Raw genomic sequence first — 72,089 nt, forward strand, 5'->3', positions numbered from 1 at the left:
CCAAAAATGGGTCGAGAAGGGAACTCTTGGGATCATGCACCCTTCATACACCCTACCAAACACACCAGGCATGTGTTTGGTTCATTGCTACACTTGTGGCTTGCCACACTTTTCTAGCTACATGGTCCACATGTCATAGACTCAACTTCTTGCCAAATCTTGCCACACTTGTGGTGGCCATTTTGTTAGCCACATTTTTTGTTTCAGACACACTTTGCCTAAGCTTAGTTGTGGCAAAGTTAGTCATGAATGAAGTTCAACCATGGAGTCTTCTAGATTCTACATGTGGCAGAATCTGGTGGAATGTAGATGATATCCAACGGCCAGTAGTGCTCGGATTTGCCATCTTTGTACCGTCGGATTGGCTTCATCCAACGACCAACTTTCAAAGTTATTCACACACTATATAGGGGGTATAGATATAGATGTGCCGGCCCGTTGCAATGGATCCAAAGTATATCTGTTTAGTGGAGTGCACTCTAAACACATTATCTATTTATTTTTCTCTAACCTTTCGTAGCCATGCAACCAAGCCACATAAGCTTCATGGGTGCCCCCCACATCATATTATTCATACTACGTTGACAGAAAAAAAGATAAATCACCCAAAACAAGATCTTCCCATTTTTTGTTCCTACGATGCTGTGCGTGCACGTACCTACTAGTTGTATAGTGGTAGTACTAGTTGTATAATACAAACTTGGTTCTAGTAGGAGCAGAGTAGTACGGAATGCTCCTACTCTATCAACGAGCCCCATCTGACACCAAATTTCTTGGCTTCCGTGCTACAGCTAGATCTTCCCCTCGTTTCTGTTTTCCAACCCGGCGGCGGGCGGGGTGCAGTTTGCCAATAGTCGGTTTGCTCAATGGCGGTCCCACATGAAAGTGAAAATGCTAGGCAACACGCCTTCCCTAAGCTATGTGTCGTGCCGGATGGGCCGTGGAGTACTCCCAATTCCCGGGCGTGTGTGGGGGGAGTGCGACGCGAACGCGGCAGGCCTTTTCCTTTTACTAGCAATGTGCCCGTGCGTTGCTTTCAAGTTAATAAGGGGTTTTCTGCAAATTGGAGCGGAGAAGTGGGCTATTATTGCAAAAATGCCACAACTTACCTCACAGCCGTTAGATGTTGATCTAATGGCCAGAAACGATGGATGGCAGACACACCACCATCACCAACTGAGTCTTTTATAGGAGTATATATTTCTCAGGCTGTTTTGATGAGGTGAGGGAGGGATGTGGTTGCTTTCAAGATCATAAGGGGTTTTCTGCAAATTGGAGCAGAGAAGTGGGCTATTGTTGCAAAAATGCCACAACTTACCTCACAGCCGTTAGATGCAGATCTAATGGTATGAAACGACAGATGGCAGACACACCACCATCACCAACAGAGTCTTTTATAGGAGTAGGAGTAGAGAAACATGTATAAATTGTAACATTTTGGTTCTGCTCCTTGGCACGATCGATAGATAGAAATAACGATTGGAAACGCTAGGGCGGGGCTATTTCCGCCAGATAAGCAGGGTACGTAGTAGCTAGGTTGGCGCATCGTCGGTTTGGTCACACGCGGTCCGACATGTTCTAGTGTTTCTAGCAAGATGCCCGCGCGTTGCACGAAGTTGATGGAAAAGGTAAGCACAACTTATAAATTGACGGATGGAGTACTAGTTACAGTGATGCATATAATTAAGCAAAGGGATCGCACATGTCGGTATTGACTGGAACGAGAATGCAACACCACAATAAGAATTAAGGCCACGATGATGATGCGATCGCAGTGGTGGTTACAGAAGGCAAGAAGAAAGATGCATCCATCAACGTACGACCTCCTCCTCCTCAACTTAGTGCGCCGGGCCACCGACCGGCGGCTAAGGAGCGGCGGCTTTTGTGGCGAGGTCGAGGTGCTTCTCAGCAAAGGCATCCAAGGCTTCCAGCCGGTTGAGGAAGGCCAACGTCGTAGCGTCCTCACTGGCCTTGTAGATACCTATGTACATGATTTGCTCGTACACGTGGATGTGTAGGTCGACGAATTCTTGCAGGGCGAGGTGCCTCGCGGCGAGCGCGACCTCCAGGTGGACATTCTTCGTGGCGTCGGCGGGCAGTCGCAGGGCCACCAGTGCTTGAAAGAGGTTCCGGCCATGGAGGCCGATTAGGGTGGCAGGCAATGAGGAGCCCGGGCGCGCGGGCTGGAGGAGTACGGCGATGTCGTCCACGAGCTTCTTGAGGACGGTGAACATGTTGGTGGTGGCAACGATCATCTGGTCCAACTGAGAGTCGTAGTTGGCGTCGACGGCGGCCATCCACCAGCCGGTCTCCAACACCGTCTGGAGACGATCCTCGGCGCCATGCCGCAGGCCAACGTCGTGGACCATCTGGCACAGCCATTGGCCGCTCACGCGCATCGCCGCCATGGGTCTGGAGTGAGCTCTTTTGTGCTTAGTGTAGGTGCTTAGGCAAATGCTTAGGTGTGTACGATGTGGAGATGCATTGGAATGGAGGGGCGCCTTTATATGAGGGCAAACAACGTTGCATTCACATCGTGCAGCCTCTTTTCCCGGTCCTCCTCCCATTACTTCCCTCATGCATTAATTGAAGGAGGATGCATTGGTCGTTCGACATTTCGGGAACCGCTACTCCCTCGCTCGTCTGCATTAAAGCCGTATCAGGAACTGCGCCGCCCGCTGTCAAATCAAATAGTACTGCGCCGCCCGCTGAACACGCCTCCTCGCCTCCATCAAACCCCTCCGTTAAACCCGCATGCAAACTGAGAAACCTACTCCGGCCACACATCCGTTCATGAGCGGGCTGGAATTAAACGCAACACAGGCCGAGCTCCTACCGTCTGCCCTTAGTTTAAATGAGGCCAGACGCCGGCCAAGCTCCTACCGCCCGCCCTCTATTTACACGAGGCCAGACAGACAGCGGGCAAGAATCGCACCCCTCCGCCGCTCCCCCATCTCCGCCTTCACCATTTTCTCCACTATTCCGATGGCTTCTGAGGAGCCATTCTCCAGCATATCACCCGGCTGGGTGGCCCGCCGAGCCCTCCGGATACGGGCGAGGCCGCTCGGTGCTTCACCAACCTCGCTTGGCCCGACGGAGCCAGTTGCCGCCCCAAGAAGGCGCGTGGTTCAGCAACTCGCCGCTCCAGTTCAGCTCGATGAGGAGTGGCGAGTTGCTCCACGCCGGCACGACGGCGAGCACACCGGTACGGGCGTCGTCGCTGCCGCGTCGTACTGCGCCTCCCGTGTCTGTGGGCGCGCCTCTCGTGCCTGCAGCAGCACCATGCAGGCAGAGACAGAAGCCGGGTGCATGGACAGCAACGAGTCGGTGGCCAGCTTCTCCGTGTCTGCCGCCATCATCGAGGAGAAGTAGAACACGAGAGGCTGCCGCCACTTGGGTCCCATGAAGGCCACCGCTGAGGCGACGACTACGCATTCTGGTGGTTTCTTTGCTTCTTCGTCTCTTCCGAGGACCTTCGTCGACCCCGCAAAGTGTCTGCCGGACATGAGGAAGACAAAGGGATCCACGGGCGGCCATTTAGATTATGTACTCCCTCTCCAGCTGGCGGGAAATTTTTGTTCTAAGAATGGATAAATTGTATGTATCTATAACTAAAGTAAGTCTAGATACATCCATTTCTAGGACAAGTATTTCCGGACGGAGGGAGTATTTGCTATACCAAGATAGCCGGATTGGCACCGCTTAGTTCATGTAAATGTAATGAAATCCATCATGTTTATATGAAGATCCGGCTTTTTATATGAAATCCTTCATGCTTATATGAAATCGGCCCGTGTTTGCACGAATTTCATCTGGTTGGTTAGAGTTGTGAAAATGTATGCCGCTGGCATTTGATGTCGTCCTCCGCGGAAGGAAATGGGAGGAAATTTGCCGGCTGCCGTTGGAGATGCTCTTATGCTGGAAATAATAGAGTGACATCCAATCCATTTGAGTTAATTGCGTGTATGATTGTCCCTCTATAAAAAGTTAATTGCATGTACAGTGTACACGTGACTTGCAGGGTGGCTACAGCTTCGTACAGAAAGTTAAAAAGAAACAAGTCCATCCTTAATCTTGTATTCTAAGTACTCTGTGGGTTCCACTGTCAGTACAGTAGCGAAAGAAGTATATATTAAATAAGTAATATATAATATAAAAATCTAAAGTTAAAGACAGAATTCGAACTCATGTCATCGCGTTGCGAGCATCCGGCGCTAACCAGTCCAGCACATTTTTGTTGTAGACCATGCTGCTGATATATCTCCATGTCTACTCTTATACTCCATCCGTTCCTAAATATTTGTCTTTTTCAGATTTCAAATGGACTACCACATACGGATGTGTATGTAGACATATTTTAGAGTGTAGATTCACTCATTTTGCTCCATATGTAGTCACTTGTTGAAATCTCTAAAAAGACAAATATTTAGGAACGGAGGGAGTAGAAAACAGAGTTGGTGATGATGGTGTGCGTGCCATCCTGCAATATAGGCCGTCGGATTTATATCTAACGGATAGGAAGAAAACTATGGCAATTTTGCAAAAATATACCCACGCCCCTCTCCATGTTCGCAAATACGGCTTTCCCTCGTTCATCCTTTTCTCTCACAAGATAAACTACTCATACAAATGCTTCTTGATGTTCTGTGCAACGCACGGGCATCTAGCTAGTTTCTTTTAAAATAGTTACTGCGATAATTGGGTTGAAGTGATATATTTTATGTCTGCCCCGAATGATTTCGGATTCACTAGTAGTAACAAAGAAAAGGTTGCCTTGTTCATTAACAGAAAACAGGGTGAAAACTATCACATGAGGACGGTAAAAACGAGGCACACTGGGTTCAGCGTCATCGTCACCACAGTTGTGCACGCGCGAGAAGTCTACATATCAAGGGGGCTACAGAGCGAGGCACAGAGACACAATGTTCGAGAGAGAAACCAATTGACAGATTACGATCAGATTGAGTTGTCACCCTTCTGCTGTCATTGTTGGGGTGGGGGAGGGGGAGGGAGAGAAAGACGTATCGAGAGTGTGCGCGGTAGGCACAGAGGCACAACTAGCGAGTGTGTGTGTGTGTATGGGTGTGTGTGTGTTTGAAAGAGGAGTAGATAGATTACTATCAAGATCGAGGTGTCGGGTAGTCTGTGTGCGTATGTGTGTGAGAGAGAAGCCAGTCGATAGATTAGTATCAAGATCGAGGTGTCACCCTACTCCTTCGGTGTTGGGAAGTGTGTGTGTGTGGTTGTGTGGGTGTGGGTGTGTGTGTCGGGGGGCGGGGGGGGGGCAGTGACACTTACATATCCCTACTCTTATAAAAAACAGAGTTGGTGATAATGGTGTTCTTGCCATCCTGCAATATAGGCCATCCGATTTATACCCGACGGATAGGAAGGAAACTGTGGCAATTTTGCAAAAAGATACCCACACCCCTCTCCGCATTTGCAAATAAGCCATTCCCTCGTTCATCCTTTTCTCCCACAAGATAAACTACTCATACAAATCCATCTTGATGTTCGGTGCAACGCATGGGCATCTTGCTAGTAGGGAGAAGGAGTTTGTGTGACACATATCTAGCTATACTAAGGGATAGGTAGATAGCATTTGTGCGAGGCATACTTAAAGCATCACGAAGATAAACAAAATTGTGTGCATGCAAGTGCCAGAAAAAATGAAGCGAGAAACAATGTGTGGGAGAGAGAGAGAGAGAGCGAAATCTCAAAACAAAAGGTGCTCTGTTGGAATCCCATTGTATGTATTCATATGGTTCCGGAACTCGAGTTAACCTTAGGCATATGTGTGAGAGACATTATTATACTTTGAGACATTAGTGGCTGTGGGTGGGCGGAATTAAAGGGGTGGGCGTGTTCGACAGAGAGAGCGTGTGTGTTTCTGTGTGAGAGACTTGTAGGACGGGGTAGAAAGACGAATTCTAACCTTGACGGAGGGAGAGAAATACACGAAGTGCGCGTGTGTGATTCCGATGACCACAGGGAAATGAGATATGTATGCGTGTGAGAGAGATTGCACAATTCATTCACGTATCACTATCTAGCGATCGTGGACGTGCATCGCTTGAACATAAATCAATATCTACTTCGTATCGTGGCCAAAGGTACAATATCGATTCAACGCTATAAAGATTGGACACTCACATATCACATTTTTTCTATTTAAATAAACCTTTTCAGTTGTGCATGCCAAAGTTACAGTGATGTTTCTTCAAACAACCAATGTAGCTATCATGTACATGCACCATTGTTACTCTTGCATTCAAAATCATTAGTCTTGGATGATTTAAGGTTCTATTATGAAGTAATATATGTAATATTCATATATGAATTCAACGGGTACGCAATTTATGAAATGGAGGCTATGTAATCATATGAGGTAACACTTTTAAGTAGCGGACTACAATATCCATTTCTTTTTGTGCGCCTCTACACTAACACGTCAATGCATTATGTTTAAAGTAAATAACCAATTGCACTAAATTATCTATTTACACGAGAAATACATAGGCTGAGCGTTTGATCCCTTTTTTGTGAACGCGCCACTACACCCGTACGATTGGCCGCGCCCGTGTCAACGTCCAAGTTATCGGCGCATCATCCCGAGTTATTGTCTTTTTTTCTGGGGTGGACACACCAGTTATTAACTGCTGACGCGTGCCCCGTGTACACAGTCTCGCATGACCTTCCCGCTAGCACGGTCCAAAATTAGTTGAAACTGGATACGAACGATCCCGCGGGCGGCAAAATCTCCCGCCTCCTTCTAAAATTTCCGCCACCTTAGTCTTTAGCATGCGAAATTCCCCTTTTGTCCTTGGTGCACGGAGACCAACAGTTACAATACCGCCCTCATCTACATAATAGGTCGGGGCTGCTTTGGTAACTTCCGGTTCCCCCCACTACACGGCACCCCCATTTCCTCTCCCCCTCCCGCAAAAACGACTAACTCCACAGCACCACAGCATCTCACATCACGCCGTCCGTACTTCATCGGCCTTTCTCCCCTCCCCTCTCGAAACCCTAGACTGCTCATCCACTGGCGTACCAGAGCCCATTCACTGCCAGCGGCGTCCACCTCGCCGGATCTGCTTCTGCGGCCGCATCTACCCCTCCCACCTCCCCTAGAAACAAGTAGACTGCTCATCCACCACTGTACCACAGCCCATTCAGTGTCGGCCTTGTCCACGGCGCCGGATCTGCTTCGCCGGTACTCTCGTCAACCGCAGCGCATCTGCAGCGGCTCATTCGTATTCCCCACCGGAGACGCTTCGTCCACACCCCCCCCGGAGCCGCCCCACCGACGCCCCCGTCGACGGCCTCTGATCCTCTTCGCCGACACCTTCCTCAACCCTACCGGAGCTGCTTCGCCGACAACATCGTCAACCCCACCGGAGTAGCTTCGCCTATACCATTTTCAACCCTACCGGGGCCGCTTTGCCAACTCACAAGTCCACGGCCTCAGATCCGCTTCCTCGCACCCTCATCCAACCTACCGGAGCAGCTTCTGACGCCCCGTCCACGGCCGCAGATCCGCATCGTCGACACCATCCTTAACCCAACCACCGGAGCAGCTTCACCTACGCCCTCGTCCACGGCCACAGATCCGCTTCGCCCACACCGTAGTCCACCCTACCGGAGCCGCTCCACAAACACCCTACTCGACGGTTCTAGATCTCCTTACCGGACCCCGACAGCCAGCACAGCGTCATCACCCTTGACGTTTCTAACCTGATTCCCACCGTCTGGCAAGATGCCAAGCACCCGCCACGGCCTAGGTACTTGTCACCTTTAAACCCGTCCAGCATCACCTGCCCGATGTACTTCAAATATACTAACAGGTCGTTGTTACCTGTTATGCAGCTGGCAAAAACTACAAGGACGATGTTTCTTCTGGATCTAACAGCTTGGCCAACCAAGATCCTGGACCGAGGCATTGCTATGATCTTGTAAGCGTGTCTCTCTCTCTTGTATTGTTCTGTGCCTGCCAGCGTGCTTTGCTAGGATTTTCGACCAGTAATCCCTTTGTGCAGACAATGATTTCTACTACTGGCTGCTAAATTAGATATGTAGATGTCATACATGATACTACCTCGTACCTCCGTTCCTAAATATAAGTCTTTCTAGAGATTCCACTATAGGCTACATACGGAGCAAAATGAGTGAATCTACACTCGAAAATGCATCTATATACATCTGTATGTGGTCCATACTGGAATCTCTACATAGACATATATTTAGGAACAGAGGCAGTACATTACACAAAATCATAGGTGGCATGTAGGAATTCCAGTATACTACATTAGGCTCCCTTAGAGTGCCTGCTAGTCCAGCACACAGAGTCATGGCTAGTTTATGCTACGCACAGAATCATTAATTGGTGGTTTAAATATGCGCAAGGGATATGCAATGTATTATCATGTAGAGATGTCTGAAAGTAGACGTGCCAACTTGCAGATTGGGTTACACAATGAAAAGGTACAAGATGTATGTGGCAATTTCATGGAACATCGCAAAAAAGGAGAGCCAGCGGTGAGCCTATACAGTGTGCTATGGTACGTCACTCCTCCATTGCAATCATCGTGACATGTTATTTGTATGTCAGTTCTATTGGCCAAGTTTCTTAGGGACAGTTATTACGAGTTATCCTAAGAAAATAAGCACCTATGAATATAAGCTCCATGTAATAAGCCAACCAGTTCTTTTCATTGCATTTTCAGCTTATCTTTGGTATGATAAGTGAAAAGTCTAGATTGCATTATATTTTTTCATTTTGCTGCCCATATGAAAATTAATTTGAGTTGCAAACATCACAAATTGAACCCAGTGCAGTAATTAATATGATAGGAAAATAGACCATCACTATTTGCTCAAAATGCAAATACAAAGATACCATCTGCTTGGCACAATCTACTTTGGTCAATGTTTTCCATAGAGATCCCATTGCCTAATTTAAACGAAAAACGCATGACCCACATTTAAATGAAGAACAATTATTTATTGAAATTCGATGGTCCAAGTGGCTGGTTATTATCATATAGCAGCACCACCTGAAAGCATCATATAGCAGCAGCAGCTCATAGCAACTCATCATACAGCAGCAGCAGCAGCAGTGTGCAATTCATCATATACCAGCAGCAGCTCATAGCAATCCATCATATAGCAGGAGCAGGAGCAGCTCATAGCAATTCATCATATTGCAGCAGCAGGAGCAGCTCATAGCAATTCATCATATAGCAGCAGCAGGAGCAGCTCATAGAAATTCATCATACAGCAGCAGCAGGAGCAGCTTATAGCAACTCATCATATAGCAGCAGCAGCAGCAGCTCATAGCAATTCATCATATAGCAGCAGCAGCTCATAGCAATTCATCATATAGCAGCAGCAGCAGCTCATAGAAATTTATCATATAGCAGCAGCAGCTCATAGCAATTCATCATATAGCAGCAGGAGGAGCAGCTCATAGCAATGCATCATATAGCAGCAGCAGAAGCAGCTCATAGCAATTCATTGTATAGTGGATGAGAATGAAAATTTGGCAAAAAAATCACAGGAGATCCTCACCTTGTTGGATGAGCCCATCCTTCAACAGCACCTTAAGGCCACGGCCTGGGAGGTGGGGAGGGGAAATAAGGTGCCTTCTGCCGCAGTGTGGTATCAGTCGTAGTTGTGCAGCGCCTGCTGGAGTAGTGTGTTGGACGAACCACAGTGGAGCAGCTGCTGGAGACCATGAGAATGAGGGGCGGCACCAGAGGGAGGAGCAGGCAAGGAGATTTTCCCCTACCCGCCGGCCATGTAGCCTAGCTGGACAGAGCATCGTCGAGGACTAGTCCAGATGGGACCAGTGGCGACGGCTTGCTGGAGGAACCCTAGTGCTGCAGGCAGGGGATCGAGGTAGAGGGAAAGGGGAGAGGAGATGCAAGCGGGCAGGGCAATGGACGCTTGTGTGTTTGTTTTTACTTGAGGGTGAGGTGTGACGCGGGCGTCACCAATTGCATTTTGAGTGTAATATAGGCAGACAACAGAGTCATTTCACTATTCCCCTTCTCTTCAATTTTTAGTGAGGTTCTACCCGAAACACCCCCCTCCAAAGCGAAATTAGTTAAGCCCAAGCCCATAACTCAAAAATGACTTCTTTACATCTTTTATGGCTTATTTTGACAATAAGCCCTGAAAAGGCGGAATAGAACTGGCCCTTAACCTACAATTCAATTGTGCATGCAATAATGAATCACTCCTGCCTGCTATAGTGTACATTTAGGCATCATAATACATGGCATAACCTAATACATGTGCATTCCATTGTAGAATCTGGAATATGCAATGTTTATGTTAGTTTATACGTTGCACATGATCTTTAAATGCCCCTTAAATCTGGTCAGTCAAGTGATGGTCTTTAAGCCTACTTCTTTGCTTCTTTTCTTGATATGTAAGATTTGCTCACACACTTGTTCAATTGCTTGTTTGCATCAGCCAGCCATACTAGGTCTGTTTGCTTTGATTACTTGTTGTTCTTGACCTAACACTCTAACAGAGCTTGTCAACGATTTAAACACTAAGGGCTGCTGTAGTGGGGCCTTTTCTAACTCATCGGTGACATAAAGGTTTGGCTGTACACTAAAGTAGGCTCTCCAAGAGTACCTGGAGATCCAGTTCGAAGGTATGCCTAGTTTTTACATAGTGCAGACATAGTAAATGCTCATTTCATTGTGTGCAAGTGCAAGAGATGCAGCGTTTCATTATGTGGTGTTGTTTTGTTATAATCTATTAACCAACTATTATTGAATGAGGCTCACAATCTAGTTTATACTAGGCTAATGATTGCATAGTTTTGCTTGCTGTAGTATGTTTGTATGAAATCCTCTGCTGTTCATTATGCTCCAAAAGACATTAATTGAGCTACAGAATGGCCAACTGCTTGCTTACTTCTACGCAACGTGTTGTCTAAATTTGTAACTTGTCTGTGTTTTGGATTGGGCCCCAACATCATGCTCCTCTGGTGAGCTAAGAGAGATTTCCGTATGCAGGCTGCACAGACTACCTTTTTATAATTTTTAAAATATCACCTGCTTATGCTTCATGACGTGTAACATTATTGTTAGTCCTGTTTTGCCATGTACAAAATAGTCTTTCTTGCTCGCTTCACTGTTGTAACTATATTTTTGCCCTAGTCATGTGTACTTACGGAAACATTTCAGGATGAAGTGACATCAACACAAAGATCTGCGAGCAGTGCGGCATGGCCATTACCGAATGATTATAGATTGGAATTGGAATGTGCTGATGTTCTCGAGCATCAACTAGAGGTGGCAAGACAACGTGTAGATGATTCTGAACATACCATCAACAAGCTGAGACTGGACATGCAGGTATTAGATGCAGGAGTCAAAAAAATGAAACAAGACACTGAGGTAACAACGAAGGAATTGGAGATTTTGCAGACTAAAATTTGTGCTATCTAAATCCAGCCAATCCTATTTTCTGAAGAGATTATAGTTCAAATGGTAAGTTATGTTGATGCGCGTCCATGATGTATGAGCTGTATTTGCCCAGTGTATGTAATTTGCTGTTTGTGTATGCTTTATTATCACTGGTGCCGAACCATAATGCCCAGTGGGTATAATCGGCTGTAATTTCTTTATTGTATAGTGTAGGATTATTCTATGTTTCTATGCTCTAGTCTCTTTATTGTATAGTGTATGTTTTTTAGAGGTGATAATATAGAGTAGGATAATTCTTTGAATATGCTATATCGTTCAAACGGGGGCCAACTCGCCCAAACGTTGTAGTGAGCATGGCCCTCCACAGGCCGTACGTTCCATTGGCCATCTACGGGACGGATGATCCCTGGCCTTCTGTGGTCGTCGGATTCGTGGGCCTTCTATGGGCTGTCGGATCATGGGCCTTCTATCGGCTGTCGGATCCATGGGCCTTCCATGGGCCAGCGGATCCATGGGCCTTCTATGGGCCGTCAGATCAATGGGCCTTCTGTGGGCCGTCGGGTCAATGGGCCTTCTACGGGCCGTCTCATCTATGGGCCTTGTACGGGCCGTATAAGGGGCTGTAAACGGGCTAGAGTGGAAATCGTACGTTTTATGGGCTGACCATAACGGGCCGTTAATCGGCCGTATTTGATGATGCTATGAAAATGGCCCAACAGATTAACGGGCCACAAACGGGTCGACTGTATGCACGGGCTGAATTTGGCCCACAAGCAGAAAAGGCTTGTAACGGGCCGTAAGTAAACGAATGCTGGAAATGAGCCCAAGAATAAATGGGCCCTGAGAAGGCCGAAAGATAACATGGGCTGGAAACGGCCCAACGGTATAATGGGCCGTTAATGGGTATAAAGTGATACGCTGTTCATTATGGGCCAGTTTTACCACGGGCCGTTAATGGGCCGAGGGTTACTAAGGGCCTCATATGGGCCGAAAGACGTCATGGGCCATACATGGGCCGGAAGTTAAAACGGGCTGGAATTATATTGGACGGCCTAGATGACGCTACTGGGCCTAATTCGGATAGGCCATAAACGGGCCCTGGGTTAGCGGGCTGTAAATGAGCTATATGCGAACAGGCTGTTAACAGGCTTGCCGTGGGCCGGCCCGCCACCTTTTGACCAAGTCAAACGGGCCGGCAATTTCACATGAATGGGCCTCTGTTGGGCCGTGCCATGTGTCGACGTATCATAGGCGCTTTGGGTCCAATGAGTGTTCCCTCCAGCCAATGATGATTTTACACGTGGAAAATCCCGATTGGTCGGGGCTGTTAACGGGTTATCGGATCCAAAACCGGACCCGATAGCTTAACGGCGTTCCGTTACGGTGGATGCCACGTGTCGGTCACCCTTGACGAAAGCACTTATGTGACGCGCGATTTATCGTCATGGAAGTGGACACTTCGGTGATGATAATTTTGGTAATGTCATAGAACACTTCTACGACAGCACAGGTATGACTATCTTGATTCTGTCATAAATTTGTCATGGATGTACATGCATGACAGAAAACGTGACCTACTGTGACAAACACGTATCATCACGGAAGTGTATTTTTTTGTAGTGATGCTCTAGACCATGACGCCTCACCTTCTGGAGGATGCACAGTCCCCAAAGGTAACAAGCGTCGGTTCCACACAGGAACAATCTCTTCAGTGATGCTCAATCACTTTGGGTTTGTAGGTGTTTAGGTTAGGGTTTTCCTCACTTTATGATTTTTGCCCAAAGTCTTTGGAGGATGGGATGCTCTCAATGACAAGTGCCAGTTTCTCTCGGAGCAGCCAACCAACTAGTGGTTGTAGGGGGCGGCTATTTATAGCCTAGGGAGCAGCCCGACATGATAAGACATAAATGCCCTTCAATGATATGACTGTTAGGTGGGTAGATATTTTGGGACAGCTGGTGCGTAGCACAACAACGGTCGGATATTTGAGTATCAGATTCCTTAGGGCTATCATGTTCCTCACTTGTAGGCAATCCGCACTGGCGAATTCCTAACTCCTCAGTCAGAACAAATTCCTCAGGGCTATCATGTTCCTCACTTGTAGGCAATCCGCACTGGCAAATTCCTAACTCCTCAGTCAGAACAAATTCCTCATAGACCAGAAGATCTTCGTCTCTGTAACTAAAGAAATTGACTGAACTGTATGAGATTTCCAATGGTTTCACTCGAAAGGATTGGTAGGTGTACGATTTTGAGATGAGCATCACTTGGAAACTTTTCCTTAGTTTTACCTCGACCCCCTTTAACAGTATGGTGTTTCCTATGACTCAAGAAAGAGAAAAACGAAACTACGAAAACAAAAGTCTTCACGCTTCATAATCCTCGCATGAATATCAAGTCTTCAAGGTCACACCAGTCTCTTCACTTTCAAAGTCTTCAGAAAGCCAAAGTCTTCATTTGAAGACATTCATTTTTAGGGGTCGACTTTATCTGTAAATATCAAACTCCTCATAGACATATAGACCTGTGTACACTCACAAACACATTAGTCCCTTAACCTATAAGTCTTCAATACACCAAAATCACTAAGGGGCACTAGATGCATTTACAGTCCCGTGCTCGGGTGGCGGTGTTGGCAGGGATGTAACCTACGTTGCGCAGCTCCAAGATGGTGCCCTCTGTCACAAGGGAACCACTCCAATGCCCCTTGAGGGTACCGGCCATCGCTGGCAGTGGGAGCTAGGGCGTAGGAAAGGAGGAAGGTGAGATTGGATTTGAGTGATAGGGCTCAAGAAGCTGCTGACGGGGGGAATGGGAGCATGGTTCTTTCTGTTGCAATCATTTTGCTTTTATAGCCGGTTAAAGGCCAAAAGTCCCCCTGCCGCGCCGGTGAAATCGCCACCACTCGTAAAAAATGCCATTATACGTACGGGGAGAAACAAAACTTTTCGTGGAACTGTACTGTCAGTTCATGAGCTACTATCTGGTTGACGTTATCTATCCTCCATGGGCGACCTTCATGATCAAGACCATCTCTAAGTCAGTTGGTCAGAAAATAGTTCACTTTGTCAAAAGACGAGGAGCTAGAAAGGATGTGCAGAGGGCATTTCGAGTGCTTCAAGCCCTTTTGCTTTGTTGGAGAACCTGCAAAAACATGGGATTCGGAGACATGTTGTGTGATCATGCTCGACATGATCGTGGAGGATGGGGGTGAAGATGTTTCCGGAGGTCTAGAATTTGAGAACATGGGTGATCCTATTCAACTTCCACATCAGAATCCGGCCACGTTTTATGAGTTTGTCCAAATGCATCGATAAATTCGACACCGAGTAACTCATGAACAGCTTAAGGACGATCTCACTGGACATCAATGGGCGCCTAAAAGGGACAACTAGAACATAGGCGCAAGTTGAGTTTGAATTGTTTTATTTCAAAATTTAGTTGGATTGTAATATATTCTTTTTGCAGGGGTAAAAGAGTTTTATTCCATAGATGTAGAGTTACAGTCAGCTGGCAAAAGCTCAGCGATATAAGGTGTGCAATTCTATAGCCAGCAAGCTGTGCTACACTCTACTCTCCCATGGTTCGCCAGGCGATCCACTACTCTGTTTTGATCTCTAGAAACTATCATAGGAAAAAACTCTCTACCAGGTAAGAGGTGCTTAATGTCTATGACTAAATGATCATAAGCCGATCGATCAAGAATATCCGAGGACAATGGAGAGAGTGTCGTCGAAGAGTCCGATTGGATTACCACGGGAAGGTCTGATCACTCCAAAGCTAGCGCTAAACCCTCCCTAATTGCATGTAGTTCCGCTTCCAAGGGCATCGTTGCAGAACAGAGGTGTCGATAAGCAGCAAAGATCAAGCTTCCATCCAGATTCCCGAGGACCATCCCTGAACCCGCAGTCCCGTCTGAGGAGAACGAACCGTCGACCTAAAGGGTGACCAGTCCCGTAGCAGGAGCAGGCCATGGTCTGGCCGACGCAGTTTCCTTGTTCCTGGGTTCCAACCACCCCTCTCACTCCACCATTTTACATTTGAACATCTCCTCCGTGTTGTAATATTTACATTTGAATGAGCATCACACTTGAATATTTTCCGGCATCGAAGATTTGATATGCTATTATTTTGAGTGATGCGGACCTTTAGAAAGAACAGAGCGGATGTTTGGCAGATAGGGTTGGATGATCGGCTTTCATATCCAAATTCTTGGACAAGTTCGGACCAATCAGCGGATAAATAATGTGTGTGTTTTGAAGGTTGGCGTCGAAGATTCCCTTCCAACCTATATAATGCTTGGACGCCGCATTGAGGAACCCGATCCTAGTCAGGTGACCTGGCACTCTTGGCCGACCTGGACGCCGTGTTGATGGGCAGGATGCCGCGTGGTGCGTCCAACGTGGACAGGGGAGATGGACTACTGCCACATTTTGTTGGGCTAGCAATGCTTAGAGGAAGGCACAAAGCAACGTCACGCTATAGTAGCACACGGGTCACTTGCTAGCGCTACTGAAATATCTAAGCTCGGGTGACATGTTACATCTAAGGCATATTAATTGCTTCACTTCTTGGCCATACGATACGATTTAGGAAGAAGGCAAGAGCGCGACTCCGAGATCACGGGACCACCGCACGAGCCAGCGGCTGCGCGCTGCCCCTTCGCTAGAGAAGGAGACATCTCGCATAGTAGCTAATTAACATGATGAAAACCCAACGCTCCCGTCGCTATACATAACCAGATTGATAACTCTACCGAGCTAGGCCACATCCTCCTAATGAAGTGCTGAACGCGCATGAGCTGGCGAAATTGAGCTGCCAATCGTACTCTGGTTCCGGTCATGCTCATGCATGATAAACGAGAGAATATATACAAAACACCTTTTGTTGGGGTCCTTATTTATCAACAGTGATCCATCCATGTCCTCTGGTGATGCGTCGTTTCCTTGTTCCATTTTTAGCTCCAAAAGACGCTCTTGCTCGACCGATCGATCGTGGGTGTCCTTTTCTTATTCCGTTTTGTAACCGCTTTTAATCGATCGATCGCATACAGATTTTGTTGCCATAAGATCTGATGCTTTCAAGCGATGCACGGTTTCCTCTCATAATAATACAATTGACCTTCTTTGATCTTCCGAAGATTATCTAATCACAGTTCACAGGGATTAGATGGATGAAACAGAAGCTTATCCATCATGGAACGTTCACCTCTTTGATGAGCCTAAGATTCACTGGATATTATCCTTGAATCGGGTATTCTCCCTGAAATCTATGTACTTAGGCTCTGTTTGGTTCGGCTGTGGATTTCGAAAAGCAGATGTGAAAAATCTGCTGTGGAAAAATAGCTGTGAAAAATCTAATGTGAAAAAGATGTAGGTCATTTGGCAAACCAGCTGATACAGCTATTTTTTATTTTGGCCCGCAGCGGAATCAGATTTTGGAAAGCACGTCCTGGGCTGCTTCCACTTTTGGTTCAGATTTTGGCAGCGGATTTCTGGAATCGGATTCTGCTGTGTTCGCCCTTTAGTTCAGATTCTGCTGCGCGGCAGCGGAATCCGTTGATAAAAACTAAACCAAACAGGGCCTTAGACTTAATATACTCTGATCCAATTCCGAAATCAATCCATACTTGAAAGATTAAAGTATGTTTAAGAATCAAATTGTCATGTAGTTTATACACTTGTGGCCGTATGCATCGATCTGATGCAGAGGCCGGGGAGTCCCCCATTTTCCAAAAAAAAATGTAGTTTATACACAAGGAAATGATTCTGACCAAGGTTAACTTGGCAAAGCGAAGATAGGAGGGTAGTGAACGATGTTGCTTTTGTAATCAAGATGAAACTATATAATACCAGATATTCAATTCGGTGCCCGAGCTCATCTCCACCCGGTGAACAATAAAATCAAAAGAAATACTAAAAAAATTAAAACTTAAAAAATTTAGGTGGAAGATGTTCCAATACGTGATGTTCGTGCCAAATTTTAGCCTGTTCCGACATCTGAGGAGCTCGTGGCAAAAAGGAAAAAAATGGTCAAAACAGAAAACTTTCTTAGAGCCCCAAACTTTGTCTTTTTTACTCAAAGCTACTGAAATGTCCAAACTTCATGAAATTTGGTACGAACTTCATGCACATGAACATCTAGCATCAGAAAAAAAAACATTTTTAATAATTTTCTTCACTATTTTAAACGAATTTACTGTTTATCCGCGGGTGCAGATGCACCCAAGAGCCAAAACACCGTGTCCGGACGCAGGCGTCCTATAAAACCTCTTACTGCAAGTTACTTTGTGCTATATGAAATTACAAGAATGACATGATCTTTAACACACAAACTCGTATACATTTTGTGCTATATATAGGCTAGGTGTTTAGTCATTTTGACATGTTTTCCCGAGCTGTGGCAATTTTTATCTTCAATTTACTTTAGCTCTTTTGTGAGCTTGTACTGAATCACATAATTTTTGAACAATTTGCTTAATAATATGGCTGTATGCATCATTCTGATGCAGAGGCTGGATTGACCCATTTTTTTTAGAAAAATCCATCATGCGACTAGCACCGTCCATTTTCTTAACATGTTATTAGGACAGTGGTGCTCACCATCACGGTCGGGGAGATTTCAGTCTCACGGATAAAGAACACGGAATAGAGTTTTTTTTAGGGCATGTGAAAAAGAAATTTCTTTTAGACAAATGCAGAAAAGAAACGAAAAAACGCCTGTTCGGGGCTACATGAGATTTTTTTTGTAGAGCCCGACTAGAAAGCTACTATTAGTAACATGGGGATTATGTTTCCCGCGCAGGTCGTGGAATAGGGAAACAAAAGCATAGCCCTGCCCGTTAGTCTTGTTCTACCTTTTTTTTTCTGATCATTTCCTTTTTCCTTTTCTAATCGGTCAATTCATGCACTTTTTTGAAATCGTGAATGATTTTCAAATTCGTAAAGTTCTTAAAATTGAGAGTAACATTGAAATTCATGAATTTACTAAATATGCAAGCATTTTTATAATTGGTGGACAACTTTCACACAGCTGTTCATTTTTTGGAATTTGTGAAAAAATTAGAAATTCGTGAAAATTTTCAAACTCACAATTGTTTTTGAAAAAGGATTTTTTTTTCAAACTCATGAACATTTTTTGAAATTATGAACATTATTGAATTTATGGAACATTTTAAATTCGTGATTTTTTGAATCTTTGTAGAATTTTTTGACTCGCTTAACATGTTGAAATCGGTGAACATTTTTTGAATTGATGAACAGTTTTTGCAAATTGGGAACAATATTTTTATTCATGAACATGTTTTGAATCGGAGAATGTTTTCTGAAATTCAGAAAAAAAATATTAAATTCATCAACAACTTTTAGAGCTCATGAACATTTTTCAAAATTTGGCACATTTGTTTTCAAAATTCGTGAATATTTCGAAAATTCACTTTTTTTACTGTCAAGACATTTGTTGAAATGCGGGACCATTCATGATTTTGTTTTGAAATATTATCAAATAAAATAGAATCATGAACTTTTTTAATGTTCAAATTTTTTTTGAAAACCCGAACAGTTTTTAAAGAAGCAAAAAAAGAAAAAAGAGAGAGAAAAATAGGGGTGCGCCCGCGCCTCACATGGCCTGGCAGAAGCGCACGCAGAGGTTCCTTTGCAATGCAGCAAGGGAAAGAAACTAGGGAGTAAATACAAAGGGGTACCCGACATTTGATTTTTGGGAAACTTACGTCCGGTTTTTATGTGTTTCTTGATCAATTTTACCGGTATGTTTATAGAAGTATTTTTGTTATTTTTCATTTTTTAGTATTTTCTTAGTTTAGTTTTTATTTTTTCACGTTTTCCCTTCCCTTTTCCTTTTTAAAAATGATGAATGTTTTTAACTTCCATGGAAACTTTTAAAGGCCGAAGCTACGCGTCAATGAATTATCCTAGGTAGAGTTTAGTCATCGCTAGCCGTTGAATCTGTCGCGTACATGTCGGATCAACGCATGAAACAGTCAACGCAAAAGCCCCCCCCCCACCCACACACAACATACTCCTTCCCAAAACACAACACTCTGCACCTGCTTCATCATCACACACGTCATTGCCCCTACATGGCTCGCCGGTCGTCTCTCGCAATCGTATCTCCCCATGCCTAATCGCTCTCACTGCAGAACAATGGCGACGATGTGGGAGGGGTTTGCAGCATGGCATCATCATCGCATCATCGCTTGAGGATCGACGGCGTTGCAACGAGGGGGCTTGCAGCAGTGGTGGTTCTAGTTCTCACGTAGTCACCTTCCTCATGCGGCCCGGCCACGATTGCTAAACCACGAGATATGTTGCTTATGTTGCGGTGGTTCATATCGTTTGTGTGATCTCTGAACCCCTACGAACTCTTAAGTCCATCAAACATAGAACTTGGTAAGATTACAAGTGACTCTCAACCATCTAGGATGCACTCACAGTCCAAGAGTAATAAGCATAAGCAAAATCACTTAATAAGACTCCTTAAAATATCTTCAATCAGACATTCTCCCAAGAATCCAAAATAACACTCTCTCACAAGAATAGGATTGTGATGAAGGAGATGAACTTGATTAGTAGGGATGTGATACGTCTCCAACGTATCTATAATTTATGAAGTATTCATGCTATTATATTATCCATCTTGGATGTTTAATGGGCTTTACTATGATATTTTATATGATTTTTAGGACTAACCTATTAACCCAGAGCCCAGTGCCAGTTTCTGTTTTTTCCCTTGTTTCAGTGTTTCGCAGAAAAGGAATATCAAACGGAGTCCAAACGGAATGAAACCTTCGGGAGAGTTATTTTTTGAACCGAAGCAATCCAGGAGGCTTGGAGTACACGTCAGAGAATCAACAAGGAGAGCACGAGGCAGGGGGGCCCACCCCCTTGGGCGCGCCCTCCACCCTCGTGGGCCCCTCGTGGCTCCCCTTACCGACTTCTTGCGCCTATATATATCCATATACCCTAAAACCTTCGGGGAACAGAATAGATCGGGAGTTCCGCCGCCGCAAGCCTCTGTAGCCACCAAAAACCAATCGGGACCCTGTTCCGGCACCCTGCCGGAGGGGGGATCCCTCACTGGTGGCCATCTTCATCATCCCGGCGCTCTCCATGACGAGGAGAGAGTAGTTCACCCTCGGGGCTGAGGGTATGTACCAGTAGCTATGTGTTTGATATTTCTCTCTCGTGTTCTTGAGGTGGTACGATCTTGATGTATCGCGAGATTTGCTATTATAGTTGGATCTTATGATGTTTCTCCCCCTCTACTCTCTTGTAATGGATTGAGTTTTCCCTTTGAAGTTATCTTATCGGATTGAGTCTTTTAAGGATTTGAGAACATTTGATGTATGTCTTGCGTGGAATAACCGTGGTGACAATGGGTTATTCTATTGATTCACTTGATGTATGTTTTGCTGATCAACTTGCGGGTTCCGCCCATGAACCTGTGCATAGGGGTTGGCACACGTTTTCGTATTGACTCTCCGGTAGAAACTTTGGGGCACTCTTTGAAGTTCTTTGTGTTGGTTGAATAGATGAATCTGAGATTGTGTGATGCATATCGTATAATCATACCCATGGATACTTGAGGTGACATTGGAGTATCTAGGTGACATTAGGGTTTTGGTTGATTTGTGTCTTAAGGTTTTATTCTAGTACAAACTCTATGATAGATTGAACGGAAAGAATAGCTTCATGTTTTTTTACTACGGACTCTTGAATAGATCGATCAGAAAGGATAACTTTGAGGTGGTTTCATACCCTACAATAATCTCTTCGTTTGTTCTCCGCTATTAGTGACTTTGGAGTGACTCCTTGTTGCACGTTGAGAGATAGTTATATGATCCAATTATGTTATTATTGTTGAGAGAACTTGCACTAGTGAAATTATGAACCCTAGGCCTTATTTCCTAGCATTGCAATACCGTTTGTACTCACTTTTATCATTAGTTACCTTGCTGTTTTTATATTTTCAGATTACAAATACCCATATCTACTATCTATATTGCACTTGTATCACCATCTCTTCGCCGAACTAGTGCACTTATACAATTTACCATTGTATAGGGCATGTTGGGGACACAAGAGACTCTTTGTTATTTGGTTGCAGCGTTGTTTGAGAGAGACCATCTTCATCCTACGCCTCCCACGGATTGATAAACCTTAGGTCATCCACTTGAGGGAAATTTGCTACTGTCCTACAAACCTCTGCACTTGGAGGCCCAACAACGTCTGCAAGAAGAAGGTTGTGTAGTAGACATCAAGCTCTTTTCTGGCGCCGTTGCCGGGGAGGTGAGTGCTTGAAGGTATATCTTTAGATCTTGCAATCGCATCTTTTAGTTTCTTGTTTCATCACTAGTTTAGTCTATAAAAGAAAACTACAAAAAAATGGAATTAAGGTTGCCTCATATGCTTCATCTTTTTATATCTTTCGTGAAAATGATGGGAAGGAAAATTGTGCTCAAGTACTAGAAGAAGAATTACATAGAATGCTTGGCATAAAATATGTGAATGATGAGCATGATTGCAATGTTGTTAGTACGAATTCTTTGAATACCCATGATGCTAATGATATGCAAAGCCACAAGCTTGGGGATGCTATGTTTAATGAAGATGATATGTTTAGTCCCCCAAGTTTTGATGAGCAAATTTATTATGATGAAAGCATGCCTCCTATTTATGATGATTATTGTGATGACACGTATGCTATAAAGATTAAAGATAACCATGGAACTTGTCATCATGATTTTAATTTTCAATTGGATTATGCTTCACATGATAGTTATTTTGTTGAGTTTGCTCCCACTACTATTGATGAGAATAAATTTGCTTATGTGGATAGTAATAAAAATTCTATGCTTGTGCATCATGAAAATAGTGCTTTATGTGATAGTTATATTTTTGAATTCATTCATGATGCTACTAAAAGTTATTATGAGGGAGGAATGTATGCTTGTGGGAATTGTAATAATATCAAGTTTCCTCTCTATGTGCTTAAAGTTTTAAAGTTATGCTTGTTTTGCCTTCCTATGCTAGTTGATTATTGTTCCCATAAGTTGTTTGCGCACAAAATCCCTATGCATAGGAAGTGGGTTAGACTTAAATGAGCTAGTCATATTCTTCATGATGCTCTCTTTATGTTTCAATTCTTATCTTTTATGCGAGCATCATTGAAATCATCATGCCTAGCTAAAAAGGCATTAAAGAAAAGCGCTTGTTGGGAGACAACCCAATATTTACCCCTACTGTTTTTGTGTGTTCACATGATTATGCTACTGTAGTAATCATGTTTTGTAGCTTTTGTTTCAATAAAGTGCCAAGTAGAACCTTTGGGAAGACTTGGGTGAAAGTTAATGTGATCTTAATGTAAAAAAACAGAAACTTTGCGCTCACGAGATTAGCTTTCATTTTTTACAGAAGAGTGCTTTTGTAACATCCCGGATGTGACTTTCCATATTTGTAACTCCAACTGTTGCCATTTTCGGCTTTAAGTTATCAGATTCCCTTCGTGGTTGGGTTTTGTCTTCATTTTGCATTTTGTTCTTGTCATGCATTTCATATCATGTCATCATGTGCATCGCATTTGCATACGTGTTCGTCTCATGCATCCGAGCATTTTCCCCATTGTCCATTTTGCAATCCGACACTCCCACATGCACCGGCGCACCCCTCTTGTCTCTTTTCGTGAGCGCGTGTTAAACGTTCTCGGAAAGGACCGAGGTTTGCCAACTGGCCTTGGTAGACCACCGGTAGACCACCTGTCAAGTTTCGTTCCATTTGGAGGCCATTTGATGCTCCAACGGTTAACCGGGTAACCGCAAAGACCTCTTTTGTGTTTCAGCCCAACACCCCTCCAAAACTGCCCAATAACCCATCTAAACCACTTCCATGCTCTCCCTCATTGGATCACGATCGTGTGGGCAAAAACCGCACCTCATTTGGAGTCTCCTAGCTCCCTCTACCTATAAATAGGTGATCCCCCCCAGATTTTTCGCGCAGACGAAACCCTAGCCTCGCCCCTCTCCGCCGCCGGACACGTCTGGCCCGAGCCGGACGAAACCGCCGCCGCGCCCGCACCAGTCGCGCTCCGCCACATGGCACGCCGCCGCTTCCCACCACCGCCGGCCCGCGAGCCCGCGTGGGGCCCTCCGGGCCCGGTCGCCGCCGCTCGCGCCCCCGCCGCCTCGTCGCCTCCGCCGGCGCCTCCCGCGTCCGCCGCCGTGCTCCGGCGCGCGTCCTCGCCGGCGCGCCACCGCCCCGCCCCGCCGACACCGGTCGGCACCGGCACCCGTCGTCGCCGCCCATCCGGAGCGCCGCCTGGCTCCGCCTTCCCCGCCGCCCGACGCGCGCCGCCGCCTCCGCCATGCCCCGTCCTCCTCTTCTCTGACCGGCCGCTGCCGCCCCGAGCTCTGGTGAACCTCGTATTCCGCGCCTCAGATCCAGATCTGAAAAACGAGGTTGACCCCCGAAATTTTCTCTGAACTTCCGAAATCCTCACATTATGTTGCTCTGTTCATCACATCATGTCTCCTTGCATACTGCTCCGTTTTACGTGCATGCTATATCAAAATGTTCATGAGGAGATTCTCTTCATTTTGTTCCATTGTGCCATGCTTGTTTGAGTTCATCTTGATGCCTAAATCGTCGCTGCAAGAGTGTTATATGTTGTTTACTGCTGTTACTTATCAGATTATGATGTTTTGTCATTTTTGTTGCATTTGATGTGTGCATCTTATGAGTATGAGCTCTACATGTGTTTTGGAATATTCCACGCCATCTTTACAGGGGTGTATGCCATGTATTTTTGTGATCTATGTGGTGACTAGCACAAGCATGTAAACTAGGCTTCGTGATGTTGCTGTTTTCAGGGACTGGATTTTGCCAAGTCCTTTTCCTGCTGTTATTTTGATGCCATGTATCCATGCTGCTACAGTGAGATCCATGATTATTTTGAGATACTTCAGTAAGGATTTTTTGAAAATATGGTTATGCTCTATCCATCCATGCCACTTCTTGCAAATATGGAGTGCCCTAGCATGTCTCCATCTTGCTCTTCTTTTGCTATAAAATGTTCCTGGCTGATTGTTTACATGTTAATCAATTTGCCAAGGTTGTTGTAGTTGATCCATACATGCTATGAACTTGATATTGCCATGTTTAGCTTCATGAACATGTCTTTTTGCTGTTGGTGTGCTTTTTTTGTCATGCAATGCTTTGTGATGAGTGAATCGAGCTCGCAAAAATGCCTTCATAATTCTGTTAATGTCATGCTCTGTTTATATGGGTGCCATCATATCTTCTGTGCCTTTTTGGCTCATGATCAGTAAGGGACTTTTGTTCTATACATTTAGTAGATTCATGCCATGCCTTTATTTTCTATGATATGTGCCTGTAGCATGCTGTTTGGTTGCTCCAAACATGGCTTCCTGATGTTATTTCTGGCATGTTAGTATTTTCACCAAGTCTGTGAAGTTGATATCTTTTGCACTTTTGCCATGCTTGTTTGAACCTGCTCTAATGTGATTTAGCCATATCTCAGTGTTCATGTTTTGTCAAGTGTCTTGATTACATCACTGTCATATGCTTTGTTGTTATGTTGGAGTGCAGTAGCTTAGCTTCTTGTTGCATACTAAGTGGCACCATGTTGTTAATCGCAGAATTGTGCCATCCTTGTTTTGCTTGTCATTTGCAAACCGTGCATCCGATTCCGGTGATCCTTATATCGATTTCAACCGAAATCATCTCATCTTTCCAGCGGCATAATTGGTTTGCCAAGTTGATGCCTTTTTCATCTTTTCCCTTCTGGAGCACGCATATGCATTACATATCACATCTCGCATATCATGCCATGTATTGCATCATGTTGCTTGTGCTTTTCCCGTGATTGATTGTTGGTCCTTTGCTTGTGTTCTTGCTTTGGGTAGAGCCGGGAGACGAGAACGCTTACGAGGAACCTGTTGAGAACGCTTACGAGGATCAAGCTTTCGACAACTCTGAGAACCTTGTAGGCTAGATGACCATACCCTCGAAATCACTTCTATCTTTGCTTTGCCGCCCTAGTTTCCGTCATACCGGTGTTATGTTCCTTGATTTTGCATTCCTTACGCGGTTGGGTGATTTATGGGACCCCCTTGACAGTTCGCCTTGAATAAAACTCCTCCAGCAAGGTCCAACCTTGGTTTTACATTTGCCTACCTAAGCCTTTTTCCCTTGGGTTTTCGCGAGCCCGAGGGTCATCTTTATTTACCCCCCCTGGGCCAGTGCTCCTCTGAGTGCTGGTCCAAACTGAGTAGACTACGGGGCCACCTCGGGGAAACTTGAGGCCTGGTTTTACTCGTAGGATGTCTCATCCGGTGTGCCCTGAGAACGAGATATGTGCAGCTCCTATCGGGATTTGTCGGCACAGTCGGGTGGCTTTGCTGGTCTTGTTTTACCATTGTCGAAATGTCTTGTAAACCGGGATTCCGAGCCTGATCGAGTCTTCCCGGGAGAAGGAATATCCTTCGTTGACCGTGAGAGCTTGTGATGGGCTAAGTTGGGACACCCCTGCAGGGTATAAACTTTAGAGAGCCGTGCCCGCGGTTATGTGGCAGATGGGAATTTGTTAATGTCCGGTTGTAGAGAACTTGACACTTGACTTAATTAAAATACATCAACCGCGTGTGTAGCCGTGATGGTCTCTTTTTGGCGGAGTCCGGGAAGTGAACACGGTTTGGGTTATGTATGAATGTAAGTAGTTTCAGGATCACTTCTTGATCACTTCTAGCTTCGCGACCCTTGCATTGCTCCTCTTTTCGCTCTAATTTGCATATGTTAGCCACCATATATGCTTAGTGCTTGCTGCAGCTCCACCTCATTACCACATCCTTCCTATAAGCTTAAATAGTCTTGATCTCGTGGGTGTGAGATTGCTGAGTCCTTGTGACTCACAGATTCTACCAAAACAGTTGCAGGTGCCGACGATACCAGTGCAGGTGATGCAACCGAGCTCAACTGGGAGTTCGGCAAGGAACTTGGTCGTTACTATGTTTCGTTTCCTGATGATCAGTAGTGGAGCCCAGTTGGGACGATCGGGGATCTAGCATTTGGGGTTGTCTTCTTTCATTTTGGTTCCGTAGTCGGACCTTGATTGTACTCTGAATGATGTATGTTTAATTTATGTATTGTGTGAAGTGGCGACTGTAAGCCAACTCTTTATCCCATTCTTGTTCATTACATGGGATTGTGTGAAGATGACCCTTCTTGCGACAAAACCTACAATGCGGTTATGCCTCTAAGTTGTGCCTCGACACGTGACAGATATAGCCGCATCGTGGGCGTTACAAGTTGGTAATCAAAGCCATCCCCGACTTAGGAGCCCCCTGCTTGATCGAATCGCTGGCGTTGTTGAGTCTAGAAAAGAAATGTTTTGAGTCTTAGGATTATATATATCGGAGAGTAGGATTCTTTTTAATCCTCAGTCCCTTCGTCGCTCTGGTGAGGCCCCCTGACGTAGAAATTTTGACTCTCCTCTCCTCAAATTTCACTAAATTTATTTTAGGATCACGCGGGTATCTTGGAATCATTTCGATGGTTTTGTGACGAGAACATTGTTCTTGGTGCCTCCTGACATTTAGGGGTTGTGGCAGTGTCCCGGGGAGTTGAGCTCTGAGGTGTTGTCGTCACAATTTTATCGTTGCAGTTCTGGAATACCTGAGTTTCACCGACATCGAAAATCTCTTTTATGCAGTTGTTGGCGAGATCACCTCGACGACACCTAGTACTGGGGCGGGAGTTCGGGAGTATTGCCATAACTCGTATAACGGATGCTTTTTGAAGGTTGAGGTAAATGATTTCTGAAGGTTGCTTGGTTATGTGTTGAAGGATGGATACAGCTGGATCTAGGTATTGTTAGTTTGGGTGAGATATATTGTTTCCCCTGTATCCCCAAACCTGATTGCATAACCAGAAAGTTTCGGGAGTTTATAAGTGGGTATTCAAGTAGCTCATAGGATATCTTTCCGACAGATGCATGATATGAGATTGGGGTTCGACGTCTAGTGGTCCGCCTATCCACGGTCGGTTTTACAGTGGTCTCGTAGTGTCTTAAAGAGTCCTTGGCTATGCCGACTCGGGGACGCTTCGTATGTCATGTGCACTGCCTTGTACATGATGGTGCTGTACGATCGAGCCCGTGTGGGCCCCACCACGAATGTTTCGGACGAAATCTCTATCATATGTTTGTTCCGGCTTATTCTGCAAGCCAATCCTTTGTTTTGTTTTGAGTTGTGGTATTCGAGTTGCTTCGAAGTCAAATGTTGATTCCATACCTTTTTCTAAGTGGCTTCTCAACTTATGGAAGTGTGATGATTTACTATGGAATTCATTCGTACATCCTCGTTCGAATGTTTATTGTGAAGACTATATGTTGCAATTTCTATCCGTGGATTCAACTTGTCTATCTGTCTATCAAGATGCTAATGGATGTCACCCTCTTCAGGATGGCTCCGCCAACGCGTCAGAATCCGGAAGGCAATGAGGGGAGTCAGGCGAACCCTCCGCCACCACCTCCGCCTCCGGAGGCATGGCAAGTTATCATGGCAGCCACCAACGCTAATGCCCAGATGAATTTGCAACTCTTGCAAGAGTGCACCCAAGGGCAAGGCAACCAAGGAAATCAAGGCCAAGGCAACAATCAGCCTCACTTCGCTACCCTCAACCAGTTCCTTGCAAATCAGCCGAAGTCTTTCAGCTACTGTGCCGAGGCCACAGACGCCGATGATTGGCTCGTGGACATCAACAAGCATTTTGAATGTAGCAATGTCAGGCCTGAGGACTTTGTCAAGTTTTGTTTGGGATATAACCATTAGAGTCACCCGCCCAAGAGGAGCCGGGTTACGTCATAATGATCATCACGTGAAGCCCAGTACCAAGCTCGAGGATGGTGGTTCAGTAATGGGCTTAAAGACCCGGAGGCGGCTTAAGGCCCGTAGTGATAAACCGCCGTTATGGCAAGACTTGTAGTGTAAGGAAAGAATAGTTAAGAGTCCGAGCCGGATGCTGTTATAAGCCGGCTGGGACTCTGAGAGCCGCTGGGCGTCAACCTCTCTATATAAAGAGACGACCCGGCGGCGGTTCAGGACAGGCAACATCAGATCGATAGCCAGGCATAGCGGTTAAGCTCCCTGGTCATCGAAACCCTAAGTAATTCCACCTCAACTGGAGTATGCTTTTACCTTCACCGTAAGAGGCCGAACCAGTATAATCCTCGTGTCCTTTGTCCCGTTTAACCCCTTTAAGCTTCCTAGTTGCGATGGCTCCACGACTAAGTCCTTGCACGAGGACATCTGCCGTGACAATTCCGTGACAGTTGCGCCCACCGTGGGGCCAGCGCACGGTGGATTTGAGTTCTTGAAGGGCAGCTTCGAAGGGCTCAAGGGATACGCTGTGGGCCGGATGACCAAGAGTCGTCGCGGCAAGCTCTACATCGACGATGCAAGCTGGGGCCCCGACGCCGGCTCAATCGAGTATGGGTATCGGGTCCCCATCGGCAGAGTCCACGTTTTCATTGGCAAGATTGGTGAGCCGGGCCCTGAGCCGGACCTCTGCGCCGACCTCATCAAGACGGCTCAGCGTGCGCGACCCGCCCGAACTCTGCCTGCCTTGAAGAGTGCTTTCGTGGGATGCGTCCATGGAGGACTCTCTGAAGGATCTGGATCTGGCAATGAGACTGCCGCTCGCTCTGACGGCGAGTCATCCACAGATGAGACCAACTCGTTATACCAGCTTCGAGATGGCAGGCTCAGGGGTTGTTCCGATGGCGACAGTATTCCGGAGCCCTTTGAGCCGCCGAGCCGGGTTGGAATCTTCATGGCCGGCGCACAACCTGTTCAAAACTCCGCCACTGGGGCAGGAGGCCCTGTGCACTCGCCGGCTCAGGTGCTGATGGATCTCACAGATAAGATGACGGCCCTGTTAACCGCTACGGTCGCCCCAGCGGATCAAACTGAACATGATGCGGAGGTGGCACAGCTAAAGTTGGATATAGCAAGAGCCAAGGAAGATCTGGCAGCGGAAGGGATCAGGATGGCTGCAGAGCGGGCGGCTCTCGACGCCCAGACTCAGCTGATTCAGGCGCAATCTTTCTGGCTCACGATGGATCAGAACGCATCCAATGAGATCATGAGAAGGAGGCACCAGAAGGCTCAATCTCGACTCCCTCCGGTTTACGATCCTCGAAACCTCTTCAACACGCCTGGTGCAGGGCCCAGTAACCCGCCGGAGATCATAGCACCCGGGGCTGGAACGCCGATTCAGCCACAAGTGATGGGGCCTCCTCGTGTGAACACTACCCCGCCTCAGTATGTGCCGATACCACCGGGTCATTATGCCAACCCGTTGGAAAACATGATCGCCGCAGCGGCGTGACTGGCGGCTCTTCCAATCGAGGGCGACTCTCCAACGGCGGTCGAAACCCGCCGGGTCAGAGAACTTCTTCAGACGGCTCTGGCGCAGCAAGAGGCATACTCATATAGCCGGGAGAGGATTCATTCAACCCCTCAGAGCCCAAGTTATAGCAGGCACATGGATTCAGCGACCGGCTCAAGCAACGTCCGGCGCCGTAACTTGCCAGCTGGCCACGGCCCGGTGCATAATGGAGCCTTTAACGCGGTAGACCATGACAGAGCATGACAAGAGGCGGAGCAGGCGGCTCAGTTGACGGCTTACCAGCCCCTCGCGGCTCATCCGACGGCTTCTGTCGATGCGGGCGTACCTACGAGGGCTGGAGGTGTCCCTTGTCTGGTGCCGGCTCTCCGTAACGAACGTCTGCCCAAGGATTTCAAAGGACCTAGGAAGGTACCTAATTACACGGCTGATTTACAACCCGGAGCATGGATCAAGAGCTACGAGATGGCTAGGGAGTTACTAGAGGTTAGTGAAGCGACAATGGCCAAATACTTCACCATGATGTTGGATGGGACTGCCCGCACTTGGTTGAAAGGACTACCGCCTAACTCCATCGGGTCATGGGCCGAGCTAAAAGCCCGGTTTATCCAGAACTTCAAAGATACATGTAGGCAATCTATGTCAATTGTGGATTTGACTAACTGCAAACAGCAAGAGGGTGAGTCTACAACCCATTGGGTTCGCCGGGTCAAAGAGATAATACATTCATCTGATAAGATGGATGCCGGCTCTGCAGTCTTAATGTTGGAGCAGAATTGTCGTTTTGCGCCCCTGAAGATGAAGCTCGGGCGGCTCAAGCGCGATTGCAATGATATGGGTATGCTGATGGCGGCTCTGGTCAAGTACGCCGACTCTGATAGTACCAAGGATCCCGCGTCGGATGATGAAAGGACAGGGAAGGGAAAACGGAATGGCAATGGCAAGGGCCCTCAGCATAACCCGGCGAACCAGGGAGGTAACAAGCGTAAGGCTGATGGCAGTGTGGAGTTTGTGGCCAACGCCAATGCGCAGGGTAACAACCACCGACGTAAGGGGAGACCACCTCCCCGAGCCGGCGGGTCAGGCCCGACGCTTGAGCAGTTGTTGAATGAGCCCTGTCCAAGGCATGGCTCTAGGGATAAGCCGGCCACTCATCTATGGAAAGACTGCGCAATCATGAAAGCCTTCAAAAATTCCAACGCTTTTAATGGCAACAATGGGCAGGGCGGCGGCTCAGGAGCCGGCGGCTTTCATGGCCCGGGCGGCGGCTCAAATTCCAATTCTCAGAATTTTCAAGGGGGCTTTAATCAGCAGTCTGGCCAGGGTAATCAGCAGCAGCAGCAGGGGGGATACCAGACCAATCCAAAGCAGCTTAATGGTGGGCAGTATCATGTGTTTACTACCAGTCTGTGCAAGCGAGACCAGAAGCTTCATAAGAGGGCTGTAAATGCTGTTGAGCCGGCGGTTCCCCGTTATTTGAGATGGTCTGAACAGCCTATTGTGTGGAGTAGGGAAGATCACCCTCCCCGGGTTGATAATCCGGGTCACCTGGCCTTTGTGGTGGCTCCTCGGGTTGGAGGATACAAATTCACTAAAGTGCTCATGGACGGAGGCAGCAGCATCAACATCCTCTATTACGAGACCTTCCTTCGTATGGGACTAACTGATAAAAGCCTCAGCCAGTCCAACACTGTTTTCCATGGGGTGGTGCCTGGTAAGTCGGCATACCCAGTCGGTAAGATCGAGCTGGAAGTAGCCTTTGGAGATGAGTACAACTACAGAGCGGAAAAACTGACGTTTGAGGTGGTTAAAATAAGAAGCCCGTACCATGCTCTATTTGGGCGGCCGGCTTACGCCAAGTTCATGGCACGGCCGTGTTACGTGTATTTGCAGCTCAAGATGCCGGGTCACAATGGGGCCATTACGGTTCATGGCAGCCGAAAGATAGCCTTGGAATGTGAGGAAGGTGACGCTGCTTATGCTGAATCTGTTTGTGCGACAGAGGAATTGAAGTTTTACAAGGATAATGTTGACCCGGCAGATATGACGTCTTTGAAAAAGCCAACCACGGAGCATGAGCCGGTAATGAAATTTAAGTCAGCTGATGAGACTAAACTTGTTGATTTTGTTCCAGGTGACTCATCTCAGCAGTTCAGCATCAGTGCCAATCTGGATCCGAAATAGGAAGGCGCGCTCATCGAGTTCATCCGTGAGAACAGGGACATCTTTGCATGGAAACCTTCTGACATGCCGGGTGTACCTAGAGAACTCGCTGAGCACACCCTTAATATTGATCCGAAATTTAAGCCGGTCAGGCAATTCCTCCGGCGGTTTAATGAGGAGAGGCGGAAAGCCATTGGTGAGGAGGTAGCCCGGCTCTTGGCGGCCGGGTTTATTGTTGAAGTTTTTCATCCAGAATGGTTAGCTAACCCGGTGCTCGTGCTCAAGAAGAACGGCACCTGGCGGATGTGTGTGGACTATACGGATTTAAACAAAGCTTGTCCGGCTGATCCTTTTGCTCTCCCCCGTATTGATCAAATTATTGATGCTACGGCGGGTTGTGAGCGTTTAAGCTTTTTGGATGCTTACTCTGGATACCATCAGATCAAAATGGCAGTTAAGGACCAGGAGAAGACGGCGTTCATCACTCCCTTTGGAGCCTTCTGTTATGTGTCTATGCCTTTTGGGCTCAAGAGTGCACAGGCGACTTACCAGCGTTGCGTGCAGAATTGTCTTCATAACCAGATTGGGCGCAACGTTCATGCCTATGTGGATGATATCGTGGTTAAATCCAGGGAGAAGGAGACCTTGATAGATGATCTGAGAGAGACCTTTGATAATCTCCGGGTCTACAAGATGATGCTTAACCCGGCCAAGTGTGTTTTTGGTGTTCCCGCAGGCAAGCTCTTGGGTTTTCTGGTTTCTCACAGAGGCATTGAAGCTAACCCGGAAAAGATCAAGGCAATCACCTCTCTGGCTAAGCCGGCGTGCATAAACGACGTCCAGCGTCTGGCGGGTCGCATCGCTGCTTTGAGTCGGTTTATAAGCCGGTTGGGTGAAAAGGCCATGCCACTGTACCAGATGATGAAGAAAACAGATGACTTTATCTGGAATGATGCTGCTAATGCTGCTTTTGAGGATTTGAAAAGACAGCTAGCTGAGCCACCAGTCCTTGCTGCTCCTGTTGACAAGGAGCCTTTATTGCTGTATGTAGCCGCTAACACACGAGCCGTCAGTGTGGCTGTGGTGGTGGAGCGTAAGGAAGCGGGTAAGGAGTATCCGGTTCAGCGGCCGGTTTACTACGTCAGCGAAGTACTCATTGAGTCCAAACAACGGTATCCACATTGGCAGAAGCTTGTTTATGGGGTGTTCATGGCAAGCCGGAAGCTTAAGCATTATTTCCAGGGTCACCCTATCACTGTGGTTAGTTCTGCTCCCCTAGGAGATATCATCCAAAACAGAGAAGCCACAGGAAGAGTTGCTAAGTGGGCTATAGAACTTGGGCCTCATGGTCTAAAGTACGTGCCACGCACTGCTATCAAGTCTCAAGCATTGGTGGATTTCATCAACGATTGGACAGAGCTGCAGGTGCCTGAAGAGAAACCGGATAATACATACTGGACTATTCACTTCGACGGGTCCAGGCAATTGGAGGGCTCGGGGGCTGGAGTTGTATTAGCTTCCCCTCGAGGTGACAAGTTTTGCTATGTGCTACGGTTGATGTTTCCCTGTACTAACAATGCAGCTGAGTACGAGGCCTTGCTCCATGGTCTTCGGATGGCTAAGGAGATGAGCTTAAGCCGGGTAAGGTGCTTTGGCGACTCAGATTTAGTGGCCCAACAAGTGTCAGGCAAGTGGGATTCCAAGGACCCCCTCATGGCGGCTTATCGCCGCGAAGTTGATGCCATTGCTGGACATTTTCAGGGTTACCAAGTAGAGCACATCGATCGCAGGAAGAACGAGGCGGCTGATGCATTAAGCCGGCTGGGCTCTCAGCGAAAGCCGGTGCCGCCTAATACTTTCTTGGACATTTTGCATAACCCTTCTGTTAAGTTGCCTACAGAGGAAGACTTGGCTGTTCCTGACCCGGAAGCACAGTTGGTGGCGGCTCTCCACATTATCCCAGATTGGACAGTACCATACTTGGCTTACATGACCCGGGGAGAATTGCCTGAGGATGAAACTTTGGCCAGACAAATAACCCGGCGGTCTAAGTCAATGATAATTATCAATGGCGAGCTGCATCGTCGCAGTGTCACTGGAACTTTCCAGCGTTGTGTTTCCCCTGAGGAAGGTCAAGAAATTTTACGTGAGATTCACGAGGGGGATTGTGGCCATCATGCCGGCTCAAAATCCCTTGTGGCCAAGGCTTTTCGTCATGGTTTTTATTGGCTGACGGCTCATGCTGATGCAGAGGACTTGGTCAGTAAATGTGACGGTTGTCAGAGGTTCTCACGACGGGCTCATGTGCCGGCTCAAGAGTTGAGGATGATTCCAATCACTTGGCCATTTGCGGTCTGGGGGCTTGATATGGTTGGGCCTTTTAAAAGGTCCAAGGATAAGAAGACCCACCTCTTGGTGGCGGTCGACAAGTTCACAAAGTGGGTTGAGGCAGAGCCAGTTAGTAAGTGTGACGCAGCCACAGCGGTTCAGTTCATGAAAAGGGTGATATTTCGCTTTGGTTTTCCACACAGCATTATAACTGACAATGGCACCAATCTGTCTAAGGGCGCCATGGAGGAATTTTGTCAACGAGAGCATATTCGGCTCGATGTTTCATCAGTGGCTCACCCTCAATCCAATGGTCAGGCTGAGAGAGCCAATCAGGAGATCTTGAAGGGCATCAAGCCCCGGCTTTTGGTCCCTTTGCAACGGACGCCGGGTTGTTGGGTAGAGGAGTTACCTTCCGTGTTATGGAGCATCAATACTACTCCTAACAGGTCTACGGGTTACACACCTTTCTTCATGGTTTACGGAGCTGAGGCGGTCCTCCCTAGCGACATCCGTCATGACTCGCCTCGAGTGGCGGCTTATGTCGAGGCGGATAATGAGCAGGCGCGTCAAGAAGCTCTTGACTTGTTGGATGAACAACGTGACGTAGCAGTAGCTCGTTCGGCGATTTACCAACAAGACATGCGCCGCTATCATAGCCGCCGGGTTAAGTCCCGGGTCTTTCAGGAAGGTGATTTGGTGCTCCGGCTCATCCAGGACCAAACAGATGCGCACAAGTTATCCCCACCTTGGGAAGGGCCCTTTGTGGTCAGCAAGAACTTGCACAACGGGTCATACTACCTTATCGATGTTCGAGAGCATAAAGATTCACGTAAGTCGGAGGAGGAGACCCGCCAACCGTGGAACATAGCTCAGCTTCGGCCTTATTACACTTAAGCCACCGGCTCTCATAATGTACATATTTCTATAGTCATGTATATATTGTGATAAATAATAAAGCAGGACCTCTGTCTTTTTTTCCTCCCAAGGTAAATGTATCATTGTTATTTTCACTGTAACATTACATGGTCCCTTGGAGGTTGATCCGGCTTATGATCATATTCGAATCTCGCCGTTAAAAACATGATCACTTGGGGGCTTCCTCTTCAAACATAGGTCATATTCGAACCAAAGAGAACATAGCTGTCGATACCCATTTGATTGGCATATTGTCGAGCTCATTGGGGAGTTTTCCTTGATCATATTTGAATCATAGCTCAACCCCCTTTGGGAGCCGACATGGATCGTATTCGAATCAGCGTCGTTAAACAAATCTCAAGGTCATTTGGGGGCTTCCTGTTCAAACATAGGTCGTCTTCGAACCAAAGAGAACATAGCTGTCGGTACCCTCTTGATAGGCAGCGCCAAAGCCACTGGGGGCTATATGATCGCATTCGAATCTTAGCTTGATCCCTTTGGGACGGTTCTCTGGTCGTATTCGAATCAGAAGCCCTTAAGTTTCTGATCTCTTGGTTTGCAACAAGTTCTTTTAATCATATCAAAAGTGTTCAAGGTTGGTTCTTATTCCACCGGTTTAACCCTGATTGATAATGTTGATAGCACACAATAAGCATTATGGGTGCTGGTAAACCGGAGTTGAGTTCTCAACCTCATTATTCGGGTTACATAAACCAGAAGTGCACTTGAAGGCTCGCAGCCGCCTAGGGACTTGCGATTTGTTTTCTATGCAGAGCAATTACAGACAGCTCTTTAAACTTAAGTAAAGCAGAGGATCAAAACATAACCCGGAGGAATATAAAAGGGCAGCTTAAACAGAGCTAAGTGCTGCACACGTGCACGATGGCACGACAAAATTAAGTGTTCGACCTACTCTATTACAGGACTCCCCGAGTCCAAAAGGTGAGGCATTGTTTTGAGGCATAACCATGAGCCACCTAAGAAATTAAAGCGCCTGTTTGGTTGAAGCTTCCGGCTCATCCCTCTCCGCTCCTCCGGCTATTTCCATGACCTGGAAGGTTGATGATTTCCAATCAATGCCGCTCAAAGCTTCAAATTGAGCCTCATCATCAATTAACCCGGCCGGGTCAACTTCAGGGGCGAAGGTATGCTTACGAGTTGGCGGAATCAGGCTGACTGCCTCATAGCGTGGTGTTGGGATTCTCTGATTCTCCGCGTCATAGCCCGGCTGATATTTGGTAAGATCTGTGTCATTGCCAATCAAAGTGGCCACAGGGCGTACGCTCTTCACACAGGCGGCGAAGTCCTTCTTGTCAAAGGGGGTGCCGTCTTCCTTCAAGCTGGGATACCCAAGGGCGATGTCGGCCGGGTCTAGCTCCGGTAGAAACGCCTTGGCCCGGCTCAGAGCGGCTATGGCTCCGGCTCTTGCAGAAGCCCGTCTCAGCTCTTGGAAGCGCTGAGGAAGTACGGCAAGCCGCCTGAGTACATCTGCCAGGTGAGTGGGAACTTCATTGGACAGAGCCACAACGGCTAAAGCACGTTGTGACCCGGTGTAAAGTTGCTCCACCAAGGTGTAAACCGCCTTCAGCTTAGTCAGCACGCTCTGGTTGAGATTGGAACTCCTGGGACCTGCATTACAAAGTCAAGTGAGCTGTTGGCAATTGAGATGTTTATGGGAACTAAACGATGTAAACTGATTAGAAATTTACCAAAGATTGCGGAGACCATCTGAGAGACATGGCGTTTTAAGCCGGATAGCTCGGCGGTTCTTTCAGTAAGAGTGGCCTCCGCTTGTTCGGCCCGGCTGAGCAAAGCAGCTTTTTCATCTGCCCAGGCTTTCCTTTCTGCTTCAAACTTTTTCTTCAGTTTCTCTTGTGCGGATACACTGAGTTCAAATTTGGAGTTGGCTTTTTGGGTTTCACTTTCCTGGGTCTTCAGGCGGCTCTTCAGATCAGAGATTTCCGATTCAAATTTCTTACAGGCGGCCTGTACAAATTCCGGGTTACAGTTAAGGTGATTATAATGCAATATTAAGTCCCAAGCACTTTGCAAGCAAAGACACTTGGCACTTGGGGACTAATGTATGCTGAAAGGCTCTATCTACAGTGCCGGTTCATGAAAGTAAGTCCCAAGCACTTTGTAGGCAAAGGTACTCGGCACTTGGGGGCTAATGTGTAAAGTTGCTCAACTACTTGATTAACATAAGGTAAAGACCGGTTCAACTATGCTGTTTAATCCGGCCCGTGAGTGTTACCAGGTAAGCCGGTTTTCTTGCAGTAATTATTAAGCCGGTATTAAGTCTACAACATATTCCATCATAAGTAATAGATTTGGGGGCTGGCATGGTAAGGATGACTATGGAGTAAGTAAGGGAGTCGTACCTCAGATTTTTGCTGTATTTGCTTCACCATGTCAATCTCCAGGTCCCGGCTGTTGTGCACTTGGCCAATATAGCCAGCGACAATATCTCCAATGCTCAGATTGGCATAGTTAGTAATGTCCAGCCTGGCTCTGCGGCGCTCCAGAAGTTCCTCCTTGGCAGAGCACCTAGCCAGCACGGTGGGTCTTCCCGGTTCAACAAATTCGGTCCGGGTAATCACCACGTCCGGGTCATCTGGATGAGCCGAGCTGGGGATCTCCGGGTTATCAGAACCCTCCATAACTTGCTCATCAGATGGGGCAGTGGTGGTTTCCGGAGCTGGTGCAGACGGCGGCTCAGGGGCAGAGGCATCAGGTTCAGTCAAGACCGGCTCTTCGGCCGGCTTACTTTTCTTCGCCCTCTTGCTGGGCTTTACTTGTATACTGAAAGTCAAAGGGTTAGTGCAAAAACATGAGTAAGATAAGCACAAAAGAAGCTGGCTATCATTACCCGGGTGCGGTTTTGAAGGCCGGCAAGTTAGATTGCATGGAGTCACCGGAGGAAGGTAAAGTTCCCTGATAGTTTGAATCAGAAGAATTGAGTGGTTGACGAGTGACGCCCGCCAAAGGATGAAAAGGATATAAGTCGGAGATAACCTCGGTCCGGCGCTTCCTTGATGCTTCGGGTAAGCCGGAGGAGAGGTCTGCATCCTTGCTGGTCCGGGTCTGCCTCCGACTGTCATGAATCTGTCGCTTCAAAAGAAATTGAGGATCTTGATAAGCTAAAGGATGTGAAAATCTTACTTTCCGGGTTACTCTTCGGACTTTCAGTCTTGGCAAGGGCTCCGAGTCGGAGGAAAGTATAGTTACCTCTTCAATCACCGGGTTACTCGCTCCGGTATCCTACTGCTGATAATCAGTGTCAATAAGATGGTTAAAAAGGAGCCTAAAGAATCACGGGCTACCTCTGAATCGGAGGTGTCTTCCAGGTGAAGCAGGTCTGAGGCGCTAGGCTTACTCCCCTTCTTGCGGGGAGCGGCTCTCCTGGCGGCTTTTTTAACCTTCCTGGCTTTTTTAACAGCTTCATGGTCATACCTGACCTTCCAGAACTTATCATTAGCCTAAAAAATACAACAAAAGTTTCTTGAAGTTAAGACGAAAATTGTTAAAATGGAAAGTAAGGTGTTCAGGTCAATATCTTACCGCCGGGGCCGGGTTAGCCTTGCAGAAGGGGCTTAGGCCTGTCCTCCCGCAATCTGCTAAGCTCTCGTTCAGAAGAGACTTGGTCATGTCATCAACGACGTCCTCAGGTAAGTCATCGGGGCTGTGCCGAAGAGGATCATCCTTCCGGCCCGTGTAATCACACATTAAGCCGGGGCGGCGGCTTAGAGGAATCACCCGCCAAGCAATCCAGACCCGGACCAGATCAACGCCGTTTAGGCCGTTTCCCAGAAGAGCTTCGATTTTGTTGATGGTGGGAATAAGCGGTTGACGCTCAGCTTGAGATAATTTGTCTGGCAGGGGGTGATTTGACTCCAAACGCAGGGCGCGAAAGCCGGGCAGAGGGTTCTCATCAGCCGGAGAAGTATCTTGACAGTAGAACCATGTCTGGTTCCAGTCCTTCGGGTGGCTTGGCGGCTTAGCATAAGGAAAGAGATAATCTCTCCATCGTTGGATTGAGATTCCACCAAGTTCCAAGCTAGGCCCGTTGGCACATTCATTCTGGCGGTTCAGGTAAAATAACTCCCTAAAGAGTAGCAGGCTGGGTTCTTCTCCAAGGTATACCTCACAGAACACTTGAAAGTTACAAATGTTCGACACGGAGTTGGGTCCAATGTCTTGAGGTCGCAGATCAAAAAAGTGCAGAACATCTCTGAAGAATTTTGAGCCAGGAGGAGCAAAGCCCCGGCTCATGTGGTCAGCAAATATGACAACCTCTCCGTCCTTTGGTTGAGGTCTCTCTTCGGACGGGTCAGGAGCTCGGTAGGACATGACCTCCTTCTTAGGCAGGGCCCCAGATTGATTTGAGCCGGCTCATGTCAATCTTCAATTCTTTCGTCAGAAGAAATCTCCGGCTTACCATTTGTGTGAAGGCCATAACCCGGCGTGACGTCATTCCCTGGACTCCGGGTAATCCGCCGTGACGTCATCTTCCATTAAGCCCGTTTTTTACTCCACCAGATCCGCAACGGATCTTATCTTTACTGCCATCCTGAAGATCGAGGCGTTTTCATGGGGAGATAACCACGCCGTGGTCTCCTCGATTCTCGCGCCCACTTATGAGCTCGCCCTTATAAATAGGCCGGCCCGACGGGCCTTTCTCACTCTCCTTCCTCTGTCGTCTCCTTCCTCTCACTGTTCCCGTGCTGCTCGAGCTCCGCCGCCGTCGCCACCGCGGGTCTTCTCGTCGTCACCAGCTCAGGCCGCTGCATCACCCTGATTTGACCAGAGAAACGCGACGACCTCCGCGACTCTCCAGCACCGGTGAGTCCTTGCTACTCCATAGGGCAGATCCGTACTAGGGCTCCGTAGTTCTTCCTTTGTTCTTCGTAGTTCATTGCGGCCTTCAGTAGATTTGATTTTTACTGCCTCTTTTTGATCTTAGTACAGTATAGAACTAGTGCGGCGGCTGTTTAGTACTCATTCCAAATGTAAGTAGGTCTCTTTTCACTGCATAAAGGCCTCGTTCGAGCTCAAGAACTCCCCTGCGTCTGTTTTTAGGTCTAGAAACCTTTCTTTTGCCCGACCATTTTGATCCAAAATATTTACCGCAATGTGTGAAATCTGTTTTCACCACACTTAAAAAAACTGCACTCATGGAGTCATGGCGGGTTACATTTCCGGTTTAAAGAAACCACGCATCGTAGAATCTTCCGACTCAAACGAGACCATGCGCCATAGAATTTTTTCCGGCTCATCTGTGATAAGGCCGTAGATAATCGAGTTACTCTCAATACCTTAGGCGGCTTAAGTAACCTGATGCACTTAGATATATGTCATTAGTCCCCTCCGTAAGCCGCCGCTTAACACTGAATTATAACTTTCCTCCGGCTTATACTTAAATCGGACGTTTCCTTTTACCATAGGCTGCCGACTTTCACCATGCCTCCCAAAGCTCCTAAAGCCTCTATCACTTGCAATTGGATGAGGTCCAATGTCACCAATGAAACCTTAGCGGATTTTGTCAAGTCAGGCCACCTGCCCAAGAAGGATGTCATGTCCTACCGTGCCCCTGACCCGTCAGAGGAGAGACCACAGCCAAAGGACGGGGAGGTGGTCATTTTTGCAGATCATATGAGCCCGGGCTTCGCACCGACCGGCTCAAAGTTTTTCAGAGACGTTCTGAATTTCTTCGATCTGCGGCCTCAAGACATAGGACCCAACTCAGTGTCCAATATCTGCAACTTCCAAGTGTTCTGCGAGGTTTACCTTGGAGAGGAACCCAGTCTGCTGCTCTTCAGAGAGCTCTTCTACCTGAACCGTCAGAATGAGTGCGCCAATGGGCCAAGTCTAGAGCTAGGTGGCATCTCCATTCAGCGACGGAGGGACTGCCTTTTCCCTTACGCAGAGCCGCCGAGCCACCCCAAAGACTGGAATTTGACGTGGTTCTACTGCCAAGACACGTCACCGGCTGATGAAAGTCCGTTGCCCGGCTTTGGCCCATCGCGTCTGGAGTCAACACACCCACTGTCAGACAAGCTGACTCAGGCGGAGCGCCAGCCTCTGCTTCCCACCATAAACAAGATCAAGGCTCTCCTGGGCAATGGTCTCAACGGAATCGATCTGGTCCGGGTCTGGATCTCCTGGCGGGTGATCCCATTGAGCCGCCGCCCCGGCTTAATGTGCGAGTACACGGGCCGAAAGGATGACCCCCAGAGACACAGCCGCAACGATCTTCCTGAAGATGTTGCAGAGGAGATGACCAAGGCTCTTTTAAACGAGAGCCTGGCAGACTGCGGGAGGACCGGGTTAGCCCCCTTCTGCAAGACCAACCCAGCCCCAGCGGTAAGCCGCTGATCTAAACATCTTACCTTCTTCTGTATATAACTTTCATCTGAATCGCTTCAAGAAATCATCATTGTATTTTTCAGGTTGATGACAAGTTCTGGCGGGTCAAATATGACCATGAAGCGGCCAAGAAGGCCAGAAAGGCGAAGAAAGCCGCCAAGAAAGCCGCTCCCCGTAAGAAGGGAAGTAGGCCAACTGCTTCGGAGCTGATGCAACTAAGCGACAGCTCCGAGTCAGAGGTAACCCCTGAACCTGTAAGCTCTTTGTTATGTTTATTGTTTATTTCTGTCCGCCTTACCAACACTTGTTCATCAACAGGATGACACCGGAGCCAGTAACCCGGTGGTTGAAGAGGTAATGTCACTTTCCTCTGACTCGGAGCCCTTGCCAAGGCTGAAAGTCCGAAGGGTAACCCAGAAAGTAAGCTTTTCACATCCTTTAGCTTATCAAGATCCTCAATTTATTTTGAAGCGACAGGTTCATGAGAGCCGGCGTCACACCCGGACCAACAAGGACGCCGACCTCTCCTCCGGGTTACCTGACGCATCGAGGAAGCACGAACTGAGGTTATTTCCCACTTGTACCCTTTTCATCCTTTGGCGGGTGTTATACGTCAGCCACTCAATTCTGCTGACTCAAATTACCAGGAGACTTCCCCCTCTTCGGGCGACTCTATGCAGTCGAGTCTTCCGGCTTTCAAGACCGCGCCCGGGTAATGATAACCATCTCATGTTATACTTATCTTTACTTACCCTTTTGTGCTTAACGTTTCTGTCCTTTCAGTGCCCAGGCCAAGCTCACCAAGAGGGCAAAGAAGACCAAGCCAGTCGAAGAGCCGGAGTTGCCTGAGCCGGAGGCAGCAGATCAAGAACCGCCAGCTGCTTCCGCTCCCGAAGCCGCCACTCCAACCCACAAGGAAGCTACAGAAGCTTCTGCTAACCCGGAGGCCTCCGGCTCGGCTCAACCAGCAGACGATCCCGACGTGGTAATCACCCGGACGGAATTTGTTGAGCCGGGGAGACCTACCGCACTGGCCAAGTGCTCCGCCAAGGGGGAGTTGCTACAGCCCCGTCGGGTTAACCTGGACCTCTCCGACTACGCCAACCTGAGCATCACAGAGCTCGTCTCCAGCTACGTCAGCCAAGTGCACAAGAGCCGGGACGCAGAGGTTGCCATGGTGAACCAGATCCAGCAGAAATCTGAGGTATCATTCTTCTGTCCTCTTACTTACTGCATAGTTACCTTTACCATGCTAGCCCCCAAGTCGACGACTTATGATTGAGTATGTTGTAGACTTATGTTCCGGCTTACTCAATTGAACCGGCAGTTTGTAGATAGAAACATTCAATATGCATTAGCCCCCAAGTGCCAAGTGTCTTTTCTTGGAAAACGCTTGGGACTTTAAATTTACATAGTAACCATTCATGCCATAACCCGGAAATTTATGCAGGCTGCCGGCAAGAAGTTTGAGGCTGACATCGCGGATCTCAAGAACCGGCTGAAGATGCAAGAAATGGAGACCCGGAAGGCAAATGCCAAATTTGTGTCCAACATCGCCGCTCAAGAAAAGCTGAAGACTGAATTTGATGCTGAACGGAAAGCCTGGGCCGAAGAGAAGGCCGCGCTGGTGAACCGGGACGAACAGGCGGAGAAGGCCCTGTCAGAGAAGACGGCCGAACTCTCTGGCTTAAAGCGCCAAGTGTCCCAGATGGTGGCCGCAATCTTCGGTAAGTCATCTCACCGGCTTTCATCAAGTTGTAGAATCTTTATATCTCATAGCTCATCCTTGTCGGCGGCTTATCTGATTCTTTAAACAGGTGCCAGAAGCGCCAACCTCAACCAGAGTGTGGTAACCAAGCTAAAGGCCGTGTATACCCTGGTGGAGCAACTCTACACCGGGTCACAGCGTGCCTTAGCTGTGGTGGCCCTATCCAACGAGGTGCCGACTCACCTGGCGGAAGTGCTTCGCCGGCTCGCCGTTCTGCCTCAACGTATCCAAGAGCTGCGACGGGCCTCTGCAAGAGCCGGAGCGATTGCCGCGCTGAGCCGGGCCAAGGCTTTCCTCCCCGAGTTAGACCCGGCGGACATCACCCTCGGCTATCCAAGTCTGAAGGAAGACGGCACTGCCTTCGACCAAAGAGACTTTGCCGCGTGCGTGAAGGTTGTGCGCCCGGTGGCCACCCTTATCGGGAACGACACAGATCTAACCAAGTACCAGCCGGGTTACAATGCGGAGAATCAGAGGATCCCGACCCCTCGCTATGAAGCCCTGAGTTTAATTCCGCCGGCTCGTCAGCACACCTTCGCCCCGGAGATTGACCCGGCCGGGTTAATTGACGAGGAAGCCCAATTCGAAGCTCTGAGCGGCATTGACTGGAAATCGTCGACTTTCCAAACATTGGGAACAGCCGGAGGAGAAGAAAGAGACGAGCCGGAAACTTCAACCCAGCAAGCGTCGTAATTCTGCTGGCGGTTTACCAAACAATGCCTCACTCTTTTGGACTCAACGAGTCTTGTAATAGAGTAGGACCAACACTTTATCTTTGCCGTGCCATCGTGCACGCCTTGAGTGCTTGAAGTTTTATTGAAGTTATCTCCTTTATATTTCTCCGGGTCATTCATTCTTCTTACTCTCAAATAATTGTCTTTAACTATCCTGCATAGAAAGACGAATCACAAGTCTCCAGGCGGCTTACCGCCCTGAGAATCATATGTTTTAGATATATAACCCAGAATATGAATCAAAAAAGACTGGTCCTCAATTATATCCTTAATACAGCCGTAATAACACACTTAGCGGCCTGCAAGCATACTTCCGGTTTAAATAACCCGGGTAAGAAGGTTGGTACCTTAATTCCGATTTACTTGTCTTAATGACACCCATTGTGTTCAACTAATACTGTAAATCAAAGTTAAACCGGCAAAGTGAGACCCGGCCGTACACACTTTGAAATGATCAGAAGAAAACTTACTATGAAGCAGAAGAACTTAGGGGCTTCCGGTTCGAATACGACCAGAGACCCGGCCCAAAGGGGTTATGCTAAGATTCGAATGCGATCATATAGCCCCCAGTGGGTGTGGCGATGCCAATCAAGAGGGTATCGACAGCTATGTTCTCTTTGGTTCGAATACGATCTATGTTTGAACAGGAAGCCCCCAAATGACCTTAAGAATTGTTTAACGACACTGATTTGAATACGATCCACGTCGGTTCTCAGAGGGGTTAAACTAAGATTCAAATATGATCAAAGAAAATTCCCCAATGAGCTCGGCACTTTGCCAATCAAATGGGTATCGACAGCTATGTTCTCTTTGGTTCAAATACGACCTATGTTTGAATAGGAAGCCGCCAAGTGACCTTATTGCGTACGGCTAGATTCGAAGACGATCATAAGCCGGATCCAACTTCAAGCTACCATGTAATCTTGCAATGAAAACAACACGTGCACATTTGGAGGAGAAAAAAGGACAGAGGTCCTGCTTTATTGCTTATCATAATATATACATGGCTTAGAGAAATATGTACATCATGAGAGCCGGTGGCTCAAGTATAGTAAGGCCGAAGCTGAGCTATGTTCCACGGCCGACGGGTCTCTTCCTCCGACTTACGTGAATCTTTGTGCTCCCGAATGTCAATGAGGTAATATGACCCGTTGTGTAAATTCTTGCTGACCACAAAGGGCCCTTCCCAAGGCGGGGACAACTTGTGTGCATCTGTTTGATCTTGGATGAGCCGGAGCACGAGGTCGCCTTCCTGCAAGACCCGGGATTTAACCCGGCAACTATGATAATGACGCAGGTCTTGTTGGTAAATCGCTGAGCGGGCTGCTGCCACATCACGCTGTTCGTCCAACAAGTCAAGAGCATCTTGGCGTGCTTGCTCATTGTCACTGGGAGGACTGCTTCTGCCCCTAAACCATGAAGAAAGGCGTGAAACCTGTAGACCTGTTAGGAGTAGTGTTGATGCTCCATAACACGGAGGGCAACTCTTCCACCCAACAACCCGGCGTCCGTTGCAAAGGGACCAAAAGCCGGGGCTTGATGCCCTTCAGAATCTCCTGATTAGCTCTCTTAGCTTGACCATTGTATTGAGGATGAGCCACTGAGGAAACATCAAGCCGGATATGCTCTCGTTGACAAAACTCTTCCATAGCGCCTGTGGATAGATTGGTGCCATTGTCAGTTATAATGTTGTGTGGAAAACCAAAGCGAAAGATCACCTTTTTCATAAATTGAACCGCCGTGGCTGCATCACACTTGCTAACTGGCTCTGCTTCAACCCACTTGGTAAATTTGTAAACTGCCACCAAAAGGTGGGTCTTCTTATCCTTGGACCTTTTAAAAGTCCCAACCATATCAAGCCCCCAGACCGCAAAGGGCCAAGTAATTGGGATCATCCTCAGCTCTTGAGCCGGCACATGAGCCCATCGTGAGAACCGTTGGCAACCATCACATTTACTGACCAAGTCCTCCGCATCAGCATGAGCCGTCAGGCAATAAAAACCATGACGAAAAGCCTTGGCCACAAGAGACTTTGAGCCGGCGTGATGGCCACAATCCCCTTCATGAATCTCACACAAGATCTCTTGACCTTCCTCAGGGGAAACACAACGCTGAAACGCTCCCGTAACACTGCGGTGATGCAACTCGCCATTGATAACAATCATTGACTTAGCCCGCCGGGTTATTTGTCTGGCCAAAGTTTCATCCTTAGGTAATTCTCCCCGGGTCATGTAAACCAGATAGGGCATTGTCTAGTCCGGTATGATATGGAGAGCCGCCACCAGTCGTGCCTCCGGGTCAGGGACAGCCAAGTCTTCCTCTGTAGGCAACTTAACAGAAGGGTTATGTAGGACATCCAGGAAAGTGTTAGGCGGCACCGGCTTCCGCTGAGAGCCCAGCCGGCTTAGGGCGTCAGCCGCCTCGTTCTTCCTGCGATCAATGTGCTCTACTTGGTAGCCCTGAAAGTACCCAGCAATGGCGTCAACTTCGCGGCGATAAGCCGCCATGAGAGGGTCCTTAGAGTCCCACTTGCCTGATACTTGTTGGGCCACCAAGTCTGAATCACCGAAACACCTTACCCGGCTCAAGCTCATCTCCTTAGCCATCCGAAGACCGTGGAGCAAGGCCTCGTACTCAGCTGCGTTGTTGGTACAAGGAAACATCAATTGTAGCACATAATGGAACTTATCACCCTTAGGGGAAGCCAATACGACTCCAGCCCCCGAGCCCTCCAACTGCCTGGACCCATCAAAATGAATAGTCCAATATGTGTTATCCGGCTTTTGCTCGGGCACTTGTGACTCTGTCCAATCATTGACGAAATCCACCAAGGCCTGAGACTTAACAGCAGTGCGTGGCACGTAATTCAGACCATGGGGTTCGAGCTCTATAGCCCACTTAGCCACTCTCCCCGTGGCCTCTCTGTAAGGGCATATTTATCCCTAAGATGTTTTGGTGATTGATGACAATGCTTTTGCGTACTAATCATGTGCGTTGAGTGTTTTTCAGAGATTCATTCTTTTGGGCACGAGATGATATCCTCCCCTCGGAGCTTAAAGCGAAGACGGTGTAGTCCTTTCGGATTAGTTTGGTGGACTAGTTTCATAGGGATCACCGTACTATCAAGAGGGGGTCCGTTTTGGAAAGGCTAGGGCGGAATCATCACGTACACTTCCTTTGCCCCTCCCTCCGAGCCTTTCCGTTTCGATGATGGGCTTGGTTCTCCTTTCTTTGTGCCCTCTCTGGTCCCAGCGGTAGTACCGCGGACCAGAGCGGTAGTACCGCTTGGGTGGTACAAGCGGTAGTACCGCTCTGGAGTGGTAGTACCGCCCAGAGCAGTAGTACCGCTAGTAGCTCCGTGTGTGTGCTATCTCTAGTCCCAGCGGTAGTACCGCGGGACGGAGCGGTAGTACCGCTTGGGTGCCACAAGCGGTAGTACCGCTCTGGGCGCGGTAGTACCGCTCCAGAGCAGTTGTACCGCTGGTGGCCCCAAGCCATAGTACCGCTCTGGTCTCGTGCTAGTACCGCCTCGATTCGAGGGCTCCTTTTTCGTGTCGGGTTTTACGGTACTGGCCGCGGCTGTGGGGGGCCGTAGTACCGCTCCTGTGCGGTAGTACCGCCCTCCCTCCGCGGTAGTACCGTTGTGGACCAAGCGGTAGTACCGCACTTTTGGGCGGTAGTACCGCTTATTGTTGCAAGCGGTAGTACCGCTGGCACAGCGGTACTACCGCTCTCTTCGGGGCAGAGGGGGGGTAACGGTTGGTTTGTTCCCCCCACTATATAAAGGGGTCTTCTTCCCCAAAGTTGACTTACCTCTTCCCCCAAAAGCTCCATTGTTGCTCCAAGCTCCATTTTCGCCCGATCTCTCTCCCTAGCCAATCAAACTTGTTGATTTGCTCGGGATTGGTTGAGAAGGCCACGATCTACACTTCCACCAAGAGAAATTTGATTCCCCCCACTTATCCCTAGCGGATCTTGTTACTCTTGGGTGTTTGAGCACCCTAGACGGTTGAGGTCACCGCGAAGCCATAGTCCATTGTGGTGAAGCTTTGTGGTGTCGTTGGGAGCCTCCAATTAAGTTGTGGAGATTGCCCCAACCTTGTTTGTAAAGGTTCGGTCGCCGCCTTCAAGGGCACCAATAGTGGAATCACGGCATCTTGCATTGTGTGAGGGCGTGAGGAGAATACGGTGGCCCTTGTGGCTTCTTGGGGAGCATTGTGCCTCCACACCGCTCCAACGGAGACGTACTTCCCCTCAAAAGGAAGGAACTTCGGTAACACATCCTCGTCTCCACCGGCTCCACTCTTGGTTATCTTGTTCCTTTACTTTCGCTAGTTTACTTGTGTTATATCTCTTACTTGCTTGCGTGCTTGTTGTCGTTGCATCATATAGGTTGCTCACTTAGTTGCATATCTAGACAACCCATTTTGATGCAAAGTTTAATTTGGTAAAGAAAAGCTAAAAATTGTTAGTTGCCTATTCACCCCCCCCCCTCTAGTCAACTATATCGATCCTTTCAATTGGTATCAGAGCCTCGTCTCTTTATTAAGGACTTTACCGTCCAAAGAGTATGGTTGACGTCGTAGACGGTGCGGAGGAGCACTCCGGTGAGAATCCTGTCTCGTCTACGGGAGATGGGGAACCGCGGTCTCTCGTGAGGAATTCAATGTGGCGGTGGACACATTGAAAACCTCCATGACGACCAAGGTCGAAAGCATGTTGAATAAATTCTTAGAAGGGCTTAAACTTACAACCGCACCGTTGAAAGTGGGTGATCCCGCTAACAAGGTGACGGATGCTACCTCCGACAAGGGGGAAGCTTCGAGCGAGAAGGCTCCTTGTTCTAGTGATAAAAATGGGACCGACATCTTTGCCCATGTGGAACCTCCACCCGTCTATGGTGGACCGCTTCCTTCCACTCATTTCAATCATGCCGGCCCGGCCCCTAAGATTGAGAAGAATGTAGATTTTGATTCTTGGGTCTATCGTTTTAAGCGTCATTTAAATCATGTGAACACTAACCTTTGGAGAATCATTGAAGAAGGCTTTTATCCGCATGACCGAAGCAACTTCACTCCTAGAGAAGTTGTGGATCATCAATTCAATGAGAATGCTCTCTTCATCATCCAAGAAGCAATCCCGCTCGAAGATCTTCCTCATCTCCGGCCTTACACCATGGCCAAAGATGCTTGGCTCCAAGTTGTTTCCCTCTATCGGGGAAGCGCAAGCATTCAACGCTCCAACTATGAAGTGGTGCAAGATGAAGCCGACGAGCTTGCAATGAAAGAAGATGAAGAACCTCGTGAGCTTTTTCGGAGAGTGACCAAACTCGCGGTCTCTCTCCGAGATCATGGAAGTAAGGACACGGATGACAATTGGATCAAGCGCAAATTCCTCAAGGCAATGATGCCCTACCACAAAGCCATGTCCTCTGTAATTCGTCAAAGGCCGGACTTCCACATTTTGTCATCAAGTGAAGTGTTGGATGAGTTTGTTGCTATGAGCATCTTGGACAAGACCGCCGACAATGCGGTTCTTCGCTCTCAAAGAGTAAAGAAGCCCGACCTTGCTCTAAAGGCCAAGGCTAGTATGGAGGAAGAGGATGAAGAGGAAGAAGAGGAGGGCAACCTCGAAGATACGAAGTATGCCTATCATGAACACATGGCTCTTGCTTCAAGGCAATTTTGGAGCAAGAAGAACACGAGGCCAAACTTCAACAAAAGCAACTCAAGTGGCGCAAAGGGCAAGCAACGGATGAGGACTTGTCGTGGAATTGTCATGGCAGATGTCCTCGAGCTAGGACTTAGTCGTGGAGCCATCGCAGCTAGGAAGCTTGAAGGGGTTATGCGGGACAAGGGACGCGAGGGTTTATACTGGTTCGGCCCCTTACGGTGAAGGTAAAAGCCTACGTCCAGTTTGAGGTGGTATTGATTAGGGTTACGATCACCAGGGAGCTAAACAGCAATGCCCGGCTCTCGATGAGATTGTTGTCGTCCTTAAACCGCGCCCGGGTCGTCCCTTTATATAGGGAGGCTGACGCCCAGCAGCCCTTAGAGTCCCGGCCGGCTCATAAGAGTGTCCGGCTCGGACTCTCAACTATACTTGCCTTACACTACAAGTTCTACAATAATAAAGATTGTAACTACAGGCCTTTAGCCATATCCGGGTCTCAGCCCATCTCCGGCCCATCGTCTTGAAACTTGGCTCCGGGCTTCTGGTCCCGACCGTACGAGTAACCCGGCCCCTCCTGGCGGGTGACTCTAAGGTATCTATATCCTCAACATTAGGCCCCAGATTGATTTGAGCCGACTCATGTCAATCTTCAACTCTTCTGACAGAAAAAAATCTCCGGCTTACCATACATGTGAAGGCCATAACCCGGAGTGACGTCATCCTCTAGACTCCGGATAATCCGCCATGACATCATCCTCCATTAAGTCCGTTTTTTACTCCGCCAGATCCGCAACGGATCTTTGCTTTACTGTCATTCCGAAAATCGAGGCGTCGTGGGGGGGAGATAACCACGCCGTGGTCTCCTTGAATCTCGCGCCCACTTATGACCTCGCCTTATAAATAGGCCGGCCCAACGGGCTCTTCTCACGCTCTCTTCTTCCTCCTCGCGCCGTCGCTCCTCTGCCCGAGCTCTGCCACTGCCGCCGCCGTCGCGCCCCTGATCTTCATCAACCCGGCCGCTGCATCACCCTGACTCGGACCAGATAAACGGTGGCTACTTCCGCTCTTCTCCAACTCCGGTGAGTCTCTTCTGCCTTGTTAGAGCAGATCTGCGGTAGAGTTCAAACAGTTCATCCATGTTCTTCGCCATTGTCCGCAGGCTTCAGTAGTTCTCGTAGTTGCCACCCTTGTTTGATCTTTAGATATGTATAGACTTGCTGCAGTAGTTGTTTGTTACTCATTTCACCTGCAAAACACACTTCTTTCCACTGCATAAGATCTCCTTCGAGCTCAAGAACTCCCCTGCGTCCGCATTTTAGGTCTAGAAAATTTTCTTTGATCCGACCACTTTGATCCAAAAAAGTTACGGTAGTATGCGAAACCTGTTTTACCACACTTAGTAAAAACTGCAACCATAGAATCTTGGCGGCTTACATTTCCGGCTTAAAGAAAACACGCGCCGTAGAACTTTCCGGTTTAAAGAGAACCATGCTCTGTAGAATCCTCCGGCTTAACTGTGATAAAGCCGTAAACAATCAATCTTATCTTGAATACCCCTGCGGCTTAAATAATCCACTGTACCTGAGTATATATCATTAGTCCCCTTCATAAGCCGCCATCTTAGCTTGAACGATAGATCTCCGGCTTATATTAACCCGGACACTTTTTCTCTTTATCATAGACCACCAACTTTCACCATGCATCCCAAGGCTCCCATCACTTGCAACTGGATGAGGTCCAACGTCACCGACGAGACCCTGGCCAATTTCGTTAAGTCCGGATATTTGCCTAAGAAGAAAATCATGTCCTACCGTGCCCCTGACCCGTCGGAAGAGAGACCACAGCCACGGGACGGGGAGGTAGTGATCTTTGCAGACCATATGAGCCGGGGCTTCGCACCGCCCGGCTCAAAGTTTTTCAGGGACGTGCTCAACTTCTTTGACCTACGGCCTCAGGATATAGGACCCAACTCCGTATCCAACATCTGCAACTTCCAAGTCTTTTGCGAAGTGTACATTGGAGAAGAGCCTAGTCTGCTGCTTTTCAGAGAGCTGTTTTACTTAAACCGCCAAAATGAGTGTGCCAATGGGCCAAGTCTGGAGTTAGGTGGCATCTCCATCCAGCGGCGTAGGGACTGTCTTTTCCCTTACGCAGAGCCGCCGAGCCACCCCAAGGACTGGAATATGACTTGGTTCTACTGCCAAGATACGTCCCCGGCTGACGAGAACCCGCTGCCCGGCTTTCGCCCAACACGTCTAGAGCCGACTCATCCGCTGTCGGACAAACTGACTGCAGCGGAACGCCAGCCTCTGCTTCCAACAATCAATAAGATCAAGGCCCTGCTAGGCAACAGTCTGAACGGAATTGACCTGGTCCGGGTCTGGATCTCATGGCGGGTGATCCCATTGAGCCGCCGCCCCGGCTTAATGTGTGAGTACACCGGGCGAAAGGATGACCCGCAGAGGCACAGTCGCAATGATCTTCCAGAAGACGTTGCAGAGGAAGAGACCAAGGCTCTTCTAAACGAGAGTCTGGCAGACTGTGGAAGGACCGGGTTAGCCCCCTTCTGCAAGACCAATCCAGCCCCAGCGGTGAGCCACTGACTTTAACCTTTCAACTTCTTCTGCATGTAACCTTGACCTGAACTGTTTTAAGAATTCATTACTGTATTCTCCAGGCTGATGATAAATTCTGGCGGGTCAAATATGACCATGAGGCGTCCAAGAAGGCCAGGAAGGCAAAGAAAGCCGCCAAGAAAGCCGCCCCTCACAAAAAGGGAAGCCGACCCACTGCTTCGGAGCTAATGCAATTAAGCGACAGCTCCGAGTCAGAGGTAACCCTTAAACCTTTAAATTCTTGCTATATTTGTTGTTTGTTGCTGTCCGCCTTATCAATACTTGCTCATTGACAGGATGACACCGGCGCCAGTAACCCGGTGGTTGAAGAGGTAATGTCACTTTCCTCCGACTCGGAGCCCTTGCCACAGCTGAATGTCCGAAGGGTAACCCGGAAAGTAAGCTTTTCACATCCTTTAGCTCATCAAGACCCTCAATTTCTTTTGAAGCGACAGGTTCACGAAAGCCGGCGTCACACCCGGACCAACAAGGACACCGATCTCTCCGCCGGGTTACCCGACGCAACAAGGAAGCGTCGCACTGAGGTTTTTTCTCACTTGTACCCTTTTCATCCGTTGGCGGGTGTTATCCGTCAGCCACTCAACTCTTCTGACTCCAATTATCAGGAGACCTCCCCCTCTTCGGGTGACTCCATGCAGTCAAATCTGCCGGCCTTCAAGACTGCGCCCGGGTAACAACAATCATCTTACATTATCTTTGTCTGTACTTACTCTTTGTGTGCCTAACACTTCTGTCTTCTCAGTGCCCAGGCAAAGCTCACCAAAAGAGCGAAGAAGACCAGGTCAGCCGGAGTGCCGGACATACCTGAACCGGAGGTGACGGCTAAAGAGCCGCCAGCTGCCTCCGCCCCGGAAGCCACCACTCCAATGGACACGGCACCTGAGGCCTCAGCCCCGACTACCAAGGCCATGACCGACACTGCGGTTAACCCGGAGGCCTCCGGCTCAACCCCACCAGCAGACGACCCGGACGTGGTAATCACCCGGACGGAGTTCGTTGAGCCGGGGAGACGGACTGCGCTGGCCAAATGCTCCGCGAAGGGGGAGTTGCTGCAGCCCCACCGGGTGAACCTGGACCTCTCCGGCTACACCGACTTGAGCATTGGAGAGCTTGTCTCTGGCTACATCAGCCAAGTACACAAGAGCCGGGACGCCGAGGTCGCCATGGTCAACCAGATCCAACAAAAATCTGAGGTATCCTTCTGCTGTCTTCTTACTTACTGCATAGTTACCTTTGCCATGCTAGCCCCCAAGTCGACGACTTATGCTTGAATATGTTGTAGACTTAGGTTCCAGCTTAGTCAACTGAGCCGGCAGTATGTAGATAGATACGTTCAATATGCATTAGCCCCCAAGTGCCAAGTGTCTTTGCTTGGAAAACGCTTGGGACTTATATAATGACTGTTAATAACCCGGAAATATATGCAGGCTGTTGGCAAGAAACTAGAGGCGGACCTTGCGGATCTCAAGAGCCGGATGAAGATGCAGGAGATGGAGACCCGGAAGGCAAACGCCAAGTTTGTATCCAGCATCGCCACTCAAGGAAAATTGAAGACCGAGTTTGATGCTGAGAGAAAAGCCTGGGTCGAAGAGAAGGCCGCACTGGTGACCCGGGCGGAACAGGCGGAGAAGGCTCTTGCTGAGAAGACCGCCGAGCTCTCCGGCCTATAGCGCCAGGTTTCCCAAATGGTGGCCGCTATCTTCGGTAAGTCGCCTCACCGGCTTTCATCAAGTTCATATATGTCATGATTCATCCTTGTCACCGGCTTATCTGATTCTGTTAAACAGGTCCCAGGAGTGCCAACCTCAACCAGAGCGTGGTCACCAAGTTAAAGGCCGTGTACACCCTAGTGGAACAGCTCTACACCGGGTCACATCGTGCCTTAGCTGTGGTGGCCCTATCCAACGAGGTGCCAACTCATCTGGCGGAAGTCCTGCGCCGGCTCGCCGTTCTGCCTCAGCGGATCCAAGAGCTGCGACGGGCCTCCGCGAGAGCCGGAGCAATCACCGCGCTGAGCCGGGCCAAGGCATTCCTGCCGGAGCTAGACCCGGCAGACATCGCCCTGGGTTACCCAAGCCTGAAGGAAGACGGCTCAGCCTTCGACCAGAAGGACTTCGCGGCATGTGTGAAGGCTGTACGCCCGGTGGCCACCCTCATCGGGAATGACACCGACTTGACCAAGTACCAGCCGAGTTATGATGCGGAGAATCAGAGGATTCCAACCCCTCGCTATGAAGCCCTCAATCTGATCCCTCCGGCTCGTCAGCACACCTTCGCCCCGGAGATTGACCCAGCCGGGTTAATTGACGAAGAAGCCCAGTTCGAAGCTCTCAGTGGCATCGACTGGAAATCATCAACCTTCGAGGTCTTGGGATCAGCCGGAGGAGAAGACAGGAATGAGCCGGGGACTTCAACTCAGCGGGCATCATAATTTAGCTGGTGGCTTATCAAACATTGTTCCATCTTTTAGACTTGGAGAATTATTGTAATAGAGTAGGTGCAACAGTTTATCTCTGCCGTGCCATCGTGCACGTTTTGAATGCGAAAGCCCTTTGAATTTTCTTCTTTGATGTTTCTCCGGGTCATAATCATCCCTTTGTTTTTCTCAACCTCAAAAGGTGCCTTTAAGTATCTGCATATAAAAGGCAAATCACAAGTCTCGAGGCGGCTTACCGCCCTGAGAATCAGGTGTTTGAGATAAATAACCCGGAATATGAATTAAAAAAGACTGGTCCTTAATTATACTCTGAACATAGCCAAAATAACACACTTAACAGCCTGTAAGCATCTTCCGGCTTAAATAACCCGGGTAGCAAGGTTGACACCTTAACTCCGATTTACTTGCCTTGATGACACCCATGACGTGCAACTAACACTGCAAACCAAAGTTAAGCCGGCAAGTGAGACCCGGCCATGCACCCCTCAGAGTAAACTTTTGAAAAAGCAGAAGAACTTAGGGGCTTCCGGTTCGAATACGACCAGAGACCCGGCCCAAAGGGGTTAAGCCAAGATTCGGATACGATCATATAGCCCCCAGTGGGTGCGGCGATGCCAATCAAGAGGGTACCGACAGCTATGTTCTCTTTGGTTCGAATACGACCCATGTTTGAACAGGAAGCCCCCAAGTGATTCTTAAAATTGTTTAACGACGCTGATTCGAATACGATACACGTCGGTTCTCAGAGGGGTTAAACTATGATTCAAATATGACCAAAGGCAACCTCCCAATGAGCTCGGCACTTGGCCAATCAAATGGGTATCGACAGCTATGTTCTCTTTGGTTCGAATACGACCCATGTTTGAACAGGAAGCCCCCAAGTGACTTTACTGCTTACGGCTAGATTCGAATACGATCATAAGCCGGATCCTCCTTTAAGTCAACATGTAATCTTGTAATAAAAACAACACACACATATTTGGAGGAGAGAAAAGGACAGAGGTCCTGCTTTATTGCTTATCATAATAGATACATGGCTGAGATAAATATGTACACCACGAGAGCCGGTAGCTCAAGTGTAGTAAGGCCGAAGCTGAGCTATGTTCCACGACCGACGGGTCTCTTCCTCAGATTTACGTGAATCTTTGTGCTCCCGAATATCAATGAGGTAATATGACCCGTTGTGCAAGTTCTTGCTGACCACAAAGGGCCCTTCCCAAGACGGGGATAACTTGTGTACATCTGTTTGATCCTGGATGAGCCGGAGCACAAGGTCGCCTTCCTGGAAGACCCGGGATTTGACCCGGCGGCTCTGATAACGGCGCAGGTCTTGTTGGTAAATCGCTGAACGGGCTGCTGCCACATCACGCTGTTCGTCCAACAAGTCCAGAGCATCTTGGCGCGCCTGTTCATTATCCGTCTCAACATAAGCCGCCACGCGAGGTGAATCGTGACGGATGTCGCTGGGGAGGACTGCTTCTGCTCCATAAACCATGAAGAAAGGCATGAAGCCTGTAGACCTGTTAGGAGTAATGTTGATGCTCCATAAGACGGAGGGCAACTCCTCCACCCAACAACCCGGCGTCCGTTGCAAAGGGACCAAAAGCCGGGGCTTGATACCCTTCAGAATTTCCTGGTTAGCTCTCTCAGCTTGACCATTGGATTGAGGATGAGCCACTGAAGAAACATCAAGTCGGATATGCTCTCGTTGACAAAACTCTTCCATGGCGCCTTTGGAGAGATTGGTGCCCTTGTCAGTTATAATGTTGTGCGGAAAACCAAAGTGGAAAATCACCTTTTTCATAAATTGAACCGCCGTGGCTGCATCACACTTGCTAACTGGCTCAGCTTCCACCCACTTTGTGAATTTGTCAACTGCCACCAAGAGGTGGGTCTTCTTATCTTTGGATCTTTTAAAAGGCCCAACCATGTCAAGCCCCCAGACCGCAAAGGGCCAAGTGATTGGGATCATCCTCAACTCCTGAGCCGGCACGTGAGCCCGTCGTGAGAACCTTTGGCAACCATCACATTTACTGACCAAGTCCTCTGCATCAGCATGAGCCGTTAGCCAATAAAAACGATGACGGAAAGCCTTGGCCACAAGGGATTTTGAGCCGGCATGATGGCCACAATCTCCTTCATGGATCTCACGCAAGATCTCTTGACCTTCCTCAGGGGAGATACAACGTTGAAATGCCCCGGAAACACTGCGATCATGCAACTCGCCATCGATAACGATCATTGACTTAGCCCGCCGGGTTACTTGCCTGGCCAAAGTTTCATCCTCAGGCAACTCTCCCCGGGTTATATAAGCCAGATATGGCATTGTCCAGTCTGGTATGACATGAAGAGCCGCCACCAGTCGTGCCTCCAGATCCGGGATAGCCAAGTCTTCCTCTGTAGGCAACTTAACCGAAGGGTTATACAGGACGTCCAGGAAAGTGTTAGGTGGCACCGGCTTTCGCTGAGAGCCTAGCCGGCTTAGAGCATCAGCTGCCTCGTTCTTCCTACGATCAATGTGCTCCACTTGGTAGCCCTGAAAGTGCCCAGCAATGGCATCAACCTCGCGGCGATAAGCCGCCATGAGAGGATCCTTAGAATCCCACGTGCCTGATACTTGTTGAGCCACCAAGTCTGAGTCACCAAAGCACCTTACCCGGCTTAAGCTCATCTCCTTAGCCACCCGAAGACCGTGGAGCAAAGCCTCGTATTCAGCCGCATTGTTAGTGCAAGGAAACATCAACTGTAGCACATAATGGAACTTGTCACCCTTAGGGGAAGCCAATACAACGCCAGCCCCCGATCCCTCCAGCTGCCTGGACCCATCAAAGTGAATAGTCCAATAAGTGTTGTCCGGCTTTTGCTCAGGCACTTGTGACTCTGTTCAATCATTGATGAAATCCACCAAGGCCTCAGATTTAACAGCAGTGCGTGGCACATATTTGAGGCCATGAGGTCCAAGTTCTATAGCCCACTTAGCAATTCTCCCTGTGGCCTCTCTGTTTTGAATAATATCCCCAAGAGGGGCAGAACTGACCACAGTGATGGGATGACCCTGAAAATAATGCTTAAGTTTCCGGCTCGCCATGAACACACCATACACAAGCTTCTGCCAATGCGGGTACCGCTGTTTGGACTCAATGAGCACTTCGCTGACATAATAAACTGGCCGTTGAACCGGATGCTCCTTACCCGCTTCCTTGTGCTTCACCACAATAGCCACGCTGACTGCTCGTGCGTTTGCCGCCACATACAGTAGCAAGGGCTCCTTATCAACCGGAGCAGCAAGGACCGGGGGCTCTGCCAGCTGCTTCTTCAACTCCTCAAAAGCGGTATTAGCCGCATCATTCTAGACAAAGTTATCAGTTTTCTTCATCAACTGATATAAGGGCATAGCCTTCTCACCCAAACGGCTTATAAACCGGCTTAAAGCAGCGATGCGACCCGCCAAGCGCTGTACGTCATTTATACATGCCGGCTTAGCTAGGGAGGTGATGGCCTTGATCTTCTCCGGGTTAGCCTCAATGCCTCTGTCAGAGACCAAGAAGTCCAGTAGTTTGCCTGCAGGAACACCAAAAACACACTTGGCCGGGTTAAGCATCATCTTATAGACCCGGAGATTATCAAAGGTTTCCCTTAAATCATCTATCAGGGTTTCCTCTTTGATGGATTTAACCACAATATCATCCACGTAAGCATGAACATTGCGCCCAATCTGTTTATGAAGACAGTTCTGTACACAACGCTGGTAAGTCGCCTGTGCACACTTGAGTCCAAAGGGCATAGACACATAGCAGAAGGCTCCAAAAGGAGTGATGAACGCCGTATTCTCCTGGTCCTTAACTGCCATCTTAATCTGATGATACCCGGAATAAGCATCCAAGAAACTTAAGCGTGCACAACCTGCCGTAGCATCAATGATTTGATCAATACGGGGGAGGGCAAAAGGATCAGCCGGACACGCCTTATTCAAGTCCGTGTAGTCCACACACATCCGCCAGGTGCCGTTCTTCTTGAGCACGAGCACCGGGTTAGCCAACCACTCTGGGTGAAAGACTTCAACGATGAACCCGGCTGCCAAGAGCCGGGCCACTTCTTCACCAATAGCTTTCCGCCTCTCTTCATTAAACTGCCGGAGAAACTGTCTGACCGGCTTAAATTTCGGATCAACATTGAGAGTATGCTCAGCGAGTTCTCTAGGTACACCTGGCATGTCAGAAGGTTTCCATGCGAAGATGTCCTTATTCTCACGGATGAACTCGATGAGCGCGCTTTCCTATTTTGGATCCAGATTGGCACTGATGCTAAACTACTGAGATGAATCTCCTGGAACAAAATCAACAAGCTTAGTTTCATCAGCCGACTTAAATTTCATCGCCGGCTCAGTCTCCGTAGTCGGCTTTTTCAGAGAGGTCATATCTGTTGGGTCGACATTGTCTTTGTAAAACTTCAACTCCTCTGTAGCACAAACAGACTCTGCATAAGCCGCGTCGCCTTCCTCACACTCTAGAGCCACTTTTCGGCTGCCGTGAACCGTAATAGTCCCGTTGTGACCCGGCATTTTGAGCTATAAGTACACATAACACGGCCGTGCCATGAACTTGGCGTAAGCCGGCCGTCCAAATATAGCATGGTATGGACTTCGTATCTTGACCACCTCAAAGGTCAACTTTTCCACCCTGTAGTTGTTCTCATCACCAAAAGCCACTTCCAATTCGATCTTGCCGACTGGATAAGCCGACTTACCAGGTACCAAACCATGAAAGATAGTGTTGGACTGGCTGAGATTCTTATCAACCAACCCCATACGACGGAAAGTCTCATAATAGAGGATGTTGATGCTGCTGCCTCCATCCATGAGCACCTTTGTGAACTTGTATCCTCCCACTTGAGGAGCCACCACTAAGGCCAAGTGGCCCGGGTTATCCACCCGAGGAGGGTGATCCTCCCTACTCCACACTATGGGCTGCTCAGACCATCGTAAGTAGCGTGGGACTGCCGGCTCAACAGCATTCACCGCCCTCTTGTGAAGTTTCTGATCTCGCTTGCACAGACTAGTGGTAAACACATGATACTGTCCACCGCTTAGCTGCTTTGGATTGGTCTGATAACCCCCCTGCTGCTGTTGATGACCCTGGCCAGCCTGTTGATGAAAGCCCCCTTGACCATTCTGAGGACCGGAATTTGAGCCGCCGCCCGGGCCATGAAAGCCGCCAGCACCTGAGCCGCCACCCGGGCCATTGTAACTCTTAAAGGCCTTCATGATCGTGCAATCCTTCCACAGATGAGTCGCTGGCTTCTCTCTAGAGCCATGCCTTGGACAAGGTTCATTCAACAGCTGCTCCAGCGTTGGACCTGACCCGCCGCCTCGGGGAGGGGGCCTCCCCTTGCGTCGCTGGTTATTACCTTGGGAGTTGGCGTTGGCTACAAACTCTAGGCTGCCATCGGCCTTACGCTTGCCTCCTCCTTGGTTCCCCGGGTTAAACTGAGGACCCTTGCCATTCCCGTTCTTCTTTCCCTTCCCTGTCCTTTCATCATCTGAAGGGGGATCCTTGGTACCATCGGAATCGGCGCACTTGACAAGAGCCGCCATTAGTGTACCCATATCGATGCAGTCGCGTTTAAGCCGCCCGGGTTTCATCTTAAGGGGCACAAAGCGACAGTTCTGTTCCAGCATTAAGACTGCAGAGCCGGCATCCATCTTATCTGATGAATGTATGATCTCCTTGACCCGGCAAACCCAATGGGTCGTGGATTCACCCTCCTGCTGCTTACAGTTAGTCAAATCCACAATTGACATAGACTGCCTACAGGTATCTTTGAAGTTTTGGATGAACCGGGCTTTCAGCTCAGCCCAAGACCCTATGGAATTCGGTGGTAGCCCTTTCAACCACGTGCGGGCAGTTCCATCTAACATCATGGTGAAGTACTTGGCCATGGCCGCCTCACTGACCTCCAGCAGTTCCATAGCCATCTCATAACTCTCAATCCAGGCCGCGGGTTGTAAGTCAGCTGTATAGTTAGGAACCTTCCTAGGGCCCTTGAAGTCCTTAGGTAGACGTTCATTACGGATAGCTGGCACCAAGCAAGGGACACCCCCGGTCCTGGTAGGGATACCTACATCAACGGAAGTCGTCGGATAAGCCGGGGGGGTCTGGTAAGCTGTTAATTGAGGCACTTGCTCCGCCTCTTGGCGCGCTCGGTCCTGGTCTGCTGCGTAAAGGGCTCCATTATGAGCCGGGCCATGGCCAGGGGGCGGGTCATGGCGTCGGACATTGCTTGAGCCGGTTGCTGAGACCACGTGCCGGCTGTAACTCGGGCTCTGACCCGGACCAGGGGTCGAGTGGATCCTATCCCGGCTGTAGGAGTACGCCTCTTGCTGTGCCAGTGCCGTCCGCAGGAGTTCCCTGACCCGGCGGGTCTCGATGGCCGTCGGAGAGTCGCCGTCAACGGGGAGAGCCGCCAGCCATGCTGCTGCAGCTACCATGTTCTCCAGCGGGTTATTATAATGTCCCGGGGGTATTGGCACATACTGAGGCGGGGCAGGGGGCACCTGGGGAGGCCCCATCACTTGCGGCTGAGTAAGGGGTCCAGACCCGGGCGCTATGCCCCCTGGCGGGTTACTAGACCCTGCACCTGGCGTGTTGAAGAGGTTGCGTGGATCGTAAACCGGTGGGAGTCGAGACTGGGCCTTTTGATGCCTCCTTCTCATGACCTCATTGGCCGCGTTCTGATCCATCATGAGTTGGAAGGACTGCGCCTGAATCAGCTGAGTCCGGGCATCGAGAGTCGCCCGCTCCGCAGCCAGCCTGATTCCTTCCGCTGCGAGATCCTCTTTAGCCTTTATCAGATCCAATTTCAACTGTGCCACCTCCGCATCATGCTGGGCTTGATCCGCCGGGTCAACCGTGGCGGTTAACAGGGCCGTCATCTTGTCCGTGAGATCCATCAGCACCTGAGCCGGCGAAGGCACCGGGTTTCCCGACCGAGCAGCGGGGTTCTGAACAGGCTGTGCCCCAGCCATAAAGACTCCAACCTGACTTGGCGGCTCAAAAAGGTCCAGAATACTGTTGCCATCGGAACAACCCATGAGCCTGCCATCTTGAAGTTGGTACAACGAGTTTGACTCATCGGTGGCCGACTCGCCGTCAGAGCCGGCGGCCGCCTCATCACCAGACCCAGATGGATCAGAGGGTCCTCCATGGATGCATGCCACAAACGCGCGCTTTAGGGCAGGCCGGGCCCAGGCGGGTCGTGCGCGCCGAGCCGTTTCGATGAGATCGGCGCAGAGATCCGGCTCAGGGCCCGGCTCACCAATCTTGCCGATGAAGACATGAATTCCACCGAAGGGGGCCCGGTACCCGTACTCAACTGAGCCGGCGTCGGGGCCCCAGTCTGCATCGTCGATGTAGAGCTTTCCGCGACGACTCTTGGTCATCCGGCCCACAGCGTATCCCTTGAGCCCTTCGAAGCTGCCCTTCGAGAACTCAAATCCACCGTGCGCTGGCCCCACGGTGGGTGCCAACTGTCGTGGAATTGTCACGGCAGATGTCCTCGAGCTAGGACTTAGTCGTGGAGCCATCGCAGCTAGGAAGCTTGAAGGGGTTATGCGGGACAAGGGACGCGAGGGTTTATACTGGTTCGGCCCCTTACGGTGAAGGTAAAAGCCTACGTCCAGTTTGAGGTGGTATTGATTAGGGTTACGATCACCAGGGAGCTAAACAGCTATGCCCGGCTCTCGATGAGATTGTTGTCGTCCTTAAACCGCGCCCGGGTCGTCCCTTTATATAGGGAGGCTGACGCCCAGCAGCCTTTAGAGTCCCGGCCGGCTCATAAGAGTGTCCGGCTGGGACTCTCAACTCTACTTGCCTTACACTACAAGTTCTACAATAATAAAGATTGTAACTACAGGCCTTTAGCCATATCCGGGTCTCAGCCCATCTCCGGCCCATCGTCTTGAAACTTGGCTCCGGGCTTCTGGTCCCGACCGTACGAGTAACCCGGCCCCTCCTGGCGGGTGACTCTAAGGTCTATATCCTCAAGAGGACTTGCTTCAATTGTGGCAATGTGAGCCACTTTGTTGCGGAGTGCCCTTACGAGAAGAGGGAAGACAATGGTGGCAAGCTCATTAGAAAAGACAAGGCCAAGTCGTTCCCCAACAAGAGCAACTTCACCAAGAAGACTCCCTTCAAGGCGTTGGTGGTTCAAGAAGAGTACAATGAGGATGATGCCGATGATGAAGATAGTGAGTCGGTTGCCATGGCCTCCGTTGCCATTGCGAAGACTCCACGGGTGTCTCTCTTTGACTCACCCAATGAGAACATCACCGCCAAGTGCCTCATGGCTAAAGCCACCAATAAGGTAACCTCCAACATCAAAACTACCATCATTAATCATCCTTCTTCGACGGATAGCATTGATGAACATGAGGGAACAAATGTGGAGGAAAATGAGTTTGAGATCTTTATGAGTAAACTCAAGGGTAAATCCAAGAAGCACTTCGTTGCTCTCTTGGAACAACTTGGTGAAGCCAATGACATGATCGAGGCTCACGAAGATACCATCTCTAAGATGGAGGGGCATAGTCGTGACTATGCCGATGAGATTTCGGATCTTTCCAATGCTCTTGACGAAGAGCGTGGTCTTCGTTTGGCTCTTGAGGAGTCATACAACGATGATCATGCTAAGTTAAAGAAGGATCTTGATCATGCTCTTGTTGTGTCTCGTGTGCTAAACTCCGACAAGGCAAAACTTGGGGTTGATCTTGCAAGACTCAAAGAGGAGTTTGGCATTCTCGACAAGGCTCACAAAGTCTTGAAGGGTGTTCATGCTAGCCTCAAGGAGTCTCATGATCAACTCCAAGTGAAGCTAACAAAGGAGAAAGCCACCTTTCCTCATATGGTGTTAATTGATAATGCAAATGCTACTAACCCGTGTTGTGAGCATGTGCATCTTGTTGAGGAGAATGCTAAGCTAAAGGAGCAACTTGAGAAAGGCCTTATGTCATGCATACAAGGTGAGAAGAACCTCAACGACCTCTTGAGCAATCAAAAGGAAGTTGTGGCCAAGGAGGGGATTGGGTTCGCACCCAATCCCAAGAACAAGAAGAAGAATGACAAGACCAAGCGACCTCCTCCTCTCAAGCAAACTTTTGTGAAGGAGGGAGAGGGTGCTTCCAAGGAGAAGAAGAACAATGCGAAGGGTGGAGGTGTCAAGAAGAGCAATGCCACTCCTTCCAACAAAGCCGGCGACTTTAATCCTTCTTATGTGTTATGCCGTGCTAGTGATGGGCATGTTTATGCCAAATTCGTTGGTTCTCCTCATGAGTACATTGAATGGTCTATTTGGGTTCCTAAGACCCTTGTTGCTAACATCAAAGGACCCATTACAAAATGGGTACCTAAAGACAAGCATTGATCTCTTGTAGGTGTTTGCTTCCGGTGGGGGATCATGGTTGCTCGATAGTGGAGCTACAAATCATATGACCGAAAGCAAGGACTTGGTGGTGGACGTGCACAAGAATCCATCTATTCCCACCAATGTCGAGTGGGGTGATGCCTCGTCTTCTAAGGTACTGGGACTCGGCAAAGTTGCCATTTCTCATGATCTCACGATCGAGAAGGTCATGCTAGTTGAGTCCCTTGCATACAATTTACTTTCCGTTCGTCAACTTGCTATCATGGGCTTTGCCACCTTCTTTGATATTGATACCGTGGCCCTCTTGTGGAGCAAGACTCTTAAAGTAGCCTTTGTTGGGCATCTCGAGAACGGTCTCTATGTGATTAACTTTTCGGAGCAACCCACTAAGACCGCGACATGCCTAATGGCTAAAGTTGACGTGGGGTGGCTGTGGCATCGCCGTTTAGCCCATGTCAATATGAGATCTTTGCAAAGTCTTCTCAAGGGGGACCATGTCCGTGGACTAACGAACGTTAGTTTTGCCAAAGATCGTGCTTGCAGTGCTTGTATCGAAGGAAAGCTTCATGAGAAGGCTCACCCTCCCACGACTCTGATTTACTCGAAGAGGCCGTTGGAGCTCCTTCATTTGGATCTCTTTGGGCCTCCATCCTTTGATAGTCTTGGGGGTAGAAAGTACTGCTTGGTAATTGTGGGTGATTATTCTAGATACACGTGGGTGTATTTCTTCAAGAGGAAGAGTGAGACCCAACAAACAGTCATTGACTTTGCAAATGAAGCCCAACGTCAACACAATACAAAGATCTTGACAATAAGAAGTGACAACGGCACCGAGTTCAAGAACTACACCTTGGATGAGTTTCTCAGTGATGAGGGGATCAAGCATCAATATTCCGCACCTTACACCCCTCAACAAAATGGTGTTGCGGAGAGGAAGAATCGGACGTTGATGGATGCGGCAAGGACCATGATGGCGGAGTTCAAGTCTCCATACAACTTTTGGGCCAGCCATCAACACCGCGTGTCATGCTTCAAATCGGCTCTATCTTCGCAAAGGCTTGAACAAGACTCCATATGAGATCCTCACCGGTAACAAGCCCAACCTCAAGTACTTTCGGGTGTTCGGGTGTAAGTGTTTCATTCTCAAGAAAGGTGTTCGTTTGTCTAAATTTGAGACTAGAGCTCATGAGGGCATATTTGTTGGTTATGCTACAAACTCCCATGCTTACCGTGTTCTCAATAAGTCCACGGGACTTATTGAGGAGACGTGTAACGTGGAGTTTGATGAAAATAACGGCTCCCAAGTGGAGCAAAGTGGTACTTGTGATGTAGGTGATGAAATTCCTCCCCAAGCCATAAGAAGAATGGGTATTGGTTATATCCTACCCATTGAGGAACCCCTTGTGGCCGAAGGAGAAGGACAATGCTCCACTCAAGTGGAGCCATCACCAACCCAAGACCCACACGCTTCCGAAGAACAAAGTGAAGGCCCTCAACCTCATGAACAAGATCAAGGGCAAGATCAACCTCAAGATGGTGGTGATCCGCCAAATGATGCCCAAGGTCAAGTTCTTCCCCTCGAGCTAGTTCAAGATCAAGAACAAGCTCAAGACGATGCTCAAGATGATCAAGTTACCCCTCCTCACTTCACTTCCGAGGACGAATTGGAGCGTCGTGCCGCTAAGATCGCTTCCAAGCTCACCACCAAAGGTCATCTCATGGAGAATGTGGTTGGAAGCCTAAGAAAGGGGGTAAGCACTCGTAGACAATTAGCAAACTATTGTGAACATCATGCGTTTGTTTCTTGTGTCGAACCCCAAAAGGTTTATGAAGCGCTTGAGGACCCGGATTGGCTCAACGCCATGCATGAAGAACTCAACAACTTCGAACATAACCAAGTGTGGAAGTTAGTGCCAAGGCCAACCGGGAATCATAATGTCATTGGAACCAAGTGGATATTCAAGAACAAGCAAGACGCTCACGGAATCATTGTTCCCAACAAGGCTCGTCTGGTGGCACAAGGCTACTCCCAAGTCGAGGGTATCGACTACGGTGAAACCTTTGCCCCCGTTGCTCGCCTTGAATCTATTCGTTTGTTGATTGCTTATGCTTCTCATCATAATTTCACTTTGCAACAAATGGATGTGAAGAGTGCCTTTCTTAATGGTCCCATAAATGAGTTGGTATATGTCAAACAACCCCCCGGGTTCGAAGATCCCTATTTCCCCGATCATGTGTATCAACTCCACAAGGCGCTCTATGGCCTTAAACAAGCCCCACGTGCGTGGTATGAGCATCTTACGGAGTTGTTACAAGATCGTGGATTCAAAATCGGGAAAATCGACCCCACTCTTTTTACTAAGAAGGTCAAAGGGGAGTTGTTTGTGTGCCAACTATATGTTGATGATATTATTTTTGGTTCCCCTAACAAAGCTTTCAATGAAGAATTTGCCGCTCTCATGACCTCAAAGTTCAAGATGTCTATGATGGGAGAGTTGAAGTTCTTTCTCGGATTCGAAATCAAACAAAGAAGAGAAGGAACCTTCATCAACCAAGCCAAATACACTCAGGAAATGCTAAAGAGATTCAAGCTAAGTGATATCAAGCCGGCTTCCACTCCAATGCCCACCAAGTGCCAACTTGACATTGATCCCAATGGTAAAGCGGTGGATCAAAAGGTATATCGCTCTATGATTGGATCCTTGCTTTACCTTTGTGCATCTAGACCGGATATCATGTTGAGTGTGGGAATATGTGCACGGTTTCAAGCCGCACCTAAGGAAAGCCACTTTGTGGCGGTCAAGCGAATCTTTCGATATTTGGCTCATACCCCAAACTTTGGCCTATGGTACCCAAGAGGAGAAAACTTCAAGCTTGTAGGTTTTTCGGACTCCGATTGGGCGGGAGACAAAGTGGATAGGAAGTCCACTTCCAGAGGGTGCCAATTTCTTGGTTGCTCTTTGGTAAGTTGGTCTTCCAAAAAGCAAAGTTGTGTGTCTCTCTCGTCCACCGAAGCAGAGTATGTGGCGGCCGGAAGTTGTTGTGCACAACTCTTATGGATGAGGCAAACTTTAAAGGATTACGGTGTCATTTGTGACAAAGTGCCTCTTTGGTGTGACAATGAAAGTGCTATCAAGATTTCTCTCAACCCGGTGCAACACTTCAAGACAAAGCATATTGAGATTCGGTATCACTTCATCCGGGATCATATTAGGCGAGGGGAGATCGAGCTCAACTATGTCAACACTCATGATAACCTTGCAGATATTTTCACGAAGCCATTGGATGAAGCAAGATTTCGCGAGTTAAGGCATGAGCTAAATATCATTGATTTGAGCAATGTGGTTTGAATCTTTGCACACCCCTCACATTCATTGTGCTTTCTTGTCTAGGTGTAGGCATGGACGTAGGGGGAGTGTTGTTCTCTCAATGAACTTTCCCTCCCCCCACAATGCATAAACTGATCTCACTCTTTCACATTAGCCATTTTTGATGGTACTTGTGCTTCATAGACGAGCTTTGGTCATGGGCCCAAGGATAATTCTTCGCGGTGCCATACCAAGTGACTCAAACATAGGTGGCCTCGGCCACCGCCCTCTCGTATAGAGGTGTGTGAGTCTTGTTCTCTTGCTAGTGCTCTTGTTGGTCTTCTTGCCGTTGTTTCCCGTCTTTCGTTTTGCACCATGTGTGTTGAGTCTGGTTTGTGTTGCGCTGGGCGGTACTACCGTTGTGAAGGAGCGGTACTACCGCTCAACGGAGCGGTACTACCGCTTATACGGCTAAGCAGGACTACCGCCCCTCACCACGGTACTACCGCTGAGGGGCGGGGCCAGGGGGTTAAGTCATGGGCAGGGGTGGTTTCCTCCACCCCATACCCATTTGCTTTGTCCCCTGGTTCCTCTTCCTCTCTCCAGCGCCATCTCGCCGTGGGAAGTCTCCGGCGGCCCTCTGTCTCCGGACCGTTCCTCTCCATTTCCTTCGGTGGAGTCGATCCCCACCTCGTCCTCTTGCCATGGATGCCGGTATTGCCCCCGTTCCTCTTCTCTTCGTGTCTAGTTTTCAGATCTTGCGTTTTAGGGGCAATAGTAGTTGCATCTCTAGATTTTTGGCCAAATCTAGGCTTGAGTAGGTTGGAGAAGGCAACTAGACTCTTTGGATTGATGTTTGGTAGGTTTATTTTTGAATTTGGCATCCCCGGTAGTGCCGGATCTGACCACGGCTGTAGGGATCCGCCGTGCCCCGTCTCGAGCGATACTACCGCCCATATGGCACGGTACTACCGCTTATGTGGATAAGCGGTACTACCGCTGAGCAGGCACGGTACTACCGCTGGATGCCCAGTTCCATTGTTTCCTACCACATGTTGATCCATCTTTGTTGTGTTTATTTGGTTTTGATCGTTTCTACTGGTTGTTTCTTGTGTCCGTGTGTTTGGTTCCAGGTGATGAACATCCTGAGCAGCAAGTCCGTCGTGTCAACCCCGGGCGTTCAACGTCGAAGCGGTACCGCTCGTCTGAGACTGCATGTGGTTCTTCCAGTGCTCCACAGCCGGCAGGGGGTGCTTCCTCAAGTGCTAATCCTCCTCGCACGAAGAAGATTGCCAGCCGACCAAAGCCAAGTGGCAGGAAAGTGACTGAGATGTCTAGCAGGGAATTCTGGGACAGGCGTCGGCGCAACCCCTATGAGGAAGAACAAGAACCCAATCTTGTCAACCGCCCGTTCTGGAACCGGTTTCAGTATTCCACATACTTTGATGTGATCAAGGCTAAGAAGAATATCTTTGTCAATGTTCATTCCATCAACACGGATGCTATGGAGAAGGACCTTGAGTACTTTGGTGATGCTCTACAGATGTGCTCTCAGTTGAACATTCTCAGGATCATGCAGTTCAACAAGGACTTTGATGCAGATTTGCTGGCATAGTTCTTTGCCACTGTTCACCTAGGGACTGACGCAGACAGGACTCTGACTTGGATGACAAATGGAAAGGTGCTAGCTGTCAAGTGGCAGGCCTTCATGGGGCTGCTTGAGGTGGAAGATCAAGGGCTCGAGACTCCAGTTGGTTTTCGTCCTCACCAGAATACCACCTCCACTCACAAGCAAGCCCTCTGGCCCTACTGTACTTGGAAGGTCCACCCTAAGACCAGGAAGGAAGCCTATGAGTTGTCTACCTATTTGGACATCCTTCACCGCATCTTCCGCGAGACTCTCTTCCCTCGTATTGGGAATCTGGACATGGTGCACTCTTACCTTGTGGACATGCTTCTCTTCTGCCAGCGTGAGAAGCACGCAAACACCGGCGAGTCTCTGGACATCTCTCATGTCATGTGGTCTAAGCTTTTGGCGGCTGTTTCTGAGCGCAAGTGCCCAATTTATGGTCCGTTCATCATGTTGCTTATTGAGAGGGCCTGGAGACGTACCTATCCTGATGAGCAGCTGGAAACTGGAGAGTTGGTCTCTCATGAGATCAAGCGTCTGAGGAAGAAGGATAATTGGGGTAGATCTGGAGCTCCATCTTCTGCTGCTGCCATGGAGATCGAGGACGAGGCTGATGCCGGGGATGATGATGAGTATGTGCCACCTGGGACAGAGCCTTCTGCAGCAGAACCCTCTTGGGCAAAGAAGCTGAAACGCAAGATGAAGAAACTGTTCTGCATGGAGTCTCATGGTCAGTACATGACTCATGTGACTGAGAAGAAGGCAAGAGGACGACACAAGGAGATGATGCGTCAGATGGGTGCGACAGTCACCAGCGGCTCAGAGGGTCAGATTACTGAGGAGGAGGAGTGGATCCAGCAGCACTGTCCATGGACCGACTCAGATGCCGAGCAGTTTCCGGGCGCGGACGGCAGTGCAGATGATCACGCAGAGTCCTGATGTTCGAGATCCTCAGCATGCTCTCACCTGGAGCCGTAGGTTAGCTCTTTGCCCCTTTTGGTGTCTCGATGCCAAAGGGGGAGAGAGTTTAGGGATTTGCGTCATTGTGTTGCGAGTGTGTGAGTGTGTCTTTGCCTTTGTGCTTTCGTTATGTGCTACTTTGTGCTTTGCTTGGAACTTGCACTTTAATTGGTTTTGTGTTCAGTAAGACTTTAGTTCGCGTCATATGGTGTGAGACATATGCTACCCTATCATTATAATATCTTTATCTTTGTCTCTAGTCATTTGATATCTCTTGAGTTATATGCTTCATTATGTTATATATCCTGCTATCTTGTTTCTCGCTTAGGTTGTTGGTCTCTAAAATACAGGGGGAGTGTTGATCCTAGTATGTGTGTCGTGCAGCTCAAAGCACCTATCTTGATGGCACACATCTAGGGGGAGCCCGTCTATATTTTAGAGACTTGGGGTTTGCTTATGCCCTTTGTTTTTTTCCCAGTTGTGCAAATCCCGTATTGTCATCAATCCACCAAAAAGGGGGAGATTGTAAGGGCATATTTATCCCTAAGATGTTTTGGTGATTGATGACAATGCTTTTGCGGACTAATCGTGTGCGTTGAGTGTTTTTCAGAGATTCATTCTTTTGGGCACGAGACGATATCCTCCCCTCGGAGCTTAAAGCGAAGACGGTGTAGTCCTTTCGGATTAGTTTGGTGGACTAGTTTCATAGGGATCACCGTACTATCAAGAGGGGGTCCGTTTTGGAAAGGCTAGGGCGGAATCATCACGTACACTTACTTTGCCCCTCCCTCCGAGCCTTTCCGTTTCGATGATGGGCTTGATTCTCCTTTCTTTGTGCCCTCTCTGGTCCCAGCGGTAGTACCGAGGGCCAGAGCGGTAGTACCGCTTGGGTGGTACAAGCGGTAGTACCGCTCTGGAGCGGTAGTACCGCCCAGAGCAGTAGTACCGCTAGTAGCTCCGTGTGTGTGCTATCTCTGGTCCCAGCGGTAGTACCGCGGGACGGAGCGGTAGTACCGCTTGGGTGCCACAAGCGGTAGTACCGCTCTGGGCGCGGTAGTACCGCTCCAGAGCAGTAGTACCGCTGGTGGCCCCAAGCCGTAGTACCGCTCTGGTCTCGTGCTAGTACCGCCTCGATTCGAGGGCTCCTTTTTCGTGTCGGGTTTTACAGTACTGGCCGCGGCTGTGGGGGGCCGTAGTACCGCTCCTGTGCGGTAGTACCGCCCTCCCTCCGCGGTAGTACCGCTGTGGACCAAGCGGTAGTACCGCGCTTTTGGGCGGTAGTACCGCTTATTGTTGCAAGCGGTAGTACCGCTGGCACAGCGGTACTACCGCTCTCTTCGGGGCAGAGGGGGGGTAACGGTTGGTTCGTTCCCCCCACTATATAAAGGGGTCTTCTTCCCCAAAGTTGACTTACCTCTTCCCCCAAAAGCTCCATTGTTGCTCCAAGCTCCATTTTCGCCCGATCTCTCTCCCTAGCCAATCAAACTTGTTGATTTGCTCGGGATTGGTTGAGAAGGCCACGATCTACACTTCCACCAAGAGAAATTTGATTCCCCCCACTTATCCCTAGCGGATCTTGTTACTCTTGGGTGTTTGAGCACCCTAGACGGTTGAGGTCACCGCGAAGCCATAGTCCATTGTGGTGAAGCTTTGTGGTGTCGTTGGGAGCCTCCAATTAAGTTGTGGAGATTGCCCCAACCTTGTTTGTAAAGGTTCGGTCGCCGCCTTCAAGGGCACAAATAGTGGAATCACGGCATCTCGCATTGTGTGAGGGCGTGAGGAGAATACGGTGGCCCTTGTGGCTTCTTGGGGAGCATTGTGCCTCCACACCGCTCCAACGGAGACGTACTTCCCCTCAAAAGGA

Source organism: Triticum aestivum, chromosome 5D (genome assembly GCF_018294505.1).
Source record: "Triticum aestivum cultivar Chinese Spring chromosome 5D, IWGSC CS RefSeq v2.1, whole genome shotgun sequence".
Lineage (NCBI taxonomy): Eukaryota > Viridiplantae > Streptophyta > Magnoliopsida > Poales > Poaceae > Triticum > Triticum aestivum.